Source organism: Panthera uncia, assembly GCF_023721935.1.
Source record: "Panthera uncia isolate 11264 chromosome B3 unlocalized genomic scaffold, Puncia_PCG_1.0 HiC_scaffold_1, whole genome shotgun sequence".
Taxonomy (NCBI): domain Eukaryota; kingdom Metazoa; phylum Chordata; class Mammalia; order Carnivora; family Felidae; genus Panthera; species Panthera uncia.
Genome location: NW_026057582.1, coordinates 121,330,094 through 121,402,182, shown reverse-complemented (window position 1 = coordinate 121,402,182; position 72,089 = coordinate 121,330,094). Strand labels below are relative to the sequence as shown.

The 72,089-nt window shown below is 38.4% G+C and overlaps 2 pseudogenes; both read left to right on the top strand.

Annotated features, from left to right (window-relative positions):
- Positions 1–21,919, top strand: part of LOC125910410 (S-formylglutathione hydrolase-like) — a 25,879-nt pseudogene extending 3,960 nt beyond the window's left edge.
- A 28,961-nt stretch (positions 21,920–50,880) lies between these two features.
- LOC125910409 (scm-like with four MBT domains protein 1) lies at positions 50,881–68,270 on the top strand (annotated as a pseudogene).
- The last annotated feature ends 3,819 nt before the right edge of the window (positions 68,271–72,089 follow it).

Here is a 72,089-nt window from a genome sequence, read left to right as displayed (position 1 = left end):
TAAATGGTCAATTAATCTTTGGCAAAGGAGGAAAGAACATACAATGGGCAAAAGAGAGTTTTTTCAAAAAATGGTTTTGGGAGAACTGGACAGCAACATGCAGAAAAATGAAACTGGACCACTTACTTACACCATACACAAAAATAAATTCAGAATGGATTAAAGATCTAAATGTGAGACTTGAAGCCATGGAAGTCCTGGAAGAAAGCACAGGCAATTATCTCTCTTATATCAGTTGCAGCAAAATTTTCAAGATGGTGTCCTGAGGGAAGGCAAATAAATACAAAAATATGGGCCTCTGGTTGGCTCAGTTGGTTAAGCATCCAACTTTGGCTCAGTCATGATCTCATGGTTCATGGGTTCAAGTCCTTTGTCAGGCTGTATGCTAATAGCTCAGAGCCTGGAGTCTGCTTCAGATTCTGTGTCTTCCTCTCTCTCTGCTCCTCTCTGGCTCTCACTCTGTCTCTCTCTCAAAAATAAATAAACAATAAAAAACATTTTTAAAAAGCAAAAATACAATATTAGGAGTACATAAAAGAAAAAAAAAACTTCTGCACAAAAAAGGAAACAATCAACAAAACTAAAAGGCAAGCTACAGAATGGGAGATTTTGCAAATGACACATCTGATAAAGTGTTAGTATCAAAAACATATAAAGAAACTACACAACTCAACATCAAAATATAATCCAATTGTATGGAATTGTTGAATCACTATATTGAACACCTGAAACTAATATAACACTGTATGTTACCTACACTGGAATTAAAATGAAAACATTTAAAATTTAAAACAACAATAACAAAAAAGAAAATGAGTCAGAGGAATTAAGATAGTGATGTAGTAAGGGGACGCTGGGCTTGTCTAGTCCCTCTAACATACCTAGATCAACCTCAAATTATTTTGAACACCTAGGAAATCGATATGAGTATTAAGAGAACAATCTGCATAATTTGTGGGAGAAAACATGGGAGGTACATGGTGCAGAGGGGAAATTGGGGGAGAGAAAAGCTGCAAAGGGTGCTGCAGAGAGGTGGCAGCCCTTTTTGCAGAGAGGTAAAACAGAGGGAGAGAGAGAGCAGTGTGTTGGGTTTGCAGAAGAAAAACATTCCCTCCAAACCATTGACAGGGAGTCCTTAGGAACTGAATATTGCAAGTTTTTGCAAACAGTGGACCTGAAGTTCTGAGTTTTTGGAAATCTACACCATTTTCTGGAGTGGACAAATGGTGCTCCTGGGTAGAAGGAGGGGAAGCCTTGGAGTGGACAGTGGAAAGCGTGGTGTGGGGAATCCTCTGGGTTGCACATGGCAGGGAAGTTTCCCTTCCCTGAGTGCATTTGGAAGAGGGTATATTGCCTCTGCAAGGACAAAAGACTCAGCTGGTGCATTTGAGTGGCAGTTCAACTTCAGGGGAAAGAGTGTTTGCAGAAGACAGATAAAGTGGCCACAGCTTTTCACTGTTCTTCACCATAAACTCTAGACACTTGCTCAGTTGTGAGACTGCTTTTCTGGGACAGAATACTGCCAGGCGCAACACTGTGAGGCTCTCCTCCAGAGTCGGTGTAGTGGGTCTGTGTCCTGACCAGCCTTTTAAGATTTGAAGCATTGAATCCCAGTCATGTGCCAGAGATAAAACACCAGGGAGCTATGGCACCAGGCACGTCTATGACCAAGGCACAGAAGGGTTAAGGTCAGGGATCTAATGGAAGCCTGTGACACAGGAGGGTAGATTGTTCCCTTGTCTTTCAGGGCAAGGGTGGGAAACAGCTTGCCTCCCTGGGGACAAGAGAGTAGGGTGACGCCATCTGCCTTGCCCACCAACATTGTCAGACTTCAGCGAGTAACAGTGTCCCCAGTGGAGGTTGGAACTGTTTACACCAAATCCTACCCACCCATTCTCCCCCGCGCCCACTCTGCGCACTACAGGGTCATCTTTATGAGGGAAGTCTCGCAGTGGACCTCTCCCTAGAGGACCAAAACAGGAACCCCTGCATGCACCAAGTCTACTGATCACAGAGTGCTCCAAAGTATCACCTTCAGTAATAAGATCAGTCTTTTGTTTTTTGGTTTTTGGTTTTGTTTTTGTTTTTTAAATCAGGCTTATAGTTGTTGTTGTAGTTGTTCATTTATTTGTTCTTTTGTTTCTTTTTTTCTTGTTTTTGGGAACAGGATTCTTCTTTCTTTTTCTTCTTTTTGCCTTATTTTTCTTTAAAATCAGGCTTATAACTTTATGATTGTGTGTCTGTTGTTTTTTTTTTTGTTGTTGTTGTTCCCTAATTTTTATCTTTTTTTTTTTTTTGGATAAGGCTTTAAAAAAAAAAACATGCAAAAAAAAAAATTAAAAAAAAAAAAAAGGGGCGCCTGGGTGGCGCAGTCGGTTAAGCGTCCGACTTCAGCCAGGTCACGATCTCGATCTCGCGGTCCGTGAGTTCGAGCCCCGCGTCAGGCTCTGGGCTGATGGCTCGGAGCCTGGAGCCTGTTTCCGATTCTGTGTCTCCCTCTCTCTCTGCCCCTCCCCCGTTCATGCTCTGTCTCTTTCTGTCCCAAAAATAAAAAATAAAAAACGTTGAAAAAAAAATTTAAAAAAAAAAACATGCTTGTTTGAACAAATATATCAAAACACACTTAGATAAAAGTCCAAACACTCCCTACTGAAAACAAAAAGGAGCTCTGCAGGCGACTAACCAGTGGGAAAGAGAATCCAAAATACAACAACAGAGTGTACACAGCTTACACCAGAAACACTTCCTGAAGCACTGGACCCTGAACAATGTATAATCCCTTATTAATATAGCATTACTTTCAGGAGCAGGAAACATAACAAGCTTTCATAACACACAAAACACAGAAACCTAGACAAAATGATGAGATGGAGGAATTTTCCCCCAAAGAAAGATCAGGAAGAAACCATAACCAGGGATTTGCTCAAAACAGATAGAAATAATATATCTGAACAAGAATTTACCACAGCAGTGATAAGAATACTAGATGGATTTTTAAAAAGCATAGAAGACTCCAGAGAAACCCTTGCTTCAGAGATAAGAGACCTAAAAACTACTTGGGGCAAAATAAAAAGTGTTAAAGCTGACTGGATGTAATTACAATTGAAGAAGCAGAGGATCAAATAGGTGATATAGAATATAAAATTATGGAAAATTATGAAGCGGTAAAGAAGAAAGAAAGAAAAATATTAGATCAAAAATTTAGAATTAGGGAAATCAGAGATATTTTAAAACACAATAATATCTGTATCATAGAGTCCCCAAAGAATAAGAGTGGGGAAAAATGAAAAGATTTATATGAACAAATTATAGCTGAGAACTTCCCTAATCTTGGGAAGCAAACAGGCATTCAAGTCCAAGAGGCCCAGAGAACTCCCTTCAAAATCAACAAAACAAGTCAACACCAAGACAAATCATAGTGAAACTTGAAAAATACAAAGATAAAGAGAATTATGAAAGTAGCTAGGCACAAAATGTTCACAACCTACATGGGTAGTTAAAGTTAGCAGCAGACCTGTCCACAGAAACTTGGTAAGCAAGAAGGGAGTGGCATGGTATATTTAATATGCTGAATGGGACACATATGCAGCCAAGAATAATTTATAAAGCAAGGCAGTCATTCAGAATAGAAGAGAGATAAAGAGTTTCTAAGAGAAGCAAAACCTAGAGTTCATGAAAACTAAGCCAGCTGTGCAAGAATTATAAAACGAGACACTTTGATCAGGGAAGAGAGGCCAAAACCAAAAAAGACTAGAAAGGAACAGAGACAATCTACAGGAAGAGCGACTTTACATGTAATACTGTAGATATCTATCAGTAATTACTATGAATGTAAATGGACTAAGTGTTCCAATCAAAAGACACAGGGTGTCAAAATGGATGAAAAAAAAAAAAAGCCTCGTCAATATGAAGGTTACAAGAGACTCTTTTTGCCCCAAAGTCACCTTCAGATTGAAAGTGATGGAGTGGAGAGACATTTATCATGCTAATGGAGGTCAAAAGAAAGTTTGTGTAGCCATAATTATGTCAGACAAACTAGATTTTAAATCAAAGACTGTAACAAGAGATGAAGAAAGGCACTATATCATAATAAAGAGGTCTACCCAAAAAGAAGTGTTAAGAATTGTAAATATTTATGGACCCAACTTAGAAGAATCCAAATATATAAATCAATTAATAACAGAGGTTCTTGGGTGGTTCAGTTGGCTAAGTGTCTGACTCTTGATTTCAACTAAGGTCATGATCTTGTGACTTGTGAGTCTGAGCCCCACATTGGGCCTTGGGTTTTCTCTCGCCCTCTCTCTCTGCCCTTCCACCACTCCCATGCATGCACAAAGCATGCATGCATGGGTGTGTTCTCTCTCTCAAAATAAATAAACATTAAAAAAATAATAAACATAGAGACACTCATTGATAATTATGTGATAATAGTAGAGCACTTTAACACCCCAACTTACAGCAATGGACAGATCATATAAGCAGCAGATCAACTAGGAAACAATGGCTTTGAATGACACACTGGACCAGATGGACTTAATAGATATATTCAGAACATTTCAACCTAACAGCAGAATAAACATTCTTTTTAGGTTCACATGGAACATTCTCCAGAATAGATCACATACTGAGTGACAAATCAGCCCTCAACAAGTACAAAAAGATTGAAATCATACCATACATATTTTCAGACCACAATGCTATGAAACTTGAAGTCAACCACAAGAAAAAAATTGGGAAAGACCACCAATACATGAAGATTAAAGAATATCCTACTAAAGATTGAATGGCTTAACCAGGAAATTAAAGAAGAAACTAAAAATTACATGGAAGCAAATGAAAATGAAAACACTGCAGTCCACAATTTTTGGAATACAACAAAGGTGGTCAAAAGAGGAATATATATATATATATATATATATATATATATTATAATTATATAATTATAAATATAAATTATAAATATATAATTATAAATTATAAATAAATAATTATATATATATATTATATATATGTAATATATATATAATTCAGGCCTAAGTCAAGAAAAAAGAAAAGTACCAAGCACACAACCTAACTTTATACCTAAAGAAGCTGGAAAAAGAACAGGGAATAAAGCCCAAAACCAACAGAAGAAGGTAAATAACAAAGATTTGAGTAGAAATAAATGATATCAAATTAAAAAAAAAACAATTCAACAAAACTAAGAGCTGGTTCTTTGAAATAATTAACAAAATTGACAAACTCCTAGCCAGACTTCTCAAAAAAAAAAGGAAAGAACTCCCCCAAAATACAATCATTAATAAAAGAGGAGATATCACAACCAACACCACATAAATATATAAGAGAATATTATGAGCAATTATATGCCAAAAATGGACAATCTGGAATAAATGGATAAATACCTAGAGATATAAACTACCAAAACTGAAACAAGAAGAAATAGAAAATTTGAACAGACTCATAACCAGTAAAGAAATTGAATCACAAATCAAAAATCTCCCATCAAACCAAAGTCCAGGCCCAGATGGCTTCCCAGGGGAATTCTACCAAACATTTGAAGAAAAGAAAATACATTTTCTTTTGAAGCTGTTCCAAAAAATAGAAATCGAAAGAAAACTTCCAACCTCATCTGTGAGGCAAGAATTTCATTGATTCTACAACCAGACAAAGACTCGACTGAAAAGGAGAATTAGAGGCCAATATCGTTGATGAACCTTGATTCAAAAATTCCCAACTAGATACTAGTAAATTGAATTCAACAGTACTTTAAGATAATTATTAACCACAATCAAGTGGGCTTTATTCCTGGGCCTCTGGAATGGTGCAGAATTGGCAAATCAATCAATGTGATACACCACATTAATAAAGAAAGGATAAGAATCATATGATCCCATCAATAGATGTGGAAAAAACATTTGAAAAATACAGCATTTTTCATGATAGAAACACTCAAGAAAATAGGAATAAAAGAAACGTACCTCAATATCATAAAAATCATATGTGAAAGGCCCACAGCTAATATCATCTTCAATGGGAGAAAACCTAAGAGCTTTCCTCCTAAGGTGAGGAACACGACAGCGATATCCACTGTCACCACTCTTGTTCAACATAGTACTAGAAGTACTAGCCTCAGCAATCACACAACAGAAGAAAATAAATGGCATACAAATTGGCAAGGAAGAAGTTAAACTTTAACTCTTCACAGATGACATAATACTGTATGTGGAAAACCCAAATACTACACCAAAAATTGCTAGAACTGATACAGGAATTAAGCAAATTCACAGGAAATAAAATCAAAGTAAATATATCTGTTGCATTTCTATACACCAATAATGAAGCAGCAGAAAGATAAATCAAGGAATCAATCCCATTTATAATTGCACCAAAAGCCACCAGATAACTAGGAATAAACCTAAGCAAAGAGGTAAACTATCTGTGTGCTGAAAATTCTAGAACACTTATGAAAAAACTTGAAGAAGACACAAAGAAATGGAAAAAGAGTCCATGTCCATGCTCATGGATTGGCAGAGAAAACATGGTTAAAGTGTCTATAATTCCCAAAGCAATCTACACATTCAATGTAATCCCTACTAACATAACATCAACATTTTTCCTAGAGCTAGAACTAGCAATTCGAAAAATTTTATGGAAACAAAAGACCCCAAATGGCCAAAGTAATACTGGGGGCGGGGGGGAAGCAAAACAGAGGCATCACAATTTTGGGCTTTTAGCTATATTATAAAGTTGTAGTCATCAAGACAGTATGGTACTGATACAAAAACAGACACATAGAGAATAGAATAGAATAGAATAGAATAGAATAGAATAATAGAGAACCCAGAAATGGACCCACAAGTGTATGACCAACCAACTTTTGATAAAGCAGGAAAAGAGTATCCAATGAAAAAAAGACAGTCTTTTCAGGAAATGGTGCTGGGAGAACTGGACAGTGACATGCAGAATAATAAAACTGGACCACTTTCTTATACCATACACAAAAATAAACTAAATATGGATGAAAAGCCAAAATGTGAGACAGGGAAACATCAAAATACTAAAGAATACAGGCAGCGACCTCTCTGACCTCAGCCACAGCAACTTCTTACTACACAAATCACTGGAGGCTAAGGAAACAAAAGCAAAAATGAACTATTGTAATGTCATTAATCTAAAAAGGTTCTGCACACTGAAGGAAATAGTAAACAAAACTAAAAAGGCAACCAATGGAATGGTAGAGGATATTTGCAAGTGACATATCAGATAAAGGGTTAGTATCCAAAATCTATAAATGCTTATCAAATGCAACACCAAAAAATAAATCATCCAGTAAAGAAATGGGCAGAAAACATGAATAGACACTTTTCCAAAGAAGAAGTCCAGATGGCTAACAGACACATGAAAAGATGCTCAGCATTACTCATCATCAGAGAAATACAAATCAAAACCACAATAAGATATCACCTCACACCAGCCAGAATGGCTAACATGAACAACTCAGGAAACAACAGATGTTGGCAAGGATGTGGAGAAAGGGGAATGTTTTTGCACTATTTGTGGGAATGCAAACTAATGCAGCCACTCTGAAAAGCAGTATGGAGGTTCTTCAAAAAAAAAAAAAAAAAAAGAACTACCTTACAACACAACAATTGCACTGCTAGGTATTTATCCCCAGGACACAAAACTGCTAACTTGAAGGGGGACATGTTCTCCAATGTTTATAGCAGTGCTATCTACAATAGCCATATTATGAAAAGAACTCAAATGTCCATAGACTGATGAGTGGATAAAGATGTGGTTTACAATGGAATATTACTCAGTGATCAAGAAGAATGAAATCTTGTCATTTGCAATCATGTGGATAGAACTAGAGTGTATTATGTTAAGAAAAATAAGTCAGTCAGAGAAAGACAAATGGTTTTAGTCATATATGGAATTTAAGAAAAAAAATGATGAACTTAGGGGAAGGGAAGAAAAAATAAGATAAAAACAGAGATGCAGACAAAAAATAAGAGACTTTTAAATACAGAAAACTGAGGGTTGTTGGAGGGGTGGTGGGTGGGGAATGAGCTAAATGGGTGATAGGCATTAAGCAGAGCACTTAATGTGATGAACACCAGGTGTTATATGTAAATGATGAATCACTGGGTTCTACTTCTGAAAACAATACCACACTGTATATTAGCTAACTTGAATTTAAAGAAATAAATTTAAAAAAAGAAAATGCAAGAATAATTAAATGCACACATTGAAAAGAATGAAGAAAATTTAAGACAGTTTGGAGAAGGAAAAAAGACACAGAAGATTAAAATTGGGACAGTGTACAAGAAAGTAAGTGTTACAAAGCAGTGCAGAATGCTTCTGGAAGAAGACAGTGTTGAACCCTGTACTTCATCATTCATCCCAAAATAAAAATTTGGCAAAAGCTTTTGTGGGAGGTAGTTATAACATCTCATCTGGTGAAGGAGGTGGAGCCTGCTCCTGAAGACCTGGATTCAGAGACTCATCACCTGGTGGATGAGGTAAAAATGTTGTTAGTGTTGTTTTTAACATCAGCAAGATAAATCCTTAACACTCAAGTCAAATGTCATATGCACACTGTTCACAGTGAGTAGCCAAGAGGAGCAGGGTTTTATTCTGTTCTTAACTACACCTGCATCTTAAGGCTTAAAGTCAGCATCGGATATAGACATCACCACAAGCTATAGTGACAGTTGGTCACACTTCACTAAAGCCAGTAACTGTGTTCATTGATTTAATGTGTAATTACTAGTTGGTAGATGAAGCTCTTCAGTTGATTAACAATCTGATAAAAGAAACCTAGTAATGATCCTTCACTTTACAAGTCCTTGCTGGTAGGACAATCTCTGTAACAGGTTGCATCGAATTATGTCTTCCTTGTAAATGGTGAGCCCACCAGCAAGGATTACTGATGGACAGTTGGTGAAGTTGGTTGTTTTTATATATTTTTATGTTCAAGACTTTGTTTTTTTAAAAAAGAAACTGTAAGGGCTCCTGGGTGGCTCAACTGGTTAAGTGTCCAACTTCAGCTTAGGTCATGATCTCATAGTTCATGGGTTTGAGCCCTGCATCAGGCTCCGTGCTGATGGCTCAGAACCTGGAGCCTGCTTTGGATTCTGTGTCTTCCTCTCTCTCTGCCCCTCACCTGCTCGTGCTCTCTCTCTCTCTCTCTCTTGCAAAAATAAACATTGAAAAAAAATTTTTAAAAGAAACTGTAATCGTTTTTAATCACAAAGAAAGAAAATGTATTTTTATTAAGTATATCAAAAGTCAAATTTAAGGGTTTTAAGGATAAGCATATATGAACAAGTGGAGATCTAATGAAATTGAAAGTGTGCACTTACTTCCCACAATACATGTGATGCTTCTCAGGCATTCACAAACCCAGGACAAAGATACAGTACATCTGTGCCAAGTATTTCTGCAATGCTTCTAACCTAATACAATTCCATGTCTTTTTTGTCTACAGTCTACAAGGCCTATCATATTGTTTGTGTGTTTCCAGTATGTTTTTCCAAGCAATGAGCTAAAAAGTAGAATAAGACCATGAGGAAATCGTCAAGATTCTGATTCCTTATAAGTGTTGTTACATAATATATCTACTGGATCTTATAGCAAAGGCAAAGCAACAAATTCAGAATCATGTAGTGTAGTGTTGCTCTGCTCACCTTGTTTCTCTATGGTCTTATGTAACATCATCTCTTGAAGCAAACGTCTTATCTGTCAGTCTATTTGAACCTGGATCACCAATTTCAGCAAAGTTAACTGCTTTTCCTTTTGTCCCCCTTTTCCTTGAGTTCTACTGCAAGTGTAAAATGTCTGAATTAAGAAATTCTGACTATAGCTGCCTACCAGTTTTTCATCTCTTCCCCTCAAAATGGTTGAGAGACTAAGAAGAGACACAGGAAATGTATATAAGAAAGCAAGACATTCTTTGAAATATAACTGTTAAAATATTAATGCACTTTTGAAATTGAATTTATCACTACATTTAGGCAAATTTTGTATTGTACAGAATGAGTATTTTATTTTTATATTAGCTGTTACTGTTGCTTTATCTTGTGGAAAGTTTAGTTAAGATAGTCCATGGTACAGTAGTCCTCCCCACCTGTGGGGGGATATGTTCCAACAACCCCAGCAGATGAAACCTCGAATAGTACAGAACCCTATTGATGGTATGTTTCCTACACTTAACTACCTATGATAAAGTTTAGTTTATAAATTAGACACAGTAAGAGGTTAACAACAATAATTAATAATAAAATAGATAAATTATAACAATAGACTAAATAAAAGTTACATAAATATGGTCTCAAAATATCTTACTGTAGTCTACTCACACTACTTCTGATGATGATATGAGATGACAAAATGCCCATGTGATGAAATGAAGTGAGGAAAATGACCTAGGCATTGTGATGTAGCATTAGGCTATTATGAACATTCTGACCATATATCAGAAGGAGGATCATCTGCTTCTGAACAGCAGGTGACTGGAGGTAACTGAAACCATGGAAAGTAATAACACAGATAAAGTGGATCTACTGTAAGGTACTGGCTGCCTCAGATTTCATTTTATTTGGCCAAGAGGGGTGTAGGGACTTGAAATGACACTATCACCCTAATGCACGTTCTAGATAACAGCTCTTAGAATCACAAGTAAATGTAAGTTCCTGGTATGACATTATCAAAAGCTCTTCTTTTAAGATTTTGTTTTGGAAATTTATTTATTTTGAGAGAGAGAAAGAGAGAGAGAGAGAGAGCACAAGCAGGGAAGGGGCAAAAAGGGAGAGTCAAGCAGGCTCCACACTGTCAGCACAGAGCCTCATACGGGGCTTGATCCCATGAAAAATGGGATCATGACCTAAACTGAAATCAAGAGTCAGATACTCAACCAACTGAGCTACCTAGGTACTCCAAAAGCCCATATGATCACTAGTGTACCCTGCCTTCCAGAGCTTTCCCCTTGTATGACCCATAGATAAGACCCCATCAAGATTGCCAAAACCCCACTCTTTTGATTTGGATTTACCAATTTGGCCCTTGTCTGGAAACTCCAATGCACTCTACCCACAGACTCTAGTGAAGGTATGTTCCCCAGGTTCTAGGCCTCAGCCTACCTTGACCTTCCAATGTCGTTCCTCCAGGTATGTTCTGTACCTCCTCCAAGTCCTCTGAGCAATAAAGTTTCTATTTTAATTTCTCTTGTAATCCATTATTTAACAGATAACAGAATCACACTCCATGAAGCACCCTGTGCTCCACTTAACAAATGTTCATTTGATAAAATCATAGCAATTGGCATCACCACATAGGATGGTAGAGTAGACCTTCAGACACAAATCGCTGACTAACTGACTCTTCCACGTGGGAAATCCTATTTGGGGGAGGTCCACTGTTTGCTGGCCTTTGTGTCACTTCACACTGCAACTTACTACCTATGCAGAGCGCTGTTGCATCTTCCCATCCTTAGATGCAAGTTCTGAAGCAACCAGAGTCCTCCTGAGCCAGGCATGGAGCATTGCTCATCAGTCCTAGTTTTAGGTACTATAGATATGTCTTCTGCCTGTTAATGCCCCACATAAGGTAATTCCCCCACTCGGTGTTAGGTTTCAGGTATATTTCCTAACTCTAAGCACAGATCCAGCTGCTGACTGTCAGGTGAACTGGCTAAGATTTTTACAAGTTCTGCAGTGTTAGTTAAGGTTCAGGACATGAGAGTAGCAACCTCAAACTCAAGGGTATGCTACCAGATGAGTGTTCTAGGGAGTGCCCTTGGAAGCAGGAGAGACAGACTCTCCTTCTCTAACCATGGTGTTTTCAGGTGGCACCAGGACCCTGAGTCTTAGCCAGTATGATTGGAACACCCTGGCTCAGGAAGTCATGGTTCCTCACAAAGGCAAGTGCAGCGTGGGTCTTTAATCCTTCTGTATACTTTGCTGCTGTACTGCTGTATACCTTTCTGCTGTCTGCAAGTCATCCCTGGAACATATGGGGTATTGTCAGTCTTAAACCTGGTGCATGGTGACATAAGATCTAATGGCCCATGTAAAAAGCCTGTGTACCTAGTGTTGAAACTACCTAAAGTTCTGGAAGAATTTTGCAACTTTCTCATTAAATATAAAATAATTGTAGAAGAAGACTGTATACAGCTCAGTGCTGTGGTATACCAACATTGCAAAGCACTGGTTTTATGCTTTGGGGGTCTCGGGTCCAGCCCCAATGATCCTGATACCACTGTATTACTGGTAGCTGACCATATCCCTAGTGAAATTGATTAGGACATCCCAAAGAAAGAAGTGAGCACCTAAATCTGGCCAAGTATGTCCACCACAGATCTTGTCAGTAATAATTCTTAAGTTTAAATCCTAGAATTGAAAACTGAAACTTGAAACTTTTGACATCTTGAGATTCAAAACATTTTAAAATAATTTGTAAAGCAGGAAGAAAGAAAAGGGACAGACTGGTAATTCAGAGTATTTAATACTTCTCTAAACTGCTAGTCACCACAGAAATGAGGCAACTAAGCAGAATTTCCACAGACCCCAAAATGCATAACATTTGTAAAGAGCTTTAGTGTCTAGTGTCTGCTATCAGCAGACATAGGCCTGGCCCCTAATTCATTTTAGATAAAGAAGTAAATGACCATTTGCTCTAAACTATATTCAACTATATTCAGCCTTTGGGCAGTATTGATATTGCTTGCCCTGAAGGAAGCCATCCCCACACACTAATCAAATGCAAATGCTCTTCTTTATTATAACTATTGTTCTTATTGTGTACAGTCTGGGTAATAGGGTTACTAGAAAAACCCCTTAGGTCTAACACTGTCTCGGGAGATGTGCTAGGAGAAAATTACCCAGGTGCATTAGTACATTGCAGGATGGCTGAACACCAGGTGCTGGCAGACCCTGTTAGAGGAGTTTGAACTATCATGACATTAGGCATGGATTCTGATCCAGAACTTGTGTCTCTCTATATTAAATGATACCAATGAAAATAATGCCTAAGTAACTCACTCCCTCTTCATACCATGCCTGAAATGATATCCCAAGCAGAATGACCCTTCCAATGTAACCAAATGAGACCCATATAGCTGGCAGGTTTATGCTCTAATGTTCTTTCTGTAATTCTAATGGGAAAATCTCTGTTGTAAAGCTGCCGTTTACAAATTTACCTATAATTAGCTTACCAAAGAGCCCAGAATCTATATGCATTATGGATGAGTATCCACAAAGCTCCATCACAGACATTAGTTTATTGCAAGATGCACCCCTGATGATCTGACAGAGCTCACTGAGATTGGCTCAACTAGCAGTAGAGTCCATACTTCTTGTTCCATCCAAAGCCATGCTTTTATCAGAATTTAATACCTGCCAGCCACTCCTATTCTTCATGGGTCTGCACCTGGGAAAGCTACTTTTTCCTGAGCTGTCCCATCCTCAAGCATACCAGCTACTCAGACATCATTGTTCCAGCACATGAAATCACCATTGGAGATGACCTCACCCCAGATGGAAATGACACAACCCAAGAGGAGAAAAAGGGAAACAATGCACCCCAACCTTGATGGACATCAGGAATTTCTTCTATGGTGACTGTTGACCTCAAGACCAAGTTGCCAAAACGCCTCTGTTGAACGACCCTGAGAATTCTATAGGATCTATTATTCCAAAACAGCTAAGTACTTTCCTCACAAATGTTTTCTCTGTCAAATGCTTGCAAAACTCTAAGTCCTCTGCTGATTGCCTGGCAGCACTAAACATCATTTTACCTTATGGCAAGCCAAATAATGCATAGTTGACCTTTGAACAACACATGTTTGAACTACATGGGTCCGCTTATACATGGATTTTTAAATAAGTATAATACTATAAATGTATTTTCTCTTATAATTTTTAATAACTTTCTTTTCTCTAGCTTATTTTATTTTAAAAATATAGTATGGGAGGAGCCAAGATGGCGGAACAGCATGGAAGGTTTTTTTTGTTTTTTTTGTTTTCTTGTTTTCTTGTTTTTGCATCTTGAGTCCATGAAATACAACCAGATCAACACTAAACCATCCCGCATACCTAGAAAACTGATTTGAGGATTAACACAACAATCTGCACAACCTGAACCACAGAACTCAGCAGATATATGGCACAGAGACGTGAACTGAGGGAGAGAGAAGCCATGGAGGGCAGGGAGGTGTTTTTGCTTGTGGAGAGAGGACAGAGATGAGGAGGCTACAGGAAACCTCCCCCCCCAAAAAAAATCAGCACAAAAGAAAGTGGAAAAGTGGAAATAGCTGCAGGGACTGAACTAAAAAGGGACAAAGGAGAGGGTTTAAATTCCATTAAGACTCTATAAACAGAGGTGTGGAAAGTCTGAAACTTCACAGCTTAATACCTGGTCGTGCTCTGGTAGGAAGGACAAATCCCCAGGAGCAGAGTGTGGTCCAGGCAGTCCTCAGGCCACACAGGGAGAGGCGGTTTCACTGCTGGGAAGACATTTGGTAAAGGCTGTGCAGCCACCCCACAGGCAAAGGTCCCAGCAGACCCCAGAGAATAACCATATTTGCTGGTGCTGGAACAAGGTCCTTAAGGGTGAAGCCTGGTGCCAGATGTGTGTTGTGATTTTCCATAATCCCTGAAATGCTGTTACATGACTGCATGAACTTTTTCTGAGAAGGCTGGTACCCAGCCACAGGGCATTGGTAGCAGCACAGTCCTGCGAACATCCCTGGGTGCAGTCAGCACCTGGCCACTGCTCAGTGAGAACCTGCCTCAGAAGATCTGAACGGATCAAAGCGGCCATCCCTAAGAAATGAGGGGTTTGGAAACACAGCCGCATCTGGGATGAAATTCAGGAGGAGGTGCAGTCTGGTAACCTGATGGTTTGGTCATGGACTGTGAAAGCAGGGAGTAAATGGAAGGCAGAGAGAAAGATGGATGCGTGATTGCTGATAGGAAAGAAAAGAGTTCTGATACTAGAGGCTGGGTAGCTGGGGATGCCATTTTCACCCCTCCCGCACATGCACATACACACCTAAAAGCGCCATAAAAATCCACTGCAATAAACTAAGCAGTGCCATCTAGTGGACGATGGAGCCATTATACTAAGCTCCTCCCAACTGGGCCAGCCTTTGTCTTGAGGAACACCTCATGACTCTCCACCTACTTAGATTACGGACTATAAGTGCTTCATTCTTTGACTTCTAGGGGAAAACGATCTAATTTCAATTGTATTTCAGCCTGTTTGCTTGTCCATCTATTCAATTTTTTTTTCTTTTTTCTTTTTAGTTTCTTTACTTTTTCTTGAATACAGAAAGAGAAAAAAATTTTTATTTTCTATTTTCATTAAAAATATTTTTCATTAGGATAGTGCTGGAAGATGGCAGCGTAGGAGGACGCTGGGCTCGCCGCGCGTCCTGCTGATCACTTAGATTCCACCTACACCTGCCTAAATAACCCAGAAAACCACCAGAGGATTAGCAGAACAGAGTCTCCGGAGCCAAGCGCAGACGAGAGGCCCACGGAAGAGGGGCCCCTCCTGAAGTGGATCACCTAAGGAGAAGCGAGCTAAGCCTGCCCCTCCTGCCCCTGTGCACCTTGCCTACCCACCCCAGCTAATATGCCAGATCCCCAGCACCACAAGCCTGGCAGTGTGCAAGTAGCCCAGATGGGCCACGCCACCCCACAGTGAATCCCGCCCCTAGGAGAGGGGAAGAGAAGGCACACACAAGTCTGACTGTGGCCCCAGCAGTGGGCAGGGGGCAGACATCAGGTCTGACTGCGGCCCCGCCCACCAACTCCAGTTATACACCACAGCACAGGGGAAGTGCCCTGCAGGTCCTCACCACTCCAGGGACTATCCAAAATGACCAAACGGAAGAATTCCCCTCAGAAGAATCTCCAGGAAATAACAACAGCTAATGAACTGATCAAAAAGGATTTAAATAATATAACAGAAAGTGAATTTAGGATAATAGTCAAAATTAATCGCTGGGCTTGAAAACAGTATAGAGGACAGCAGAGAATCTCTTGCTACAGAGATCAAGGGACTAAGGAACAGTCATGAGGAGCTGAAAAGCGCTTTAAAGGAAATGCAAAACAAAATGAAAACGATGACGGCTCGGATTGAAGAGGCAGAGGAGAGAATAGGTGAACTAGAAGATAAAGTTATGGAAAAAGAGGAAGCTGAGAGAAAGAGAGATAAAAAAATCCAGGAGTATGAGGGGAAAATTAGAGAACTAAGTGATACACTAAAAAGAAATAATATACACATAATTGGTATCCCAGAGGAGGAAGAGAGAGGGAAAGGTGCTGAAGGGGTACTTGAAGAAATAATAGCTGAGAACTTCCCTGAACTGGGGAAGGAAAAAAGGCATTGAAATCCAAGAGGCACAGAGAACTCCCTTCAGACGTAACTTGAATCGATCTGCACAACATATCATAGTGAAACTGGCAAAATACAAGGAAAAAGAGAAAATTCTGAAAGCAGCAAGGGATAAACGTGCCCTCACATATAAAAGGAGACCTATAAGTCTCTCTTTTGAAACTTGGCAGGCCAGAAAGGATTGGCACGATATCTTCAGTGTGCTAAACAGAAAAAATATGCAGCTGAGAATCCTTTATCCAGCAAGTCTGTCATTTAGAATAGAAGGAGAGATAAAGGTCTTCCCAAACAAACAAAAACTGAAGGAATTAGTCACCACTAAACCAGCCCTACAAGAAATCCTAAGGGGGATCCTGTGAGACAAAGTACCAGAGACATCACTACAAGCATAAAACATACAGATATCACAATGACTCTAAACCCGTATCTTTCTATAATAACACTGAATGTAAATGGATTAAATGCGCCAACCAAAAGACATAGGATATCAGAATGGATAAAAAAAACAAGACCCATCTATTTGCTATCTACAAGAGACTCATTTTAGATCTGAGGACACCTTTAGATTGAGAGTGAGGGGATGGAGAACTATTTATCATGCTACTGGAAGCCAAAAGAAAGCTGGAGTAGCCATACTTATATCAGACAAACTAGACTTTAAATTAAAGGCTGTAACAAGAGATGAAGAAGGGCATTATATAATAACTACAGGGTCTATCCATCAGGAAGAACTAACAATTATAAATGTCTATGCGCCAAATACCAGAGCCCCCAAATATGTAAAACAATTACTCATAAACATAAGCAACCTTATTGATAAGAATCTGGTCATTGCAGGGGACTTTAACACCCCACTTACAGAAATGGATAGATCATCTAGAAACACAGTCAATAAATAAACAAGGGCCCTGAATGATACATTGGATCAGATGGACTTGACAGATATATTTAGAACTCTGCATCCCAAAGCAACAGAATATACTTTCTTCTCGAGTGCACATGGAACATTCTCCAAGATAGATCATATACTGGGTCACAAAACAGCCCTTCATAAGTTTACAAGAATTGAAATTATACCATGCATACTTTCAGACCACAATGCTACGATGCTTGAAATCAACCACAGGAAAAAGTCTGGAAAACCTCCAAAAGCATGTAGGTTAAAGAACGCCCTACTAAAGAATGAGTGGGTCAACCAGGCAATTAGAGAAGAAATTTAAAAATATATGGAAACAAACGAAAATGAAAATACAACAATCCAAACGCTTTGGGACGCAGCGAAGGCAGTCCTGAGAGGAAAATACATTGCAATCCAGGCCTATCTCAAGAAACAAGAAAAATCCCAAATACAAAATCTAACAGCACACCTAAAGGAAATAGAAGCAGAACAGCAAAGGCAGCCTAAACCCAGCAGAAGAAGAGAAATAATAAAGATCAGAGCAGAAATAAACAATATAGAATCTAAAAAAACTGTAGAGCAGATCAACGAAACCAAGAGTTGTTTTTTTGAAAAAATAAACAAAATTGACAAACCTCTAGCCAGGCTTCTCAAAAAGAAAAGGGAGATGACCCAAATAGATAAAATCATGAATGAAAATGGAATGATTACAACCAATCCCTCAGAGATACAAACAATTATCAGGGAATACTATGAAAAATTATATGCCAACAAATTGGACAACCTGGAAGAAATGGACAAATTCCTAAACACCCACACTCTTCCAAAACTCAATCAGGAGGAAATAGAAAGCTTGAACAGACCCATAACCAGCGAAGAAATTGAATCGGTTATCAAAAATCTCCCAACAAATAAGAGTCCAGGACCAGATGGCTTCCCAGGGGAGTTCTACTAGACGTTTAAAGCAGAGATAATACCTATCCTTCTCAAGCTATTCCAAGAAATAGAAAGGGAAGGAAAACTTCCAGACTCATTCTATGAAGCCAGTATTACTTTGATTCCTAAACCAGACAGAGACCCAGTAAAAAAAGAGAACTACAGGCCAATATCCCTGATGAATATGGATGCAAAAATTCTCAATAAGATACTAGCAAATTGAATTCAACAGCATATAAAAAGAATTATTCACCATGATCAAGTGGGATTCATTCCTGGGATGCAGGGCTGGTTCAACATTCACAAACCAATCAACGTGATACATCACATTAATTAAAAAAAAAGATAAGAACCATATGATCCTGTCAATCGATGCAGAAAAGGCCTTTGACAAAATCCAGCACCCTTTCTGGATAAAAACCCTTGAGAAAGTTGGGATAGAAGGAACATACTTAAAGATCATAAAAGCCATTTATGAAAAGCCCACAGCTAACATCATCCTCAATGGGGAAAAACTGAGAGCTTTTTCCCTGAGATCAGGAACACGACAGGGATGCCCACTGTCACCGCTGTTGTTCAATATAGTGTTGGAAGTTCTAGCATCAGCAATCAGACAACAAAAGGAAATCAAAGGCATCCAAATTGGCAAAGATGAAGTCAAGCTTTCGCTTTTTGCAGATGACATGATATTATACATGGAAAATCCGATAGACTCCACCAAAAGTCTGCTAGAACTGATACATGAATTCAGCAAAGTTGCAGGATACAAAATCAATGTACAGAAATCAGTTGCATTCTTATACACTAACAATGAAGCAACAGAAAGACAAATGAAGAAACTGATCCCATTCACAATTGCACCAAGAAGCATAAAATACCTAGGAATAAATCTAACCAAAGATGTAAAAGATCTGTATGCTGAAAACTATAGAAAGCTTATGCAGGTAACTGAAGAAGATATAAAGAAATGGAAAGACATTCCCTGCTCATGGATTGGAAGAATAAATATTGTCAAAATGTCAATACTACCCAAAGCTATCTACACATTCAATGCAATCCCAATCAAAATTGCCCTAGCATTCTTCTCGAAACTAGAACAAGCAATCCTAAAATTCATATGGAATCACAAAAGGCCCTGAATAGCCAAAGTAATTTTGAAGAAGAAGACCAAAGCAGGAGGCATCACAATCCCAGACTTTAGCCTCTACTACAAAGCTGTAATCATCAACACAGCATGGTATTGGCACAAAAACAGACACATAGACCAATGGAATAGAATAGAAACCCCAGAACTAGACCCACAAACGTATGGCCAACTCATCTTTGGCAAAGCAGGAAAGAACATCCAATGGAAAAAAGACAGTCTCTTTAACAAATGGTGCTGGGAGAACTGGACAGCAACATGCACAAGGTTGAAACTAGACCACTTTCTCACACCATTCACAAAAATAAACTCAAAATGGATAAAGGACCTGAATGTGAGACAGGAAACCACAAAAACTATAGAGGAGAAAACAAGCAACAACATCTTTGACCTCACCAAGAAGTTAAAGAGCATACAGCAATTTCTTGCTTGGCAGATTTCCAAAGGCAAAGGAATTAAAAGCAAAAATGAACTATTTGGACCTCATCAAGATAAAAAGCTTCTGCACTGTGGATTTCTAGAGGTAAGAGTGACTGGTGCCACTCCCACTGCTACACCTTGCTTCTTGGACCCATGAACTTAGCTGTGGGAAAAACAGCAACATATTGAATGTTGATTCAGAGTATATATGCCGTTTATTTATAACATTGCCTTAGTCTCACAAAGTACTGTCATCTACCTGGCACTGTAACTAAGTCTTAAAGAGGCCATTCCACTGTTCTGTCATGGCCGCTGATTCAGGATGGTGGAAAACATGGTATGATTATGAATTTCATGAACATGGAATCATTGATACATTTCATTTCCTGTGACATGATGAGTTCCTTGGTCAGAAGCAATGTTGTTGGAATAGCATAATGGTGAGAAGGCATTCATTAAGTTTTCAGAAGGTAATTTTGGCAAAAGCATCACATACAGGGAATGAAAATATGTATCTAGAGTATGTGTATATTTCAATAAGAATGAAACGCTACCTTGGGGCACCTGGGTGGCTGAGGTGGTTAAGCATCTGACTCTTGATCTTGGATCAGGTCATAATCTTAGTTCATGAGATGCAACCCTGCATCAGGTTCTGTGCTGACAGCACAAAACCTGCTTGGGATTCTCTCTCTCCCTCATCTCTACCCCTCCCCCACTCACACACAATCTTTCTCTCAAAATAAATTAAAAAAACATTAAAGAATTAAAAAAGAAAAGAATGAAACACTACCTCTGCTGTGATGGAGTCTAATGGAATCAAGTTGCCACCAGCTTGCTGGCTGAACACCCTGGGAAATGATGCCATATAAGAGAATCAGTGTTGGCCTCTATGGCTGGTAAATGGTCACTCAGCAGTAGCCATAAGCATATTGGCCTTTTTGAGCATAAATCCATGTTGTTGGGCCCATGATATCTTCCATCCCTGCCAACATGGCCACTGCATCCATGAGCCCATTGAGTGATGATGGGTGGCAGGGGAAAACATTGACTACTATCCATAGAATGGGTCATCGTATCCACTATATTGTTAGAATCATCCTCCTCTGATAAGGGAACCCTTTGTTGAGCATTTACATGGGACTCAAATATTTTCACATTTTGCCCATTCAAAAAGATCTAACTGGTTCCAGTTGCTTCTTCTCCCCCCACTGCCATCAATCACCAAGGATCATCTATCCCTTGGTTCAGACAAAAAAGCAAGTAGCAATTGGTCAGGAGAATAGCATCAAAAGAATTGCAGACATTTTTTGAATATGACAGTGTTGAGCTGAATGCAAAATGAACTTTGTTATCTACCACCAAAGGCAAAAAGTGGAAAATGCCCTGCACTATATTGGCTGTCTGGTTTAACTTGCACCAAACAAAATTTTATGTCAAAGTCTGGTTATCATCAAGATACCTCAGAACATGGTTGTTGTCATTGTTCAAGATACCAGCCCTTGTGGTTGCAATATTAAAGGAGAAAATTAGAGCTGGGACTTTGACACCAGTGCTGGGTTTTTTTTGTGGGTGCCACTGAAGATCCTTGGAAAACTAACTGCAGAATGTACTTTTATGTAACTGAGGAGCTTCTCCAAATCATAAATGCCATTTTCCAGTGGATATCCAAAGGATGTCTATTTTTGGACACTCCATGGGGAACTTTGTGCTTTGAAGAATCCTGGAAAGTACAAATCTCTGCCAACATTTGCTCCAATTTGCAACCCAGTGATCTTTTTGCCCTTGGGGTAAAAAAGCCTTTAGTGGATATTTGGGAACAGATCAAAGTAAATGGAAGACTTATGATGCTACCCATCTTGTGAAGTGCTACCCAGGTTCTCAGCTGGACATACTAATTGATCAAAGAAAAGGTGATCAGTTCCTTTCTGATTGACTGTTACTACTTGATAAATTCATACCTGCCTGTACATAAAATAAATTCCTGTTGTTTTTAGATTATGAGAATTATGAACATAGCTAAATATTTCATTGCAACTGTTATTACTGATCACATCAGACATCATGAAAAGTATCTGAATGCATTAAAAACTTCAGATAAGAGAATTTCTCTAGGATTATAACATTGTGATAAACAGAATTATATGGAAAAGGGATTTCAGAACATCAGATTTCATAGTGCTAAAAATGCATAATTCCATAGTTTAAAGACTTTCTGAATAAATATATAAAACATGAAAAATAAAAAAAGGTCAACCCACATACTTCTTTCTGAGACCTCCTTATCACCAATTTTCCAATAATGTTCCTTCCAGTCTCTGACAAACCAGCCAAACCAATGTCCACATCCTAGGAATCAGTATATAATCTCAAGTCTGGTAATTTTTTCTTCCACGCAGAGTGAACCATCATATATACTTATCAAAATTCTGCTCACTGGGAGGTTTTCTCTTCATCTTAGTCTTTTTAATTGCTGCAGCTGTTTATTTTCACATGGCGTCTGCATAACATGCAAATTATCTGTGAACAGAGCCTGAATTGTCTCTCTCTGTCAGCTGATTGTAGAGAACTGTCTGTGAGACCACAGGTACCGGCCAGAAGAGAGAAGGTAGTGTAACAGGAATGAGAATTGTGGGCATTTGGGTCACTTCGACATGCAAATTACTTGTGCTCCTGGGCCTGCTTAAGCCTGATCTTAGTCAGACTCTCAATCAGTAGTGTCTATACCACTTCTGTTTGATGATGGAATGCATCTGTGTATACCCAACTTTATAGGTTGGTGAATAAAACAATATCCGGTTCATGATGAACACATAACATGGTAATTTAGTATCCAACAGTTAGGTTTTCATTCTCTACTAAGGCCCACTAGCAACTTAAAGTTGTTTCCCAGAAGGAGGGTAGTTATCAACAGAGGATGGCAGAACTTTTCTTGAAAACCCTGGGTGCTGTGATTCATCTGCAGGGACCTGCCAAAGTCATGTTTATCTGTCACTGACACATCAAATATCATTGGATCTATGGTGTCATATAGTCCAAGTTTCCAGAGAAGCTTGTATGGCTGCTTGGATCTGTTGAGGAGCCTTCTCTTATTATGAGCTCCATTCAAACCTAGAAGTTTTGGGGGTAAGTTTTTAGATGGGCTAGCGTGACACATACAAATGACAAATATGTTGTCTCTAAAATTCAAGGATGCCCACTGGATGTTGTGTCTCAGCTTTGGTTGTAGCAGGGGCCAACACAACAATTCACCCTTCATCCTGGAAGGGATAGCTTGACATGCCCCATACCACTGGACTTATAGGTAGAAGGCCACTGAATTTCAGTTGGATTTATTTCCCACACTGTGACTTGCACATGTTTTACCAATAACTCTGGAGTACTTGCTACTTCTTACTCACTAGTTCAATCAGCATGATGTCATCAAGGTACGACCAGTGTGATATCTTATAGAAGACAAAGGTGAGCAAGATCCCTATGAACTAAATTATGACACAAGTTAAATTGATACACCCCTGAAGTAGGATAGTGAATGTGTATTGCTACTTTGACAGCTGAAAGCAACTGCTTCTGATAGTCTTTAATATCAGATAGAAGAAAAGAGCATTTACAAGATCAATAGCTACATACCAGGTACTGAAGTATATGTTTATCAGTTTAAGCAATGAAATTATATCTGATACAGCAGTTACAATAGAAGTTGCCATCTAGATAAGCTTATGATAATCTGCCATTATTCTCTAAGATATATCTGTTTCCTGAACAGGCCAAGTAAGTAAGATGTGTGAAAATTAATAAAAGAAAATATCATTTAGAATGAAGTTAGGAGGCCAGCAGGGGGGCTCTCATACCCAGCCACTAGTCCTCAATTGGAGACCCCACAGGAAGAGATTTACCTCGCTAGTGGATACTACTTTGCAATCCCAGCAGGAATAAGAAAGGTTTCCTCCTTCCCCAGCAGCAGCCCAGCCAATGAGAGACTGTCACAACTCAGCCAATAAAAGGCCACTCCAGGGGTGCCTAGCTAGTTCAGTTGGTTAATCCTCTGACTTTGGTTCAGGTCCTTATCTTGTGGTTCATGAGTTCGAGCCCCAAGTGGGGTTCCGTGCTGACAGCTTAGAGCCTGGAGCCTGCTTCAGATTCTGGTGTCTCCCTTTCCCTCTGTTCCTCCCCTACTTGTTCTCTGTGTCTCTCTCAGAAATAAATAAACATTTAAAAAATTTAAAAAGCCACTACACTTGGAACTCCCAGTTTACTCCAGTGGACTTTTTGTTTATAGAATCCCTCCCAGCTTCCCCCTTTACTCTGTAAAAGAGCATTCTTCTCTTTGGTTCTCCAGACCTGACTATAGTTTTGCTGTACCTTGTCCCAAGAATTGAAATTCTCTGCTATTACCAAATAAACCCATTTTTTCTCATAAAATAATTGGCAGTTTTAAGGTTTACAGTTTAATGGAACTATGGTGGCAGTCAACAATCCTGCGTCCTTCAACTCCTTGTTCATGGCATGTTTATCCACAATCCCTACAGGAATACCTATTGCTTTTGGTTTAGTAAAGACAGTCTGGTTTTAAAATGTAGGTTTTATTATTATTCAGGTGTGGTGAGATAATTGCCATTGAAATGGTAGTTCATTACTCACAGTTCCTACTAGACAGGCACATGCTATGAAACACAGGGCCACATGGGGAAGCACTGAAATCTCTCATGAGGTAGAATTAATTGAGAAAAAAGATGGACAAAAGAGTTTATTATAGCTTCCCCAGAAAGGAAGGAATGAAGTAGAGTAAGGAGGCTTAGGATTGGCTAGTTTGAACAATGTCAGTGAGCTCTGAGGTATAGAAGCTGTCCCCAGTTGCTGAGTACCTGGCCATAGGTTGATAAAGACAGATAAATAGGGGCCTGTGAGTGGGAGCCCTATGAGAGCATAATAAAAGAACTGGTTGAATATGATTGACTGGTTTTCTCCCAGGGAGTTATTTGCTATTCCTATGAATTAAATAATTCTATGAGGGGCAGTCCTTTTCAGTGTCAGCAAAGCCCCAAGATTTTGAAGCATCATTAAAAAAAAGAAAAGAAAAGAAAGAAAAAGAAAAAGAAAAACATGCTTACTTCCAGTGGCTTCCACTAGGACTTTCCTTTTCCCTAATACCCCTCACTCCACAGCACAAGAACCAATGAGGAGAATATGCCAGTTGCTGAGTATGTCTAATACAATTACGCATTCCAGACTGGTTTAATAACCATAGGATGAACTTACAGACCCGTACACCCACTGTGAGATGGACTTAAGCTCTAACTCCATCAATCAACCTCCATTAGCTCCTACATTGGTGGGCCACTGTGACATTATGGGTCTTTTGGAATTAGTTTCAATTCAGAGACAGTGTCCAGTAATCCTCCAAAGGTCTTATTATTTCCTATTTTTTGGTGAACAATCACCCCAATGAAAGGTCATAGTTCCATAGTTGAAAGGCTGCGAGAAAGATTAACAGCATCATTTTGGGTAGCACAGCGAGGTTTTTCAAGATCTGGCCTCCTCTTCATTCAAGGGGTTCTGGATCTGTAAACTGGATCAAGTATGGGAAATGATTGAGAAACCAAGATTCTATGTTTTTTATGATTTAAGTTAGACTTTTGCTCACATGATCTAGAACTGTTCCACTTCTACAGACCATGTAAGAATTTAGTAGACAGCCCATCTCTTTTACTTTTAAGAACTTCCCAATTAACTAGCCAAAAGCATAAGTGTCTACAAATCAGACTTCTTAAGTGCTGCTTGGACTGTGCTGTCCATTATGGTAACAATGCCAACTTGCTCTTGGATACTAAGTGCCTCCACTTGGCCTCTGCCACCAAAAAAATCTGATTGTCCCAATTGCATTTAGGTTTCCCAGTTTGGTGGTAGCAGTTCTCATTCTAATTTCTGACCTACAGAGAAGAGTTAGAAAGCTCTCCAAAGAGCTTCTCAAAGATGACTACTCTTCCTGCACAAATTTATTTCCAATAATTGTGGTGAAGTGTGCTGTCTGAATCTCCCAGGGTAGTTGAGCGGATCTGGCATGATAAATCCTCTCTAACGTTCCAATCACCCTTAGCCTTTGGATTCCTTCCCATACAGTGTATTGAAACAGTTATGGCATCTAAATTTATTGTGCCCCACTCTTAGTTTATGTTTCACCCAACCAATCAAACAAACTTCCATAGTCCTTTATAACGCCTAGAGTTACAATATTAAATCTATGATATCTTCTTAGTGAACCCATGCCAATAAACTCAGCCTCATCCAGCTTTGTGTTCCTTCCACTGTTCCATTACCTCACATGCTTACTATCCATTCCTATGTATGTCCCTCATATTTCTGTGAATATAAATTGGGAAAAAGTCATGTACTTTTTTTAGAATGACTTTTCATGAGTTATACTTTATATCTACCTTTTGGAGCCTGTTGGGACTAATTCAGAAAATGCATCCTTATGATTCTGTTCTTCTAGAATTATACTTGGTACCAAAATATGTGTACTTCCGGGTTCTTAAAAAAAAATGAACTAATAGAGTGTGTGTGTGTGTGTGTGTGTGTGTGTGTGTAGAGACAGAAAGAGAGAGAGAGAGATTTACTTTTTACTTTTAGGAATTGGTTCATGCAAGTATGAACGTTAGTAAGTCAGAAATTTGTAGGGCAGATTGGTAGGCTAGAGACCCCAGGAAGAGTTAATGCTGTAGCTCAAGTCTGAGGGCAATTTGGAGACAAAATTCCTTTTCTCTGGTGGATCTTAGTCTTTTTGTTTTAAGGCTTCAACTGACTATATAAAGCCTACCCATGTTATAAAGGATAACCTAATTTGTTCAAAGTCTACTGACTTAATAATAATCACATCTAAAAAATGCCTTCACAATAATATCTACACTGGTGTTTGACCAGCAACTAGGTACCATGGTCCATTCAAGTTGATGGATAAAATTAACCATCAAATGCTACCACTCTACAAGTGAGCACTCAGTGGAGGAAAGGAGGCTACATCTGAGATCTTCTTGGTTGGCTTCTCCTGGCTGAAACCACAACCCTATGATAAGAGCTATATAAAACCACCAGCAGACATAGATTTCAATCTCAACTTTGCTATGTCCCATGAGAACTACAAGCATAAGTTTTCTCACATAAAATGGAAAAGATATGATACATCAGGGACTAATTGTGAGTATTAAATGAGATAATATATGTAATATAACTGACATAAATTTTGATACATCATAGGAAATTAATAATAAATATGAAAGCAATTATGATGGTGATGGTAAAAATGATGATTACAGTGTTGATGGTCATGATACATTTATTTTTAACAGAGGTATAAAACTGGATGTCAAGGTCAAATTCAATATAAAGTCATGTATTATTTTTTCTGTACAAAAATTAAAGACAAATTACATCAGCTTCCAACTTTTTAAAATGTGAGATTTTACATAAAATTGTATCTTTTAGCTTCTTGTGAAAATTCCAAAATGGCCCTCCTGACCCTAAATTCTCATAGAGCAACAACTGGCAAGGACTGAGTAGATCTGCCCCTTTCCAACTAGGACGTATTCTCTCTAGTCTTCACTAGCCAATTCATTCACTTACTTTCCTGGACTTTGTTGGGATTTACTTTTTCCCACTCTAGCATTTTTCAGTTTATAAAGAGTAATGCAACATATTGCTATTAAGCATGTATTTCATTCTGGTGTTTTGACATTTGGGGTTTTACTGACCCTGAGGAGACCATTCCTCCCCTGACTAGCCAACTTCTAGAGAAAATATACAACTCATTTTCTATGTAAAGTTACCAATATAGAGCCTTTTTCTTTCTTAGAGTCCTATCCTTTCGTTCATCCCATTCCTTCTACCTCCTAATTACGTAGGTGTTCCCCAGGTGGCCGTGTGTGGTGTGTACACCATCCTCATGGAAACTGTGAGTAACAAACTATCTTTTCAATGGCAGTTTTCTCTTGATCTTCTTGCCTCAACATACTGGAATAACACCAAGACTTACATCAATCTGGGAAGGTGCTACCTTGCTTGCACTTGATACCACTGCTATCTGCCTTTGCCAGCTGGTCTTCAAGTCCCAACATTAATTTGGAACTTGAAAGCTGAATCCTCCCTTATTTATGGTCTGAGATGTGTTATTTGCCTATTGTCTCTAACAATACTCTTAGGAACACCTGTTTTCTTAATAAACTAGGTAGGTTTCCAAAGGATCCTTTAGAGGAAGCCAAGTATGAATTCCCTTCCAGTGCCATAGAATGATTCTGATTCACTGAGCAGACAGCACTGATAGGAAGTGAGCAAACCAAGTTTTTGCTCTTTTCCCACACATTTAAGCCTACCCCACTGAGTAGGTGGAGAGTGATTTTGAGAGATGCTCTTGAGTTGTGAGTCATATATTCGGTCACTATGAGAGTATCTGCCTCATGGACCATGGCCCTCCACAAAAAGTATTATTCTGAACATAAACTTTGTGCAGTTTTTTTGCCTTGCTGTTATTGCAAATTGTCCCCTGACCAACTGTGATACAAGATATAACTTTAACTGAAGTTAAAGTTCCCATAGTAATAGCACCCATTGTCCTAGAATATGCCATAGTGGGCACTCATGCTATAATACAATGAATAATGCATTAAAATTAAGCTATATCTTTGGCATTTACAAACTTATTATTAAAATGTACTAGACCATGAATGTAAATTAAATAGGACATTCAAGAATTAAGACCTCTATAAAACATAATTAACAAAGAGGTATTATATGCATTGCTTCTTGACTTTAATCCAATGTTGCATGTTTTAAAAATGGAGAATAAAGGGCACTTCATAATCAATTATTACAACTGTAATGCTGTGATCCAGTCCAGTAACGTCCTCACATCCAATATTCGGTATTATTAAATTACTGATTCTAGACAACGAGTAAATATTTTTCTATTATATTTTTGGCTGATATGTTCCATGCAGTGCTCTTTTGTGTTATTATCAGCCAATAAATAATGATGCCATCTGCTAGGAATGCCTGAGAACACTCTCTTAGGCCCATATTACCTATTATGAGCTCCCAGTAACATTTCCCCAAATGGAACCAACATTGTAGCTGGACCAGAACTAGTGGTTCTTTTTTTTGTCTTTTTTTCTTGTATTTAAATCCAAGTTAGTTAACATATAATGTAATAGTGATTTAAGAAATAGAATTTAGTGATTCATCACTTACATATAACACTCAGTGCTCGTCCCAACAATAGTCCTCCTTAATGTCCCTCACCCCTTTAGCCTTTCCCCCCAACCCAAAACCTCACCAGAAACCTTCAGTTCATTCTCTGTATTTAAAAGTCCCTTATGGTTTGTCTCCATCCTGCTTTTAGCTTATTTTTGCTTCCCTCACTCTATGTTCATCTGTTTTGTTCCATAAAAATTAGCATTTTTTTTTGTATATTTTGGATAAATACTAGTAAAATTTCTGGGTCATAGGGTAGCACTATTTTTAATTTTTTGAGGACCCTACATATTGTTTTCCAGAATGGCTGCACCAGTTTGCATTACCACCAGCAGTGAAAAAGAGATCCTCTTTCTCTGCATCGTCACCAACATCTGTTGTTGCCTGAGTGTTAATTTTAGCCTTTCTGACAAGTGTGAGGTGGTATCTCATTGTGGTTCTGATTTTGTTTTCCTGATGATGAGTGATGTTGAACATCTTTTCATGTGTCTGTTATCCATCTGGATGTCTTCTTTGGAAAGGTGTCTATTCATTCTTTCTACCCATTTCCTCAATGGATTATTCTTTTGGGTGTTGATTTATCTGTTCTTTAGGTGACTCGGGTGTTATTTATAGATTTTGGATACTAACCTTTTATCTGATATGTCATTTGCAAATATCTTCTCCCATTTCATCGGTTACATTTTGGTTTTGCTTATTGTCTCCTCTATGCAGAAGATTTTTATCATGTTGAAGTCCCAACAGTTCATTTTTCCTTTTGTTTCCCTTGCCTCTGGAGACATGTCAAGTAAGAAGTTGCTGTGGCCGAGATGAAACATATTGTTGCCCGTTTTCTCCTCTAGGATTTTGATGGCTTCCTATAGTACATTCAGATCTTTCATCCATTTCGAGTTTATTTTTGTGTATGGTGTAAGAAAGTGGTCCATGTTAATTATTCTGCATGTCGCTGTCCAGTTGTCCCAACACCCTTTGCTGAAGAGACTGTGTCCAACCCCCCTCCTTTGGATATTGTTTTGGATAAATATCTTTGGAAATTCTTTCCTGGTTTGTCAAAGATTGATATTCCATATATTTGTGGGTCAATTTATGGATTCTATATTCTGTTCCACTGATCTAAGTGTCCACTTTTATGCCAGTACCATACTGTCTTGATGATTACAGCTTTGTTATACAGCTTGAAGTCCAGAATTGTGATGCCACCAGCCATAGCTTTCTTTTTCAACATTAATTTGGCTATTCTCACTGTTTTGTGGTTCCATACAAATTTCAGAATTGTTTGCTATAACTCTGCGAAAAATGTTGGTGCTATTTTGATTGGGATTACATTGAATGTGTAGATTGCTTTGGGTAGTATTGACATTTTAACAATATCTGTTCTTCCAATCGATGAACATGGAATGTTTTTCCATTTCTTTGTGCCATCTTCCAGTTCTTTCATAGCCTTCTATAGTTTTCAATGTATAGATATTTCACTCTTTGGTTGGCTTTATTCCTAGGTATTTTATGATTTTTGGTGCAATTGTAAATGGGATAGATTCTTTGATTTCTCTTTCTGCTGTTTCATTATTGGTATATAGAAATGCAACAGATGTTTGTACATTGATTTTATATCCTCCAACTTTGCAGAATTCATATATCAGTTCTAGCAGTTTTTTGGTGGAGGCTTTTGGGTTTTCCAGGTAGACTTTCATGTCAACTGTGAAAAGTGAATATTTGACCTCTCCCTTGCAAATTTGGATGCCTTTTATTTATTTTTGTTGTCTAATTGTTGAGGCTAAGACTTCCAACACTATGTTGAATAACAGTGGTGAGAGTGGTAAGAGTGTTGTGTTCCTGATCATAGCAGGAAGCTCTCAGTTTTCCCCATTGAGAATGATATTAGCTGTGGGTATTCTGTATATGGACTTTGTGATTGAAATATGTTCCTTGAATCCCTACTTTCTCAAGGATTGTTATCAAGAAATAATGCTGTATTTTGTCAAATGCTTTTTCTGCATCTATTGAGAGGATCATGTGGTTCTTATCCTTTCTTCTATTAATGTGATGTATTGCATTGATTGATTTGCAAATATAGAACCAGCCCTGCATCCCAGGAATAAATTCCACTTGTCTAGGTGAATAATTCTTTTAAAGTATTGTCCAATCTGGTTTGCTAGTATCTTGTTGAGGATTTTTGCATCCATGTTCATCAGGGAAATTTTTCTGTCGTTCTTTTTTTTTTAGTGTTGTCTTTGGTTTTGGGAATTAAAATAATGCTGGACTTGTAGAGTGAGTTTGTAAGTTTTCCTTGCATTTATGTTTTTTGGAACAGCTTCAAAAGAAGCAGTGCTAACTCTAAATTTTTGATAAAATTTCCTTGGTAAGCCTTCTGGCCCTGGACTTTTGGTTTTTTTGGGAGAGTTTTGATTACTGATTCATTTTTTTTTTTTTACTGGGTTTGGGTCTGTTAAAATTTTCTAATTTCTTCCTGTTATAGTTTTTATAGTTTATATGTTCCTAGGAATTTACCCATTTCCTCCAGATTGCCCAATTTGTTGGGTTATATTTGCACATAATATTCTCTTATAATTGTATTTCTGTGGTGTTGGTTGTGATCTCTCCTCTTTCACGAGTGATTTTATTTATTTGAATCCTTTCCTAGATTTCCTAGATTTCCTAGAACCAATCTAGCTAGGGGCGTATCAATTTTGTTAATTGTATCAAAGGAAGAGCTTCTGGTTTCATCGGTCTGTACTAGTAGGCTTTTGTTTTTGTTTTTTGATTTTTTTTATAACACTGACTTCTGCTCTAATTTTTATTATTCTCCTTCTTCTAGTGTTTTTGGGCTTTATTTCCTGTTCTTTTTCCAGATCTTTTAAGTGTAAGGTTAGGTTGCGTATTTGAAGCTTTTTTTTTTCCTTCCTTAGGAAGACCTGCTTTCCTATATACTTCCCTCTTATGACCATCTTTACAGCATCCCAAAGATTTAGTGCTTTTGTGTTTTAATTTTCATGGCTTCCATGTACTTTTAAACTTCCTCCTTAATTTCTTGATTAATCTATTCTACAGTAGGATGTTCTTTAATCTCCAACTATTCACAGTCTTTCCAATTTTTTCTTGTGGTTCATTTTGAGTTTCATACCATTGTGGTCTGAAAAAAATGCAAGATATGATCTTGATCTTTTTGTACTTGTTGAGGACTGATTTGTGAACCAGTGTTTTTTTCTGGAGAATGTACCATGTGTACTCAAAAAGAACGTTTATTCTGCTATTTTAGGATGATAGTTTCTGAATATATCTGTTAAGTACATCTGGTCCAGTGTGGTCCAGTGTTAAGTACATCTGGTCCAAAGCTATTGTTTCCTTGTTGATTTTCTGTTTAGATGATCTGTCCGTTGCTGTAAGTGGGGTGTTGAAGTCTCCTACTATTATGGTATTATTATCAATGAGTTTCTTTATGTTTGTGACTAATTGATTTATATATTTGGGTGCTTCCACGTTGGGCAGATAAGTATTTAGAGTAGTTAGTTCTTCTTGGTAGGTAGGACCCTTAATCATGATATAATGCCCTTCTTCATTTCTTATTACAGTCTTTATTTTAAAATCTAGTTTGTCTGATATAAGTATGGCTACTCCAGCTTTCCTTTGATGATCATTAGCATGATAGATGGTTCTCCATCCACTTACTTTCAATCTGCAGGTGTCTTTAGGTCTAAAATGTGTCTCTTGTAAGCAGCATATGGATGGGTCTTGTTTTCTAATCCATTCTGATACCCTGTGTCTTTCGATTGGAACATTTAGTCCATTTACATTTACAGTGAGAACTGAAAGGAATTTAGTGCCATTGTGTTGCCTGTAGAGTTGGTATTTCTGTTGATGCTCTCCGGTCCTTTCTAGTCTTTTTTGCTTTTGGTATTTTTCGTTTTATTTTGTCTTTTCTCCACTCAAAGACCCATCCTTAAAATTTCTTGCAGGGCTGGTTTAGTGATCATGACCTCCTTTAGCTTTGTTTGTCTGGGAAATTCTTTTTGTATCCTTCTATTTGGAATGACATTCTTGCTGGATAAAGAATTATTGACTGCATATTTTTCTGATTCAGCATGTTGAATATATCCTGCCAAGTTTCTGTGGATAATCTTTTTGCTTATAGAATACAGACTTTTTCCCTTGCTGCTTTCATAATTTTTTCCTTGTCTGTGTATTCTGTGATTTGACTATGATATGACTTCGTGATTGTTAGATTTGTTGAATCTAATGGGAGTTCTCTTTGCTTCTTGGATTTTGATGTTTGTGCCCTCCCTCAGAATAGGAAAGTTTTCCATTCCACTTCACTCACATAAACCTTCTGCCCCTTTTTCTTTCTTTTCAACTTCTGCGACTCCTATGATTTGGATGGTATTGCTTTTTAATAAGTCACTGAGTTCTCCAAGTCTTGTACACTGATTTTGACTGGTTTTGACTGGTTTTGACTTTATTTCCCTCTTTTTTTTTCCTGGTACATTTTTCTCCATAATTTTATCTTCTATATTGCTTATTCGCTGCTCTGCTTCATTCATCCTTGCCATCGTGACATCCATTCCAGATTGCATCTTGGTTGTAAGCATTTTTTTTTTTAATTTTTTTTTTCCAACGTTTTTTATTTATTTTTGGGACAGAGAGAGACAGAGCATGAACGGGGGAGGGGCAGAGAGAGAGGGAGACACAGAGTCGGAAACAGGCTCCAGGCTCCGAGCCATCAGCCCAGAGCCTGACGCGGGGCTCGAACTCACGGACCGCGAGATCGTGACCTGGCTGAAGTCGGACACCCAACCGACTGCGCCACCCAGGCGCCCCGGTTGTAAGCATTTTTAATTTTGATCCGATTAGAATTTATTTCTTTTTTTTCTCCACAGAAAGGGATTCTCCTGTCTTCTATGCTTTTTTTAAACCCCAGCTAGTATTCTTTTTATCAAGGTTCTAAATTCTATTTGACATCATACTTACATTTGTGTTAATTAAGTCCCTGGCTGTCATTTCTTCCTGTTCTTTCTTTTGGTGTGAATTCCTTCATTTTGTCATTTTGGAGGAAGAAAAAAAATTAACAAAATAAAAAACAAAAATTAAAGAATTAAAAACAAAACACAAAATCAAATAAAGAAAGCTATATCCTAGGTGTGTTTCAGTCTGCTTGTTCAAAGAATCCTGATAGGACAGAGAAAAAGGGAAAGAAAAATTTTTAAAAAAGGTAAGAAAATTAAAAAAAAAACCCTATAGAATAAAATAACAAAAATGAAGCAGAATAAAACATTAAAAAATTTTAAAAACTAAAGTAATAAAATTTTCTCTTTCTGTATCCAAGAAAGGGAAAAAAAGAAAGAAATAAGAAAAAAACAACTTAATCAAAAACAAGCAAAGAAAATGAACAAATAAATGAACTCACAAGCAGAATGTAACCCAGAGGAAGTTACATTATTTCTCCTATTACTGAAAGTATGAAGCACTCTATAGTCTGTATGATAAGCAGGTGAAGTGAGTTGTGCTGGTCTTCTGGGGGAATGTTTAGAAGGCGCAGTTGGGCAGGACTTGAGGTAGTGGCTCCATTCTCCACCAGGCGGTGCTGCTTAGCTTACTGGGGTGGATCGATGTGGGGGGCCGGGCCCCGGTGCCAGACTGAGACCAGGTCAAGCAATGTTCCCTGTTGACTCAGCCAACCCGGTGTTTCCCCCTCCCACTCATGTGGGGGGCCAGGCCCCGGCGCCAGGCTGAGACCGGGTCGAGCAACGTTCCCTGTTGACTTAGCCAACCCGGTGGTTCACCTTCCCATTCCCCACTTTCAAAGGCATACGAAAGCCTTGTCAAGGCTGAGAAAGTTAATTCCTGAAGCCTGTGGTCTGCAGGTGTTGTCAGTAATGCTACCTCCCTTTTCCTACCCCGAGTCAGATAAAAACAAACATGGGAATTGTGTTTTGCTAACAATCTTATCAACAAGGTCTTGTTGTGACCGGTCTAGAAAATTCACAAGAAACACAGAACTAAATGTTTTGGTTGGCAGCGATTATGTGAAACCTGATTATTCTTTGACCTGATCCATAAGAGTCTTATATTATAAAAGATTGTGTACAGCAACAATAAAGCCGTCACTTGGGCCATCAGCCCAGGGGACCCTCCTGTTCCCAAACTTTCTTCTCTCTCTTTTTTCTTGCATTCCCCTACCCTCAGGACCCTGACCTCGGTGTTTGTCGTGCCGGTCATGACAAGTGGCGCCCGAACAGGGACCTGAGACAACAAGGAGGAAAGCGAAAGCAGACCACGTGGCATCTAATTCAGGTAGGGGAACTGTGCCAGCAGCACAGACAATGGGAGTAAAACTATGGGACAAAAATAGTCTATGGAACAGGGAACAATGCTCGACCTGGTCTCAGCCTGGCACCGGGGCCGGCCCCCCCACAGATCGATATGCATGCATGTGCAGGGCAGAGGTGAAAATGGCTTCACCCAGCTCCCCAGTCTATTGTGCAGGAACTTCAGGTTCTCACTGACTGGTGACCAAGCACTCCTCCTTTGTCTAAGGCCTCTATCCACTCCCCGCCTCTATCTTGTCTGTGTCAAAGCTGTCTGCCTGCCAGTCAGCACCTTTCTCCAGAGTTTTACCTCAGATGGGGTTGTGTTTCAAAGCCCCACACTTCAGAGATCCTTGCGGTTTAGACCCATGCCAACACTCTATGGAGGTTCTTGGTGAGCAATGGCTAAGTGCACCAGAAAATGTCATGTGATCATTCAGTGGCAGAGATTCAGAGATTATGGCAAATCACAACACACAGCTAGTGCGAGGTTTTGTTGCACTCTGAAGTCTTTTTCCCAATATCAGCAAACATGGCTACTCTCTGTGGTCTGCTGGGAATTTTGCCTATGGGAGGCCCTATGGCCTGCACCAAATGCACTTCAAACAGGGGAACTGATTCTTCCCATGTTGTACACAGATCCCTCAGACTGTGTGGCCTGCTCCTGGGGATTAGCTCAACTTCCTCACCAGAGCACCACCAGGCACTTCACTCCAAAACTACAGACTCTGTTCTCCACTGTTTATATAATCCTGGTGGTATTGAAACCCTCTCCTTTCTCCAAGTCAATGGTTTTAGGGAACATATTTCTTGTTCAGTGCCCTGTGTTTTCATTCTTTCTCTTTCTCTCCAGCAACTTTTGGGAGAGTGATTTTCTTGCAGAATCACAATGCACTGTACTGTCCCCCCTTTCACTTTCTCTCTCTTTCTTCTCTCCATGAAAACTGCTCTGTACCATCTATAGACTTTTTTCTCCCCCATGTACCAGCAAAGTTCTGTGGCTCCAGTTACACAGATTGTGTTAATCCTTAGATCAATTTCCTAGGTGTTCAAAATGGTATGGTTCTGATTTAGCTGCATTTCAGGGACCAGACAAGCTCAGGGTCTCCATGCTGCTCCACCACCTTAACTCTTCCCTTGTGTTTGTTATAATTACAAGATGCATCTCAGCAACAACCATCAGAGAACTTACAAAAAAATAAGGTTTATTACTTGCAAGTCCTAGGAATTACATGGCTCTCCTGGGGCCACACAGTATGGTTACATGTAGAGAGAGAAAAAAAAAAAACATGAGAGAGAGAGAGAGAGAGAGAGATCACTGGAACCTAGAACTCTACTTTTATTGTGGCAAAAGGTTGGGCACCTGGGATTTCACAGCTTTACTCTTTATTCTCAAATTTAGGAGTTAAGATGGCAGAGGATTAGAAGAACCCTAAGCTTATTTTGTCCCTTGAACACAGCTAGATAGTTATCAAATCTTTCTTAACACTCAACAAATCAATAGGATGTCTGAGAGAACAAAAGCTGCAAGTATATGAGTAGAAGAGCAATCCTTTTGTAAGGTAGGTGGTGCGGGGAGTTGACTTGGGGAGATATAAATGTGGGTAAGGTGGTGGGGAGGGATACCTTGCTTATGGATGGTATTGCAAAGTATTATAAGCAGCATAGTTCAAAATCTGAACATTTGGAAGTCCACTACTATGTGGAAACAAAATAAAAAAATAAATTATTGGGATTTCATCAAAATAAAAGGCTTCTGCACAGTTACGGCAACCTATTGAATGGGAGAAGATAGTTGCAAATTACATTTCTGATAAAGGGTTAGCATCCAACATTTATAGAGAATTTATCAAACTGAACACCAAGAAAATGAATAATCCAATTTAAAAATGTACAGAAGACATGAATAAACATTTTTCTAATGAAGACAAATAGATGGCCAACAAACACATAAAAGGATTCTCAACATCACTCATCATTAGGAACATACAAATCTAAACTACAATGAGATATCAGCTCACACCTTTCATAATGACTAAAATCAACAGCACAAGAAACAACAGGTGTTGGTGATGATGTAGAGAAGAGGATCCCTCTTGCATTGTTGATGGGAATGCAAACTGGTGCAGCTACTCTGGAAAACAGTACAATATAGCAATTGCACTACTATATATTTACCCAAAGAATACAAAAATACTAATTCAAAGGGATATGGCACTACAAGGTTTATAGCAGCATTATCTTCAATAGCCAAATTATAGAAATAGCCCAATTGTCCATCAACTAATGAATGGATAGCGAAGTTGTGGTACACACACACACACACACACACACAAGAATATTACTCATTTATTAAAAGAAATCTTGTTATTTGTAATAACATAGATGGAGCTAGAGAGTATAATGCTAAGTGAAATAAGTCAGCCAGAGAAAGACAAATACCATATGATTTCACTCATATGTGGAATTTAAGAAAGAAAACAAATGCACAACAGGGAAAAAGAGAGAGACAAATCAAGAAATAGACTCTTAACTACAGAGAACAAACTGATGGTTAACACAGGAAAAAGTAGAGAGGAGGTGGGTATATACATGATGGGTATATAGGTGCACTTGTGATGCTGTTTTATGGAACTGTTTAATCACTATATTGTATACATATTACTCTGTATGCTAATTAACTGGAATTATTTTAAAAACTAAAAAAAATATGTATCACTTAACCCCATTAAGTGGGATTTAGTCCTGGGATGGAAGGGTAGTAATATTTGCAAATCAATCAAACACAAAGATAAGAAAAAGGATAAAAAACATATGATCATTTGGATAGATGCAGAGAAAAAAAAAGTATGATAAAGTAAAACATCGATTCATGATAAAAGCCCTGAACAAAGGAGGTTTAGAGGGAGTATATCTCAACATACTGAAGACCATCTATGAAAAATGCACAGGAAGGTGTGCCTGAGTGGCTCAGTCAGTTGAGAACTTGACTCTTGATTTTGGTTCAGGTCATGATCTCACCATTCATGAGATGCAGCCCTGGGTTGGACTCTGAGCTGATAGTGTGGAGCCTGGTTGAGAGTCTCTCTCTCTTTCTCTCTCTCTCTCTCTCTCTCTCTCCTTCTGTCTCTGCCCCTGACTTCAAAATAAATAAACAATAAAAAAGAAAGAAAAAATGCACAGTGAACCTCATACTCAGTGGGGAAAGTTGATAGCTTTCTCTCTAATTCCTGGAAGAAGACAAGTATGTCCACTGTCACCACTTTTTTATTCAACATAGTACTGGAAGTCCTAACATAGTAATTAGATAAGAAAGAGGAATAAAGGCATCCAAATTGGTAAGAAAGAAGTAAAATTTTCACTATTTGCAAATGACATGGTACACTATATAGAAAACCTAAAAGACTCCAGCAAGAAAAACAAAAACAAAAACAAAAAAACAACTCCTAGAATGGATAAATGATCAGTGAAATTACAGGATACAAAATTAATGTTCAGTAATCTATTGCATTTATATATGCTCATAATAAAACCACAGGAAAAAAAAACCTCTGAAGATTCTGTGTCTTTGTTGGTATGTTTCCAGAATGCTTGTTACCCACCTCAGGAAAACTGCTTGGTTTTCATCCTTCCCATGAGTGATTTCTTCTATCTTATAATTTACAGGTTTCATCATACATTATTTTATTCCTTCTGATTAGCAGGTTATGTAATGTCTCATGTAGTCTGGTCAATATTATCCTAATTCCAGTGGGGATCCTGTTCTGGCACCTCATCACCACCCACTTGTTAAATCTCTTGATGAGAGTTGACAGTCACTAGACTATCTGTATAATTTCTACTTTTTCTTACAATATGATTCTTCTCATTAAAGGTACAGCAATGAGATAAAATGACAATAGCATCCTGTCAGGTCAGCAAAAATGTCAGCCTCATGCTGATGAATCATCCCTAAATTTATAGGTTTTATGATAATCTACCAAATTTGTCCTTAAAAATTCTTAGGTTCCCCATGGAGAAGAGGACATGTATCCTAGAAACTCCTCCATTATTATCAACTACTTCTCCAAGGGGAGAGTGACTCTGAGTAGTGGGTGTAGTAAAGGTGGAGGCTAACTTACAGTCTGATTGCAACTTCATCTGAGATAGCTTTGAGACTCTTGGTTCCATCCCTGTTGGTCCTCTAAAGGCTTGACTAGGATAAGAGGAAGGTTCTTGGGGGGATAAAGGGGGATATAGGAGTCTGAAAAGAATTTGAACATGTAGGTTGTGGTGTATGCTGAAAGAGGGGATCTGAAAGTAAGTTTTATTCAGAATCTTTGGAATCAAAGACAGAGATAGAGTCCACACAGGCATGGAAGTAATTAAACAAATTAAAATCCTGGTATAGTTTCATGAAACCCTGCATGTAAGGAATCCCTAATGACTTTTAAGACTGCTTGTAAAATAAGTCCACCTGTAGAATGATATTAAAGTTAAGGGATCCACTTAGTGTCCATTTCTCCTGGTCAAATTTTATTGGGGCCAAGTGATGTCACAAAAGAAAACTAACTTCTTTTGCTCATCTAGTTTAATATGGTCCCGATTATTCAATGTGCAACCAAAGGAAGAGTCTTCAGGGAAGCATTGGGTGCTCCCCATTTTCTGTATTGTTTATGAGCCACTATTATGGATCTTATTTCCAGGATGGAGTGCCTAGGTTCAGACATTGGCTAGATTACACTCTTGGATTTGGTCCCAGGCATTCTTAGCATGCAGATCATGGAGAAGAAAGAGAAATGACAAGGGGCTCCCATGATCTGAGACTATAAGCTTGAAAGTGGTTCCAGATGTCCCCAACTTTACTCAGCCAAAGTCCCATTTACTTCTTAATCTAACTGCGTTGGATCAAGAAACAATTAATAAGGTGTTTAACGAAGAAGTGCAAGAGGAGATACAAGTGTCAGGGCTTCTTAAGGCTCATTTCTGGGAGTTATCCATATATTCTTCACAGAGACAAGAGACTCGAACTGGATACTTGACATGGTTGGCAAGATTACATAAGAGATTACCAGTTTCCCTTCCTCATAAGTGGGGACAAAGGGTGAAGAATCAAGGAGTGTCTAAGAAGGAAACAAAATTGGAGTTTTCAGGCTAGAATCAGACATAACATGGCATGGGAAGCTGACAAAACAGAATGGGGGGTTTTGGAGAGAAGATGGCAGCGTAAGAGGCTGCTGGGCTCACCATGTCCTGCTGATCACTTAGATTTCACTCACATCTGCCTAAATAACACAGAAAACCACCAGAAGACTAGCAGAACAGACTCTCCAAAGCCAAGCATAGACAAGAGCCCACAGAAGAGGGTGGAAAGGGCGGAGAGGCAGTGCATACTACACAGACTGGTGGAAGGGCACTGGGGCGGTGCAGGGGCAGCCTGCGCAGCAAGGTAGAGCCCCCGAGTCTGGCTTGTAAAAGCAGAGGGGCTGGACTGCATGAGTTGTGACAGCCAGTGGGACTTAACATCTAGAATGTTAAAAGGCAACAGCTCTGCTCTCTGAGAACGGGGAGGGCGAGAGGACAACGGAAGGGAGAATTGTTGAGCCTGGGGATACAGAGCTCAGCTCAGCAGAACAAAGGTGCTGGCAAGCGCCATCTCCCTCTCCCATCCCCCAACCAAAATTCCAAAGGGAACCAGTTCCCGTCACCAAACTTCCCTTGCACCACGCAAACACCCAATGCTGTGCTTCTGTGGATCCATCCTTCCTACGGTCTGCCTCCCTCCCAGTGCTGCAGGGCCTCTCCCACAGGGGATCACCAGCAGCAAAGCAAGCTAAGCCTGCCCTTCCCATACCTGTGCACCTTGTGGATCCACCCTGGCTAATACGCCAGATGCCACTGAAGCAACACCACAAGCCTGGCAGTGTGCAAATAGCCCAGACAGGGGCCACACCACTCCACAGTGAGTCCTGACCCTGGGAGAGGGGAAGATAAGGTACACACCAGTCTGACTGTGGCCCCAGAAGTGGGCTGGGGGCAGACATCGGGTCTGACTGTGGCCCCGCCCACCAACACCAGTTACTCTGCACAGTACAGGGGAAGTGTCCTGCACTTTGGAGCCACCCCAGGGACTACCCAAAATGATGAAATGGAAGAATTCTCTTCAAAAGAAACTCCAGAAAGTAGCAACAGATAACAAATTGATCAAAAAAGATTTACATAATATAATGGAACAAGAATTTAGAATAATAGTCATAAAATTAATCACTGGGATTGAAAAAAAGTATAGAGGACAGCAGAGAATCTATTGCTACAGAGATCAAGGGACTAAGAAATAGTCATGAGGAGCTAAAAATGTTATAAATGAGGTGCAAAATAAATGGAGGCAACCACAGCATGGATTGAAGAGGCAGAGGAGAGAATAGGTGAATTAGAAGATAAAATTATGGAAAAAGAGGAAGCTGAGAAAAAGAGAGATAAAAAAAAAAACCCAGGAGTATGAGGGGAGAATTAGAGAACTAAGTGATGTAATCAAGTGGAACAATGTCGGTATCATAGGAATTCCAGAGAGGAAGAGAGAGAGAAAGGGGCTGAAGATGTACTTGAACAAATCATAGCTGAGAACTTCCCTGATCTGGGGAAGGAAAAAGGCATTGAAATCCAAGAGGCACAGAGAACTCCCTTCAGACGTAACTTGAATCGATCTTTTGCATGACATATCATAGTGAAACTGGCAAAATACAAGGATAAAGAGAAAATTCTGAAAGCAGCTAGGGATAAACATGCTCTAACTTATAAAGGCAGATCAATAAGACTAGTGGCAGACCTATCTACTGAAACTTGGCAGGCCAGAAAGGAATGGCAGGAAATCTTCAATGTAATGAACAGAAAATATATATGCAGCGAAGATTCCTTTATCCAGCAACTTTGTCATTCAGAATAGAAGGAGAGATAAAGGTCTTCCCAAACAAGCAAAAAATGAAGGAATTAATCACCACTAAACCAGCCCTACAAGAGATCCTAAAGTGGATCCTGTGAGTGAAATGTTGGAAGGACCACAAAGTACCAGAGACATCACTATATGCATGAAACCTACAGACATCACAATGACTCTAAACCCATATCTTTCAATAATAACACTGAATGTAAATAGACTAAATGCTCCAACCAAAAGACATAGGGTATCAGAATGGATAAAAAACAAGACCAATCTATTTGCTGTCTACAAGAGACACATTTTAGACCTGAGGACAACTTCAGATTGAAAGTGAGGGGATGGAGAATTATCTATCATGCTACTGGAAATCAAAAGAAAGCTGGAGTAACCATACTTAGACAAACTAGATTTTCATTTAAAGGCTTTAACAATAAATGAAGAAGGGCATTATATAATAATTACAGGGTCTATCCATCAGGAAGAGCTAACAATTATAAATGTCTATGCACTGAATATGGGACCCCCCAAATATGTAAAACAATTACTCACAAACATAAGCAACCTTATTGATAAGAATGTGGTAATTGCAGGAGACTTCAATACTCCACTTACAACAATGGATAGAACATCTAGACAGAGAATAAATAAAGAAACAAGGGCCCTGAATGATATATTGGATCAGATAGACTTGAGAGATTTATTTACAACTCTGCATCCCAAACCAACAGAATATACTTGCTTTTCGAGTGCACATGGAACATTCTCCAAGATCACAAAACAGCCCTTAGTAAATATAAAAGAATTGAGATCATACCATGCACACTTTCAGACCACAATGCAATGAAACTTGAAATCAACCACAGGAAAAATCTGGAAAACCTCCAAAAGCGTGGAGGTTAAAGAACACCCTACTAAAAAATGAATGGGTCAACCAGGCAATCAGAGAAGAAATTTTAAAAATATATGGAAACAAATGAAAATGAAAATACAACAATCCAAATGTTTTGGGATGTAGCGAAGGCAGTCCTGAGAGGAAAATACATTGCAATCCAGGCCTATCTCCAGAAACAAGAAAAATCCCAAAGACAAAACCTCACAGCACACCTAAAGGAAATAGAAGCAGAACAGCAAAGACACCTCAAACCCAACAGAAGAAGAGAAATAATAAAGATCAGAGCAGAAATAAACAATATAGAATCTTAAAAAAACTGTAGAGCAGATCAATGAAACCAAGAGTTGTTTTTTTGAAAAAAATAAACAAAATTGATAAACCTCTACCCAGGCTTCTCAAAAAGAAAAAGGAGTGGTACCAAATAGATAAAATCATGAATGAAAATGGAATTATTACAACCAATCCCTCAGAAATACAAGCAATTATCAGGGAATACTATAAAAAATTATATGCCAACAAACTGGACAACCTGGAAGAAATAGACAAATTTCTAAGCACTCACACATTTCCAAAAGTCAAACAAGAAGAAATGGAAAATTTTAACAGACCCATAACCAGCGATGAAATTGAATCAGTTATCAAAAATCTCCCAACAAATAAGAGTCGATGACCAGATGGCTTCCCTGGGGAATTCTACCAGACATTTAAAGCAGAGATAATACTTATTCTTCTCAAGCTGTCCCAATATAGAAAGGGAATGAAAACGTCCTGACTCATTCTATGAAGCCAGAATTACTTTGATTCCTGCACCAGACAGAGACCCAGCAAAAAAAGAAAACTACAGTCCAATATCCCTGATGAATATGGATTCAAAAATTCTCAATACAATACTAGCAAATCGAATTTAACAGCATATAAAAAGAATTATTCACCATGATCAAGTAGGATTCATTCCTGGGCTGCAGGGCTGGTTCAACATTTGCAAATCAATTAACGTGATACATCACATTAATAAAAGAAAAGAAAAGGACCATATGATCCTGTCAATCGATGCAGAAAAAGCATTTGACAAAATTCGGCATCATTTCTTAACAAAAACACTCAAGAAAGTTGGGATAGAAGGAACATACTCAAAGATCATAAAAGCCATTTATGAAAAACCCACAGCTATCATCATCCTCAATGGGGAAAAACTGAGAGCTTTTTTCCCTGAGATCAGGAACACGACAGGGATGTCCACTCTCACCGCTGTTATTTAACATAGTGTTGGAAGTTCTAGCATCAGCAATCAGACAACAAAAGGAAATCAAGGCATCAAAAAATTGGCAAAGATGAAGTTAAGATTTCACTTTTTGCAGATGACATGATATTATACATGGAAAATCCGATAGACTCCATCAAAAGTCTGCTAGAACTGATAGATGAATTCAGCAAAGTCGCAGGATACAAATCAATGTACAGAAATCAGTTGCATTCTTATACACTAATAGTGAAGGAACAGAAAGACAAATAAAGAAACTGATCCCATTCACAATTGCACCAAGAAGCATAAAATACCTAGGAATAAACCTAACCAAAAGATCTGTATGCTGAAAACTATAGAAAGCTTATGAAGGAAATTTAAGAAGATATAAAGAAATGGAAAAACATTCCATGCTCATGGATTGGAAGAATAAATATTGTTAAAATGTCAATACTACTCAAAGCTATCTACACATTCAATGCAATCCCAATCAAAATTGCACCAGCATTCTTCTTGAAGCTAGAACAAGCAATGCTAAAATTTGTTTGGAACCACAAAAGACCCCAAATAGCCAAAGCAATTTTAAAGAAGAAGACCAAAGCGGGAGGCATCACAATCCCAGACTTTAGCCTCTACTACAAAGCTGTAATCATCAAGATAGCATGGTATTGGCACGAAAATAGACACATAGACCAATGGAATAGAATAGAAACCCAAGAATTAGACCCACAAAAATATGGCCAACTAATCTCTGACAAATCAGGAAAGAATATCCAATGGAAAAAAAGACAGCAGTCTCTTTAACAAATGGGGCTGGGAGAACTGGACAGCAACATGCAGAAGGGTGAAACTAGACCACTTTCTTACACCATTCACAAAAATAAACTCAAAATGGATAAAGGACCTGAATGTGAGACAGGAAACCATCAAAACCCTAGAGGAGAAAGCAGGAAAAGACCTCTCAGACCTCAGTCATAGCAATTTCTTACTTGACACATCCCCAAAGGCAAGGGAGTTAAAAGCAAAAATGAATTATTGGGGCCTCATGAAGATAAAAAGCTTCTGCATAGCAAAGGAAACAACAAACAAAACTAAAAGGCAACTGACAGAATGAGATAAGATATTTGCAAATGACATATCGAACAAAGGGCTAGTATCTAAAACCTATAAAGAACTCGACAAACTCCACAAACAAACAAAAAAATAATCCAGTGAAGAAATGGGCAGAAAACATGAATAGACACTTCTCTAAAGAAGACATCCAGATGGCCAACAGGCACATGAAAAGATGTTCAACATCACTCCTTATCAGGGAAATACAAATCAAAACCACATTCAGATACCACCTCATGCCAGTCAGAGCAGCTAAAATGAACAAATCAAGAGACTATAGATGCTGGAGAGGATGTGGAGAAAAGGGAACCCTCTTGCACTGTTGGTGGGAATGCAAACTGGTGCAGCTGCTCTGAAAAACAGTGTGGAGGTTCCTCAAAAAACTCAAAAATAGATCTACTTATGATCCAGCAATAGCACTGCTAGGAATTTACCCAAGGGATTCAGGAGTGCTGATGCATAGGGGCATTTGTACCCCAATGTTTATAGCAATGCTTTCACCAATAGCCAAATTATGGAAAGAGCTTAAATGTCCATCAACTGATGAATGGATAAAGAAATTGTGGCTTATATACACAATGGAATACTATATGGTAATGAGAAAGAATGAAATCTGGCCTTTTGTAGCAACGTGGATGGAACTGGAAAGTGTTATGCTAAGTGAAATAAATCATACATAGAAAGACAGATACCATATGTTTTCACTCTTATGTGAATCCTGAGAAACTTAACAGAAGACTATGTGGGAGGTGAAGGAAAAAAAAATATCTAGAGAAGGAGAGAGCCAAACCATAAAAGACTCTTAATAACTGAGAACAATCTGAGGGTTGATAGGGGGTGGGAGGGAGAGGAGGGTTGGTTGGGAAGAACAGAAATACATTGTGGACAGTAATGCCCCAGGGTATCGCCGAGATTCTTTATTTTTCAGAAATATTAAAAGCTAATTTGAATACTATAAAGCTTTCGGTGGGCTCCACTTTGTTCAATACATGGATTGTTTGCTTTTCTGCTTCTCTTCTCAAACCTCTTCACAGGAAGATAATATCCACCTGTTACAACCTTTGTTCCTTTAAGGCCCTACAGGAACTTAAAATCTCCAAAGAAAAAATTGCAGTTTGCTTCAACTCAGGTTCAGTACTTAGGGTATTTGATCTCAGAATAAAATTAAAAAAAAATTAAAAAAAAAAACATATTTAGATCCAGAACAAGATCCCTCACAAAGGCTTACTGTTGACAGATCACCTTTTGACTTTCTAAGAAATCTACATGAAATTCCTATAATCTATGGTGATTTTTCATGGAATGATGATGATTCTTATTTAAAGGATGAAAATGGTAAGTATTACATTGGGCAAGCAACTGCAATTGCTTATTAAGTCATCAAAGCATCATTTTATATATGTGGCTGATTTGGCAGGGCAAGCTGAGTCATAAACCCTTAATTGAAACTTAGGTACTTGTATCTTAGCCATGAATAACACCACAAAAATTTATACCAATAGTCTGTATGCATTTGGGATAGCTCATAAATTCATAATGTTGTGAAAACAATGCAGTTTCCTTACTCCGATGAAAATAAAATTAAAAATGTCTTTGGTGTCCAAAATGCATTAGATGGCATGCATTTTCTGACAGGTCTCATTATTATTAAGTTTCCTGGGCATTCCAGAATCAACTCTCTGGAGGCTGAAGGGAACCATCTCACTGATATTTCTGCCAAAACCGCTGCTATCAAGAAAACCAGTAGCCAAACTATAACTTAACTAATGTGAGTTCACTCTTTGGTGAATTACAGATAGAGATTACATCAAGTGGAGTTGTCACACAAAGGAAACTTTATTTGCAGCAAATAAGGAAATCACAGAAAGCAACTTCCAAAGCTGTGACTCCTCAAGCAGGGTTGAGTGAGTTTCTTTTATTTAGGGTTAGGATAAATATTCAGAAAGGGGAGTTTTATCATCATATGCTGTGGTGGGCACAAAGTTGTACATATATATTAAAGAAACATGTCTATACATACATTACATGTTATATTATTGAGGTTTGTGCTCTTCTCTGGACAGAGGTTTTGACATTTTAATGAGGTAGAGGTTAACTGTTGGTCACTTCATGGTCCATCTGTGCAGGCATGAATTGGTCAAGCTCAAATTGGCCTAGGCTGCTTGGAGTTCTTCCTGTTGTTTACTGCTAAAAGATAAGGCCAAACACTCCTGTGAAGAAGAAGAGGGTTCATTGGAGGTCTTTCTGGTAACAAAATCCCTCCCCCAGTTTTATTTTGCTCCTCATTCGTGAGGGGCATCAGGTGAAAGTCGTTGTCTGTAGCTACTTCCTGCTGAACATGGATATAGTCATAGGATTGATAGAAGAGCAGAATTTTTTTCTCAGCTAGTTTTAGATATGTTTGTGGGTCACCAAGTTTAACCCCAAGGTGTTCATACCCTTTTTCTACTACCATCTGTAATTTTATGTCCTCTATGCAGTATGCACAAATTGTACCATACACTTAAGTATGCAAGGTCCAAATAGTAATAAAAGTAGTAGGATTAGTAGTGACCCCAGAAAGGAAAGAAACCATGTAATACTGGATAGTGCTGTTTTATAGCCTGCAGAACCTCACCAGGGAATTATCTCTTTTGGTTAAAAGTATGTAGCCAAGTTTCCTTGTGCAGAATATTTTTTATATATTTATCTATAGTTTACTTGAAGTATTAATATAGGTATAGCATGAGGTGTGTGTATATATATATATATGTATATATATATATATATAAAATATATAATATAGTTATAATGTAATGTAGTTTATAATATATATTATATAATATTATATAACATATATTATATATAAATATATAATTATAAATTATATATAATTATACATAGTATATAAATTATATAAATATATATATAATTATAATATAATATAGTTTCCCTCTTCCATCTGCTAATAAGTAGTCTAGGGTCAATCTATTGTCTAACACTGGATTCTAAGGAATCCAGAGAAATGTTTAAGTATTTGAGGGTGTTGCCTATATTTTTATCTAATGTCCCTAGTGTATTAGATTCCTTAGAGTAACTTTATGATATATGAAACCTCCCCAAGTCGTGGCTAATCCAAAAGCCAATCCAATGCCAGCCTGGATCAGTCCTAGGGCTTTTTTTCCCTTTGAAAAGATTAGTATGATTGCATATGGTAATTCTCCTGGGACTCATTAGACCCAAAGTACATTGTCCAAGAAACTGGACATTATCAATGCACACATGAACAAAAATTGTGAACATAAAATTTCCAGCTGGAGAACAGCCCATTTGAAGCTAATGATTGGGTGATCCACAAATGAATAATATACCCTTGATTGTGTGCAGAATCTGCAGGACTGGGTTGAGTCAAGCCAGTTAAACAACTTGAGGCCCCATATTGGACTGCCCCTGCATATAGAAGACAAAGGTCCATTCCATGTGACTGCATGATTTATTTAATCCCAGGTCATCACTGTTAAATGCCTTGGGTGGTAAATAGAGAAGTTCCCCAAATCCTGTAGGTTTGGCCAATCCTGTCCATGCCCTACACTGATCTTTCTGCAGTTGTACTATCATATTCCTTTTCTGAATACCAGCAGGTCTCATTTGAAAATTAATTATCATAAACATTAAAAGGAACTATAGAAAATAGGCCTTCTTGACTACCATTACCTGTATCAGAAGTGCATTTATAACATGGTTTTTGCATTGAGATGCAATTTAAGAATGATATTCTCTTCCACTCCATTTGGTATCATTGATAATAGAAGCAAGATTTACATGTTGAATTTCTCTGTGGCTATGCAAGGGGGAGTTTCAAATGATTTAGGGGAATGCATAACACATTTTATGTCAAAGTCATTTATACAGGATGAAATACAGACCTTCCAATTTTGGTTTGTAAATCCAACAGTTGTTTAGGTAGTTTCCCTTTGCTGTGATCTTACTTATATTTACTAGGGAACTTACCTCCCAAGGATGCTCCAGTGTATTTATAGTTTTTGACATCTTTAGGATAATAGTGACAAGAACCAACATCAGGAAGATATTTGTTTTACTTTTTATTTATTTTTTTTATTTTTTTTTTTTAATTTAAATTCAAGTTAGTTGAAACCAATACTGTAATATTGGTTTCAGGAGTAGATTGGTAATACTGAAATATTGGTTTCAGTAAGTGATTCATTACTTAGATATAACATCTAGTGCTCACCCTAACAATTGCCCTCCTTAATTTCCATCACCCATTTAGCTGATACCCCCACCCATCTCTCTTCCAGAAACACGAAGTTTGTTCTGTTTATTTAAGAGTCTCTTATGGATTACCTCCCTCTCTGTTTTTATCTTATTTTCCCTTCCTTTCCCCTATGTTCATCCTTTTTTTTTGTTTCTTAAATTCCACATATGAGTGAAATTATATATTTGTATTCTCTGACTGACTTATTTAGCTTAGCATAATATACTCTAGTTCCATCCACATTGTTGCAGATAGTAAGATTTTATTATTTTTGATAACCTAGTAATATTCCATTATGTATATATACACACACATACATACACATGTATATCTGTATCTTTATCATCTATCTATATCTATCTATGTCTGTATCATCTATTTATATATATTTCCTTAATTCGGTTACTATTGATAGCACTGCTATAAACATTGGGGTGTATGTGCCCCTTTGAATCAGCATATTTGTATTCTTTGGATAAATACCTAGTACTGTAATTGTTGGGTCATTATTTTTAATTTTTTGAGGTACCTCCATACTGATTTCCAGAGTGGCTGCACCAGTTTGCATTCCCACCAACAGTGCAAAAGTGTTCTCCTTTCTCTGCATCTTCACCAACACCTGTTGTTTCCTGACTTGTTAATTTTAGACATTCTGACAGGTTTGAGGTTGTATCTCATTGTGGTTTTGATTTTGTATTTCCCTGATAGTAGGTGTTTGTTTTAAAATCAGAGCAGAGAGAGCAGGAAGAGCTGCCAGCCAGCCACCAGCCCCATAGAGCTCAGCAGGAAGGAGGGCGGGAGCTAGGGAAAGAGGGCAGCAGGAGTAGGAGAAATGCCAGGTCAGGGAAAGGAAGAAAGAAAAGGAGCACTGGAGGAGGAAAAGCCAGTGATTGAGTGAGGGTGCACATGAAAATTCCTGGTAAGTGCTTTAATGACGTTGTGATAATTTAGGAGAATGCCCTTCTTCCTGGGGGACAACAACTGAAGAGTTTAGAGCATTTTCATTTGGACCCATGAATGCCCATTGAACAGATACTTGACACCTACATGTAAACTTCAGATCTTAGCACAACCATAAGGCTTGTCCTTTGTGTGGGGAGGAGATAGCTCATGTTCTGTGGAAATGAGCCAGTAGCAACAACTTGATGCAGATGCTGGATCTGGTTTGGAAGAAGTGGAATTGAGCTGGGAATATTATCTAGAAGAGACAGGGTCCACTGTAATTCCCCATGGATCTTTTAAACATGTGGACACACATTTGCAAAATAGGTTTGATCCTGAGATAAGACTGGAGGTGGCTGTGAAAACAGACCTTGAAACCAACTGGGCTGGTCACCACCATCATTACCACCTGTGAGCAGTTGCTCCTCCTCCCCTGCAATAGCTATGGGGATGGGCCAGAGGGCAGAATTCTGGTGTGACATCAAGAAGGCTGACTTCTACCTGGTTGAAAGGTGTGAGCAGAATAAGAAGACCATTGAGGGGAGCATAGGTGGCTCAATTGGTTAAGCGTCTGACTCTTGGTTTCAGCTCAGGTCATGATCTCATGGTTTGTGAGTTGGAGCCCTGCATAGGGCACTGTGTTGTCATGCAGAGTCTGCCTGAGATTCTCTCTCTCCTTCTTTCTCTGCCCCTCCTCCGCTCTCTCTCTGTCTCAAAATAAATAAACTTAAAAAAAGACCGTTGAAACTCCAGAAGACATCAGAGATAGTGTCTGATTGGGATGAGTTTCTGCGGCAGTCCCTGAGGAGAGGTTTCAATCCCCCTGGTGTACTGATAGAGGGCATCTATAATGGAAGGAATCCTTTAGATCTCATTGATCCTGGCTCTAGGTTAGAATGTTAACTTTTCCAAGACTCACTGATTACTTGATTTTTACTGAAGCTGCATTAGAAAGAACTTGAAAATTCTGACAATTTTGAGAATTTTGTTGTATTACTTGGATCCATTTCTTCATCAGTTAGGTTGGGCTGCTCGGTAAGGATATGAGCTTTAGCCCCCACTAGCCATCTGACATCTGAAGCCAAATGACAAGAGATTTTGCCAAACTGAAAGATGAGGAGGAAGAGCAATTGCCATCATACTTATTTAGGGACAAGTGATTAGTACTCATTTATTCTCTGTAAATATGAAATGGGAAGCTGTGGAACCCTGGTCACCTTGTGGGATCTCTCCTACTACAGTAGTAAAGCTTTCTTATGAGAAGTATTTCTTGGTGGAAATGGATGATTTGAAATCAGAAAATCATTCAAGGTGATCTTTTGTATGCCATGCCCACAGTCCTGGTATTTTCCCTATACAATGGAGTCTGAAAAATGCTTTACACCTCAGCCACCCTCCTGGATACCCTGGCCAAGAATTTGATTGGACCAAATACCTCAAACAGTGTGGTGCTGAAACTACTCCCCAGAGGTGCCTTTTTCCGCCAATTTCTGAGCATAAATTTAAAGAGAATATGAAGCTTGAGACAGTGAATACTCTTATCCCTGAAGAAGTGTGTGTTGCCACCATTACTGCAGTGAGAGGCTCCTACCTGTGGCTCCAGGTGGGTTCTAAGGAGCTCATACATGAATGTACTATAGTTGTAGAATCCATGGATGTATTTCCTTTGGGCTGGTGTGAAACCAATGCCCATGCCCTCAGTGCCCCTAACAGAACACAAGTACACAAATGGAGGAAATTTTTCTGGTTCAGTCAGAAAAACAAATGCCATCCTCCAGCACTGTCGATGAGAGCCTGATGAATTAAGAGCAGAACTCCCCAGATGATTAATGGAAAATGACACTTTCCAAGGATATACTTCAACCACCGTTGCTTCTCAGGGCTATATCTTAACTAAGAATCCATGAGCTGCCTCAATTTGTAGGACATGGTAACTATATTCTGGTCCTCAGAGAGGTCCTCACTTTACTTATCAATGAACGTATAAACCCAGTCTTGCCTTCAAGAGTTGCAGCTGAATAAATATTCTGTGTGGCATGGATGTAGGGAGGTTCTAAAAGTCAAATACAAAGGAAAGAGTTACTGGGCTACTGCTGAGGTAGTGAAGATAGTGGGTTTGGTGCCTGAGTTCTGCTGTCAAACCTACATCAGACTGGAGTTCTGTCCTAATCTCCGCATCCCTTGGGTGGTTCTTATTAAGTATTCTGAGAACTGCTCTGTGCTTACAAAGACCAGTATACACACTGTATGGGAAGAAGAAAATAAAATAATTGGGAGGCCATGAGCATGGTAAGTTAGCATGTGCCCTGAAAAAAAAAAAAAAAACAGTAAGAGGAGGAAGAGGCAGAAAAATATTTTGACCCATAGAAGAAATTCTCCTCTGCATCTGTTGATAACAGAAATTTTAAGGATGGGTCTTTGAGTGGAGAAAAGACAAAACAAAACAAAAAAGACCAAAAACAAAAAAGACTAGAAAGGACCAGAGAGCATCACCAGAAATACCAGCTCTACAGGCAACACAATGGAACTAAATTCATATCCTTCAGCACTCACTCTAAATGGACTAAATGCTCCAATAAAAAGACATAAGGTATCATAATGACTTAGAAAACAAGATGCATATACATGCTGCTTACAAGAGACTCATTTTAGACCTAAAGACAACTGAAGATTGAAAGTAAGTGGATGGAGAACCATCTACCATGCTAATGATCATCAAAGGAAAGCTGGATTAGCCGTACTTATGTCAGACAAACTAGATTTTAAAATGAAGACTGTAACAAGAGATGAAGAATGGCATTATATCATAATTAAGGGTTCTACCTACCAAGAAGAAATAACAACTGTAAATACTTATCTGCCCAACGTGGAAGCACCCAAATATATAAATCAATTAACCACAAACATAAAGAGATTCATTGATAATAATACCATAATAGTAGGGGACTTCAACATATCACTTACAACAATGAATAGATCATGGAAGCAGAAAAATCAACAAGGAAACAATGGCTTTGGATGACACACTGGACTGGATGTATTTAACAGATAGAGTCAAACATTTCATCCTAAAGCAGCGGAATATATATTCTTCTCCAACGCACATGGAACATTCTCCAGAAAAGATCACATACTGGGTCACAAATCAGTCCTTAACAAGTACAAAAAGATAGAGATCATACGTTCCATATTTTCAGACCACAACATTATGAAACTCAAAATCAACCACAAGAAAAAATTGGAAAGACCATAAATTCTTGGAGATTAAAGAACATTCTATTGAAGAATGAAGGTATTAACCAAGAAATTAAAGAGGAAATGTAAAAGTACATGGAAACAAATGAAAATGAAAGCGCAAGAGCCCAAAACCTCTGGGATGCAGCAAAGGCAGTCCTAAGAGGGAAGCATATATCAATACAGCCTTCCTAAAGAAGGAAGAAAGGGCTCAGATTTATCTAACCTTAAACCTGAAAGATATGGAAAAAGAACAGCAAATAAAACCCAAAACGAGCAGAAGAAGGGAACTAATAAAAATTAAACCAAAAATCAATGTTAACAAGCAACAACAACAACAAGAACCACACTAGAACACATCAAGGAAACCAGGAGCTCATTATTTGAAAAAATTAAGAAAATTGATACACCCCTAACCAGATTGGTCAAAAAGAAAAAGGAAAGGACCCAAATAAAATCACTAATAAAGAGGAGAGATCACAACCAACACCACAGAAATACAAACAATTATAAGAGAATTTTATGTGCAAACATAACCCAACAAATTGGGCAATCTGGAAGAAATGGGTAAATTCCTAGAAAGATATAAACTAACAAAACTGAAACAAGAAGAAATTAGAAAATTTTAACAGACTCATAACCAGTAAAAAAGTTTAATCAGTAATCAAAACTCTCCCAAAAAACAAGAGTCCAGGGCAAGAAGACTTTCCAGGAGAATTCTACCAAACACTGAAAGAAGAGTTAACACCACTTCTTTTGAAGCTGTTCCAAAAAATAGAAATGGAAGGAAAAGTTACAAACTCATTCTGTGAGGCCAGCATTACTTTGATTCCAAAAATCAAAGACTTCACTAAAAAGAACTACAGACAAATTTCCCTGATGAACATGGATGCAAAAATTCTCAACAAGATACCAGCAGACAGGATTGAACAATACTTTAAAAGAATTATTCACTTAGATCAAGTGGAATTTATTCCTGGGATGCAGGAATGGTTCAATATCAACAAATTAATCAATGTGATACATCACATTAATAAAAGAAAGGATAAGAACCACATGATTTTCTCAATAGATGCAGAAAAAGCATTTGACAAAATACAGCATCCTTGCTTGATAAAAACTAGAAGGAAAATACCTCAAGATGATAAATATGATACAAAAGACCCACAGCTATCATCATCCTCAATGGGTAAAAACTGAGAGCTTTCTCCCTACGGTCAGGAACACAACAGGGATGTCCATTCTCACTTCTCACCACTACTTTTCAACATAGTGTTGGAAATGCTAGACTCAGCAATCAGACAATAAAAGAAAAAAAAATAAAAGGCATCCAAATAAGCAAGGAGGAAGTCAAACTTTCACTTTTTGCAGAGGAAAAGTAAAATCTATCTATCTATTTTGAGAGAGGGAGAAAACATAAGTGGTGTAGAGGCAGAGACAGAGGTAGACAGAAAAATCCCAAGCAGGCTCTGCACTGTCAGCACCGAGCCCGATGCGTGTCTCAAAACCTATGAACCATGAGATCATGACCTGAGCTGAAATCAAGATTTGGCCACCCAGGTGCCCCTAAGGACTTGGATTTTTAATTTGTTCTGTTTCCAACTCATTGTGCCCTCATACTGAACAAAAATGTCTCACACTAAAAGAAAAACAACACACTCTGGCACATACAAGAAATATATTTTTTAACAACTTTGATCCTATTTCACAGTTCAAAGTCTCCAGAAACATCTTGTCTTTCCCTTTCCTGAGACTCCTTTTGTCTTACAGTTTTCATTAGAAAGGACACCCTTTTGGGTATTAAACACAGAAAAAGGGGTTCTGGTATGAGTAAAAAATTTACTGACTGTCTTTCCACCATTAAGGTTATATAGAGGTGAGGGTCTGATTCTCCAAGACCAACTGGAGAGCCCATGACCCGATTATATCTCATCTTCAGTGAGGAACAATTAAAATAATTCAGTTTTTCTCTTCCCCCTTCCCTTTCAGGTTTGGACAATCCCATTTCCAATGCCTCTCCTGTTTACAATCTGCATATTGATTGGACCTCAACTTTGTTGGTACCCTCTTGTTCCCATGGAGGGAGCACACAGCGCTTACCTATAGTGTCTTTTCCTCTCATTGGTTACTTTGTGCAGCTGTAGAGCTACTCCCAAGAGATCAGCTTGTTTTTCCATTTTCTTTTCTTCTTTCTCTCCCTCCATCACATCCTGATTATTGTACATCCTGAAAGCTGACTCTATGAAATGAGTGGGATTAGTGTGGAATCTAGAGCCAATTTTTGAAGTTTCCTATGGATTTCTAGAGCACTTTTAGATGTGAACTAGGTACTGAAAACCACTTGACTACCTTAAGCCTTCCAAGTTTGTAATCCATGTCAAGCAATCCTGAAGCCTTTCCAAAAAGACTGATAGATTCTCAACTGTCCCTTGTTGACTCTCCCTTAATTTTGACAAGTTTATAGGAGATATACTAATCTCTTGCACAGCTTTAAAAAGAAGGTTATGAAAGCACCCTAAACTCTCTCTCCCATCAAAGGAGTTAGGATTCCATTCAGAGTCAGCATCCAGCACTGTCTCTTCACTTGGTCTCTAAGAGCCTGACCTGGCTGATATTCTGTATCAGCTTATTCCCTGGCTTTTGCTAGCAAATATTTTTCTTCTGCCATTAGAAAAGTGGTTCGAAAAGCTTAAAAGTCTTCCCAGGTCAGATTGTGCGTAGAAAAGATACCTTGCATTGAATTTATAAACTCAATGTGGTTAGCCCATACCCCTTTGGTGTGTGACTTCCAATTGTATATGTCTGAAGTATAAAATGGGAACTGCACACTGATAAGATACCTGTTTCCAACAGGTACTTGCCTCAGTGAAAGTATTCAAGTCTCAGACTTAAAACTGGTCTCTAAACTGGAAGTGATATCTGGTAAGGGAGGATAAAACGATACAGGAGAAGTCAGAAATGCATTTGGGGGCACTAATAAAGATTAAGGGCAGGCACTGACATAGCTGAAGGAGCTGGGGTCTGAGTGTCAGGGGAATAAGGGAGGAACTCATTAGGACCCAGTGGCCAATTTAGAGGTAGAGACAGGGATTTGGGAAAAAGACCTCTAACTTTATGTGGACCTGAAGGAGTGGGTCTTCTTCATCATTTACGTATTTTTTAAAATTTTTTAGTTTATTTATTTTTGAGAAAGACAGGCAGAACGCATGGGAGGGAGGGGTAGAGAGAGAGGGAGACACATAATCTGAATCAGGCTTCAGGCTCTGAGCTGTCAGCACAGATCCTGATGCAAGGCTCAAACTCACAAACCGTGAGATCACAACCTGAGCTGAAGTTGGACACTTAACTGACTGAGCCATCCAGGCACACCATCAAACTGGTATTTTAGTATAGAGAGCATTTTTAGGATTTTAGCTTTGGTTTTTAGTTTAAAAAATTTACATTTCCCTTGTATGTATATTTATATTTCCCTCATTTTGATATAATGCCATAAAGCACTGAATATATGCAATCCCATCCCATTTTTTCCTCTAAAAAAATAAGCCCATTTGCAATATCATACTAAAATTTAAGTTTCCATTTTCTGGCCACTTCTCTTCATGCTCCAAAACGTATTGTGGCTAGGCTGTTTCATAGAAGAAAATCATCTGATTTTGGGATGGGGTGGGGGTACCTGAATGTTTTCCAATTCTGGATAACGCAGCTCAATGGGTTTACTTTTGTATAAAGCTTGTGCTTTGGATATTCTTCAATTCTTTCTTAGGATCTCCTTGCACCCTCCCAAAGGTTAGTGATGACACAAATATCACGTGATCTTGCCCACAATATGTTTGAGACTTGGCAGACTTGAAACCAGGCCCACAAGGAGAGAGGGGAAACATCAGTGTGTTCAAGTGGCTCTGCATAGTCTTGTATTAAAGAGTAGGGAGCTGGTACATAGGCTGCTTCCTCAACTCCCTCAACACCTGGGTAGTCCCAAAGAGTGTACTCAGGAAGTGGCTCAGGAAAGCCTGACTTAGATTCAGTAATTCAAAGTGCACTTTCTTCCTTAGGAGGAAAAAGAAAAGCTCATGACAAGTTCCATCTGATGTCTTGACAGGGGTCCCAGAGGGAGGGCTCCCTGGACAACAGTTCTTCTTCTTCTTCTTTTTTTTAATTTTATTATTTCTTTTTAATTTACATCCATATTAGTTAGCATATAGTGAAACAATGGTTTCAGGTGTAGATTCCTTAGTGCCCCTACTAATTTAGCCCATCCCCACTCCCACAACCCTTCCAGTAACCCTCTGTTTGTTCTCCATATTTATGAGGCTCTTATGTTTTGTCCCCCTCCCTGTTTTTATATTATTTTTGCTTCCCTTCCCTTATGTTCATCTGTTTTGTCTCTTAAAGTCCTCGTATGACTGAAGTCATTTGATATTTGTCTTTAAAACTCTGACTAATTTCACTTAACATAATACCCTCCAGGTCCATCCACATAGTTGCAAATGGCAAGATTCCATCCTTTTTGATTGCCGAGTAATACTCCATTGTATATATATACCACATCTTCCTTATCCATTCATCCATCTATGGACATTTGGGCTCTTTCCATACTTTGCTTCTTGTTGATAGTGCTGCTATAATCATTGGGGTGTATGTGTCCCTTCAAAACAGCACAACCGTATCCCTTGGATAAATACCTAGTAGTGAAATTGCTGGGTCGTAGGGTAGTTCTATTTTTAGTTTTTTGAGTCACCTCCATACTGTTTTCCAGAGTGGCTGCACCAGCCTGTATTCCCACCAACAATGCAAAAGAAACCTTTTTCTCTGCATCCTTGGCAACACCTATTGTTGCCTGAGTTGTTACTGTAGCCATTCTGACAGGTGTGAGGTGGTATCTCATTGTGGGTTTGATTTGTATTTCTCTGATGATGAGTGATGTTGAGCATTTTTTTCATGTGTCGGTTGGCCATCAGGATGTCTTCTTTGGAGAAGTGTCTATTCATGTCTTTTGCCCATTTCTTCACTGGATTATGTGATTCTTGGGTGTTAGAGTTTGATAAGTTTTTTTATAGATTTTGGATACTAACCCTTTATCTGATATGTCGCTTGCAAATATCTTCTCAAATTCTGTCAGTTGCCATTTAGTTTTGCTGATGGTTTCCTTCACTGTGCAGAAGTTTATATATTGATGGGGTCCCAGTAGTTCATTTTTGCTTTTCTTTCCCTTGCCTCTGGAGATGTGTTGAACAAGAAGTTGCTGCAGGCAAGATCATAAAGGTTTATGCCTGCTTTCTCCTCGAGGATTTTGGTGGCTTCCTGTCTTACATTGAGGTCTTTCATGCGTTTTGAGGTTATTTTTGTGTATGTTGTAAGAAAGTGGTCCATGTTCATTCTTCTACATGTAGCTGTCCAGTTTTCCCAGCCCCACTTGCTGAAGAGACTGTATTTATTCCATTGGATATCCTTTGCTGCTTTGTCAAAGATTAGTTGGCCATACGTTTGTGGGTCAATTTCTGGGTTCTCTGTTATATTCCATTGATCTGAGTGTCTGTTCTTGTGCCAGTACCATACTGTCTTGATGATTACAACTTTGTAGTATAGCTTGAAGTCTGAGATTGTGAAGCCTCCTGCTTTGGTTTTCTTTTATAAGATTGCTTTTGCTATTCAGGGTCTTTTCTGCTTCCATACAAATTTTAAGATTATTTGTTCTAGCTCTGTGAAGAATGCTTGTGTTATTTTGATAGGTATTGCATTGAATGTGTGATTGCTTTGGGTAGAATCAACTTTTTAACAAAATTTGTTCTTCCTAACCAGGAGCATGGAATCTTTTTCCATTTTTTGTGTCTTCTTCAATTTCTTTCATCAGCTTTCTATAGTTTTTAGCGTATAAAATTTTCACCTCTTTGGTTAGACTTATTCCTAGGTATTTTATGGTTTTTGGTGCAATTGTAAATGGAATCGATTCCTTGATTTCTCTTTCTGTCACTTCATTGTTGGTGTATAGGAATGCAACTGATTTCTGTGCATTGATTTTATATCCTGCAACTTTGCTGAATTCATGAATCAGTTCTAGCAGTTTTTTCATGGAATCTTTTGGGTTTTCCATATAGAGTATCATGTCATCTGCAAAGAGTGAAAGTTTGACCTCCTCCTGGCCGATTTGGATGCCTTTTATTTCTTTGTGTTGTCTGATTGCAGAGGCTAAGACTTCCAATATTATGTTGAATAACAGTGGTGACAGTGGGCATCCCTATCTTGTTTCTGACCTTAGGAGGAAAGCTTTCAGTTTTTCTCCACTGAGGATGATATTAGCATTGGGTCCTTCATATATGGCTTTTATGATCTCATGGTATGCTCCTTCTATCCCTACTTTTTTGAGGGTTTTTATCAAGAAAGGATGCTGTATTTTGTCAAATGCGTTCTCTGTATCTATTGAGAGGATCATGTGGTTCTTGTCCTTTCTTTTATTGATGTGATGAATCATGTTAATTGTTTTGCAGATATTGAACCAGTCCTGCATCCCAGGTATAAATCCCACTTGGTCGTGGTGAATAATTTTTTTAATGTATTGTTGGTTCTGGTTGGCTAATATCTTGTTGAGGATTTTTGCATCCATTTTCATCAGGGAAATTGGTCTATAATTCTCCTTTTTAGTGGGGTCTCTGTCTGGTTTTGGAATCAGGGTAATGCTTGCTTCATAGAAAGAGTTTGGAAGTTTTCCTTCCATTTCTATTTTTTTAACAGTTTCAGGAGAATAGGTGTTAACCCTTCCTTAAATGTTTGGTAGAATTCCTCTGGAACGCCATCTGGCCCTGGACTCTTGTTTTTTTTGGCATATTTTTGATTGCTAATTTGATTTCCTGTTTATGGGTGTGTTCAAATTTTCTATTTCTTCCTGTTTCACTTTTGCTAGTGTGTATGTTTCTAGGAATTTGTCCATTTCTTCAAGATTACCCATTTTATTGGCATATACTTGCTCATGATATTCTCTTTTCATTGTTTTCATTTCTGTTGTGTTGGTTGTGATCTCTCCTCTTTCATTCTTGATTTTACTTATTTGGGTCCTTTGCTTTTTATTCTTGATCAAACTGGCTAGTGGTTTATCAATTTTGTTAATTCTTTCCAAGAACCAGCTTCTGGTTTCATTGATCTGTTCTACTGTGTTTTTGGTTTTGATAGCATTAATTTCTGCTCTAATCTTTATTATTTCCTGTGTTCTGCTGGTTTTGGGTTTTATTTGCTGTTCTTTCTCCAGCTACTTAAGGCGTAAGGTTAGGTTGTGTATCTGAGATCTTTCTTCCTTCTTTACGAAAGCCTGGATTGCTATATACTTTCCTCTTATGACCGTGTTTGCTGTGTCCCAGAGGTTTTGGGTTGTGGTGTCATCATTTTCATTGACTTCCATATACTTTTTAATTTCCTCTTTAGCCCATTCATTCTTTGGTCGGATGTTCCTCAGTCTCCAAGTATTTCTTACCTTTCCAAATCTTTTTTTGTGGTTGATTTCGAGTTTCATAACATTGTGGTCTGAAAATATGCATGGTATGTTCTCGATCTTTTTGTACTTACTTAGGGCTGATTTGTGTCCCAGTATATGGTCTATTCTGGAGAATGTTCCATGTGCACTGGAGAAGAATGTATATTCTACTGCTTTAGGATGAAATGTTCTAAATATATCCGTTAATCCATCTGGTCCAGTGTGTCACTTAAAGCCATTGTTTCCGTGTTGATATTTTGATTAGATGATATATCAATTGCTGTGAGTTCGGTGTTGAAGTCTCTTACTATTATGGTATTTCTGTCAATGAGTTTCTTTAAGTTTTTGATTAATGGATTTATATATTTGGGTGCTCTCACATTTGGCACATAAATGTTTACAATTGTCAGGTCTTCTTGGTCTATACACCCCTTGATTATGATATAATGCCCTTCTACATCTCTTGATACAGTCTTTATTTTAAAGTCTAGATCGTCTGATATAATTATGGCTACTGTGGCTTTCTTTTGCTGATTATTAGCATGATAGATGGTTCTCCATCCCCTTACTTTCAATCTGAAGGTGTCTTTAGGTGTAAAGTGGGTCTTTTATAAACAGCATATAGATAAGTCTTGTTGTCTTATCCATTCTGTTACCCTATGTCTTTTTATTGGAGCATTGAGTCCATTGAGGTGTATAATGAGTAATGAAAGATATGAATTTATTGCCAGTCTGTTGCTTGTAGAGTTAGAGTTTCTGGTGGTGTTCTCTGGTTCTTTCTAATCTTTGTTGCTTTTGGTATTTATTTATTTATTTATTTATCTGTTCTCCCCTCAATGAGTACCCTTTAAAATTTCTTGCAAGGCTGGTTTAGTGGTCACAAACTCCTTTAAATTTTCTTTGTCTGGGAAACTTTTTATCTCTCCTTCTATTTTGCATGACAGCCTTGATGGGTAAAGAATTCTTGGCTGCATATTTTTCTGATTCATCACATTGAATATATCCTGCCACTCCTTTCTGGCCTGCCAAATTTCTGTGGATAGGTCTGCTGCAAACCTGATCTGTCTTCTCTTGTAGGTTAAGGACTTTTTTTTACCTTGCTGCTCTCATGATTCTCTCCTTACCTATTTTGTGACTTTGACGGTGATATGCTTTGTTGATGGTCCGTTTTTTTGTTGTTTTTTTTTTTTTTTTTAATCTAATGGGAGTCCTCTGTCCTTCCTGGATTTTGATGTCTATGTCTTTCCCCAGGTTAGGATAGTTTTCTGCTATGATTTGTTCACATAACCCTTTTACCCCCATTTCTCTCTCTTCATCTTCTGGGACCCCTATGATTCTGATGCTGTTCCTTTTTTTAGATTTGTTTTTAACATTTATTCATTTTTGGAGAGACAGAGAGAGAGAACAAGCAGAGGAGGGACAGAGAGAGGGGGAGACACAGAATTCGAAGCAGGTCAGCACAGAGCCTGATGCAGGGCCTGAACTCATGAAACGCGAGATGACCTGAGCCGAAGTCAGACACTCAACCAACTGAGCCACCCAGGCTCCCCATGATTTTGTTCCTTTTTAATGAGCCACTGATTTCTCTACTTCTTAAAACATGCTCTTTTGCTTTAATCTCCCTATTTTTTTTCTGCTTCATTATTCTCTATAAGTTTGTCCTCTATATTGCGGATTCTCTCTTCTGCCTCATCCATCCTTGCTGCCGTGGCATCCTTCAGTGATTGCAGCTCAGTTATAACATTATTTATTTCATCCTAACTAGTTTTTACTTCTCTTATCTCTGTAGAAAGGGATTCTAATCTATTTTCGACTCCAGCTAATATTCTAATTATCATGATTCTAAATTCTGGTTCAGATATCTTGCTTCTATCTGTGTTGGTTAAGTCCCTGGCTGTCATTTCTCATGCTCTTTCTTTTGGGGTGAATTCCTTAATTTAGTCATTTTGAAGGGATAAAAGGAATTAATGATGTAGAAAAAATTAAAATTAAAAATATTAAAACTAAAAATTAAACACACACACACAAAATCGAATAAATGGTGCTAGATCCTTGTGTTTTGGTCTGGGTGTTGAAAGTGTCTTGATAGATTAGACACAAAAGGGGGCAGGAAGAAAAAAAAGGAAATCATTTGAAAATTTGAAAAAAATGAATACACCAAAGTAGACTAAAATGATATGATGGAAGTAAAGTATAATTTGAAAAATTTACACAAAACTAAAGCATGTAGTAGAAAAAAAATTAAAGAAAACTATTTTCAATAAAAATTTTTAAAAAATGATTTTTTTCTCTTTCTGTATTCAAGAAAAAGAAAATAAATGAAAAAGAGAAAAAAGAAAAAAAGAAGTTATTTAAAAATTTGGAAAAGTGAATACAGTGTAGTAGACTAAAATAAAATGATGAAAGTATAATAGAATATGAAAAATTTTCACAAAAGTAAAAAATATAGTAAAAAAATAAAGAAAAATATTTTTAATAAAAATTGAGAATAAAAATGAATTTTTCTTTCTGTATTCAAGAAAAAGAAAATAAATGAAAAAGAAAAAGAAAAAAAGAAATTGTTTGAAAATTTGAAAAAGTGAATACAGTGAAGTAGACTACAATAAAATGATGGAAGTATAATAGAATTTGAAAAAATTTACACAAAAGTAAAAAATATAGTAAAAAAATTAAAGAAAATATTTTTAATAAAATTTGAAAATAAAAAATGAATTTTTTCTATTTCTCTATTCAAGCAAAAGAAATGAAAAAGTGAAAAAAATAAAGAAAATGGAATAGATGGACTTGCTAACACACTGAAATATCACTGAAATTACTTCACTTTCCCCTAGAAGTCAGACCATGAAGCACTTTATACTCCATAAACTAAGCAGGTGGTGAGACTTGTGTTCTTGAAGAGTGAGGTTGGACCAGTTGGGCGGAGCTTAGAGTAACATCTCTGTTCTCCACTAAATGGCGGTGCTAGCCAACTGGGGTGGATTGTTGTGGTGCTGGTAGTTGTGTATGTGCATGCCCAAGAGCAGTGAAAATGGCGTCACCCAGCTACCCAGTCTCTAAGTATCGGAACTCTGTTCTCCCCGATCAGCAATCGTGCACCTGCCCTTTGTCTTCACCTCTTGTCCACTCCCTGCTTTTACACTGTCCATGACCAAGCCCCAAGTAGTACCTCTCTCCCAAGTTTTGTCTCAGGTGTGGCTGTTTTCCCTGGTCCCTTACTTCTGAGGGACTGTGGCTTTGACCCGTTCTGCCCCTCTGTGGAGGGTCTCACCAAGCAATGGCCAAATGCCAGCTGCACCCAGGAATTCTTGTGGAACTGTGCTGCTGCTGATGCACAGAGACTTGGCCAGGTGGCAGCCAACCCCAGAAAAAGTTTGCGAGATAGTGTAGCAGCAGAGTTTCAGGGATTATGGAAAATCACAACACACATCTGGCACCAGGCTTCACCCTTCATGACCTTGTTCCAGCACGAATGAATGTGGCCATTCTCTGGGGTCTGCTGGGATGAGGTGGCCTCAACAGTCTCTACCAAATGTCCTTCCAGCAGTGGAACCGTTTTTCCCCATGTGGCCCAGGAACCTCCCAGACCCCTCTGCTCCTGGGGATTCACCCTTCCCACCAGTGCACCACCAAGTATGGAGCTGTGGAGTTGCAGACTCTGTGCTCCTCTTGTTTGTAGTCTTAATGGAATTTGAACCCTCTCTTTTCTCCTTTCTCCATTTTTAGTTCAGTCCCTGTGGCTCTTTCCAATTTTCCACTTTCTCTCCAAGCTGCTTTTGGGGAGGGGTGCTTTCCCCATTTTCTGCCCCCGCCTCGTCTCCATCCTCTCTCCACATGCAAAAGTGCCTCCCTGCCCTCCACGGCTTCTCTCTTCCCAAGTTTGCCTCTCTGTGCTGCGTACCTGCTGAATTCTGTATTTCAGGTTGTGAAGATTGTTGTGTTAATCCTCAGATCAGTTTTCTAGGTGTGCAGGATGTTTTAGTGTTGGTCTGGCTATATTTCATGGATGCGAGACACACAAAAAACTTCCATCCAGTTTCCCCATCTTGGCTCCCCTCCATTTGGCTATTTTTAATGAATGCCTTGGACAACAGTTCTTAAATGAAGAAACAGAGATAGTAAAACAGTCCCGTGTATTCTTAGAATGTATTTGGGGCCCCAGAATACTGCCAAAAGTCCCTGATCACACTGTCTCTACAGTCTGAAGTCTTAAAGGTCAGCAGGCTTGGATGGGATAGAGCCTGGAGGACACTGTGCTGCTCCTAGAAACAAAGTTGGCAAAACAAACAAAGAAACCTGGAGGCTGGAGGCTGGAGGCAGGCTGCATGGAAACAGTGATCTGAAAAATGCCTGGGGGCACACAGGGAGATTATTTGGTTTCTTGGAGTGCTTCCCCGAGAGGCAGTGTTCACAGAGATACCTCTCAGGGGACAAAGGAGCTGGCTGGTGCCATTCCCCACCTGCTCCATAGCATAAACACAGAGCCACCTGTGGGAAGCAGCACAGAGTTGACACTGTCTACCTAATTTACTCACACCAAACCCCCACCCTTGTGCTCTGGTGGAACTGGTCTTCTCAGTCAAGCTTCCCTCAGCCCCAGTACACAGAAGGTCCCTGTTTCAGAATACCAACACAAAATCCTTCCTACACTGTGTCTCCCAATCAGAGAGTTTTGCAAGGCCTCAGTTCTAGTGGAAGTATTATCGGGTCTCATTTCACAAGCAGACTATAGCACACTCAGTTAAAGCTTGCAAAAATCTGGGCAGGGACCAAACACTGCCTACAGCAAATAAGGAGAGTTTCTGAAGAAAATTTGCCTGAAGGATAGAGCAGCCCAAGCACAACATCAGAACACCCAAAAAGCACACAAGATACACTCCCTGAAGCAACAGACCTTAGACATTAAATGATCTCACTTTCATAAAGCCATTATTTTCAAGATAAGGAAACATAACAGGCTTTTCTAACACAGAGAAGAAGGCAGAGCCTAGGAAAAAAATGCCAATACAGAGGGATTCATCCCAAATGAAAGAAAAAGATAAAGCCATGGCCAGATATATAAATAAAACAGATATAAGTAACATGCCTGATTAAACATTTTTTAAAGTTTATTTATTGTGAGACAGAGTGAAAGAGAGGGCATGCAACCAGGGGAGGGACAGAGAAGAGAAGGAGAGAATGAGAATCCCAAGCAGGCACCACACTGTTAGCACAGAGCCCAACTCAAGGTTCAAATACGTGAACCATAATAAGATCATGACCTGAGTCAGAATCAAGAGTCATATGCTTAACCAACTGAGCTACCCAGGTGCCCCGTCTGATGGAGAATTTAAAGCAACAACCATAAGGATACTTGCTGAGCTTGAGAAGAGAATGAAAGACTTCAGGGAGACCCTTACTGCAGAGATAAAGAGTTAAAAAGAGTCAGAAATGAAAAATGTATTGAATTAAATTGTAAACAGTCTTGATGCAATAACAGGCTGTAAGACATGGAGGAACAAATTAGTGATATGGAAGACAAAAATAATAAAGAATAATGACACTGAACAAAAGAGAGAAAGGAAAATTATGGAAAACAAGAAGAAACAAAGGGATTTCAGTGATTCCATCAAACATTATACCTTTCATATTATAGGAGTTCTGGGAAAAGAGAGAAAAAAGGGGGCAGAAAATTTATTTTATCAGACTTCAGAGGAATTAAGATGGCACAGTAGTAGGAGGGCCTTCAGCTAGTCTCATCCCTTGAACACAGCTAGATCAACATTATACCATTCTGAATGCCTAGGATATTGATGTGAGGATTAAGAGAACAATCTGCATAATCTGAAGGAGAGAACATGGCAGGTATGAGGTGTAGAGAGGAGAATTGGGGGATAGAGAAGCCACAGTGCTGCAGAGGGATGGGAGTCCTTTTCACAGAGGATAAAGAGAGAGAGCAGCAGGTCAGTTTCATGCAAGAAAAGCACTCCTCCAAAACCACTGATGGGGGAATCGTGAGGAACTATCACATAGTTTTGCAAATAGTGGAGCTGAACTTCTGAGTCTTTGGAAGTCTGCACCATTTGCTGGAGTAGATCTTGGAAGGCAGCAGTGTCCCAGGAGAGAAGCAGGGGAGGTCTGGGAGTGGATAGAAAACAGCGCGATATGGGAATATCCTGGGTTTCTCTGGAAGAGAGCATTTTTCTTAATGGAATGCACTTGGAAGAGGGTATATTGCTTCTCCAAGGATAAAAGACCTGACTGTCACCTTTGAGCAGCCATTCAACAGCAGGGGACAGAGGAACATACAGAGGGCAAATAAAGTGGTCACAGTTTTTGCTGTGCTTTGTTATAAGCTCTAGGCACCTGCATGGCCTTGGGTTACTGCTTTCCTGGGACAAAACAGCTCTAGAGAAACAGTACTTTGAGACTCTCCTCTGAAGGAGGAGAGTTGGTCTGCCCTTTGCTGGTTTCTTTAAGATTTGGAAATTAGAGTCAGTGGGGGACCAGAGATAAAACACAGGAGAGCTATGGCACTGGGTGTGTCAACAGCCTGGGCATAGAAGGGCTGAGGGAAGAGATCTTATGGAAGCTTGGACACAGAAAGGAAAATTATTCATTTGTTTGTGAAGGCTACTTGAACAGTAGTGGATGCCAGCTCCCCTACCCAGGATGAAAGAGCAGTGTGACACCATTTTCCCCTACTCCCCAGCACGGTGGAACTTCAGCGAGCAACACAGAGACCCCAGTCAAGGCTGGGGCCACTTACCCCTAACCTCACCCTCCCTGGGCCCTACATGGACATCTTTACAAGGGCAGGTCTGATTTTGAACCAGCACAGAGGGCCTCTCCTACAGAGGACGGACACAGCCTTCCACCACATGCATCAAGTCTACTGATCATAGAGCACTCTAAAGCATCAGTTTCAATTCTTGTGGAAATAGGACTAGACTTTTTCTTTTTTCTTTCTTTCTTTCTTTCTTTCCCTCTTTTCTTTCTTTTCTTTTTTTTTTCTTTTCTTTCTTTTTTTCATCAGGCTTATAATTCTTTGTTCATTTGGGTTTTCTTTGGTTAACTTTCTCCTTTGTTGGATAAGGCTTTTTCTTTTCTTTTCTTTTCTTTTCTTTTCTTCTCTTTTCTTGGCTTGGCTTTTTCTTTCCTTAGCTTTTATTTTTTTCTTCTTTTTTTTTTCTTTCTTTTCCTTTGGAATCAGGCTTATAGTTTGTTGTTTGTTTTTTTTGTTGTTCCTTTCCTCTCTCTCTCTCTCTCTCTCTCTCTCTCTCTTCCTCCTCTCTCTTTCTCTCTCTCTTTTTTTGAACCAGGTTTTTTTTCTTTTGTTTTAAAAACAAGCTTATTTTACCAAACAAATCAAAGCACACCTAGTTAAAGGTCCAAACACTCCTCACTGCAAGCAAGAAGGAACTCTACAGAGGACTGACTTTAGGGAAAGAGTAGCCAAAACACAACAGCAGAGTAGCAGAGTGCACATAGCTCACACAAGAAACAGTAAAGTGCCATGCCATGGACATTGTATAACCCCTTCTTAATACGGTATTACTCTCAGAAACAGAAAGCGTAACAAGCTTTCATAGCACACAAAAGACAGAAACCTAGACAAAATGACAAGACTAAAGAATTCTCCCTCAAAGAAAGATTAAAAGCCACAACCAGGGATTTGCTCAAAACAGATAGGAATAATATATATGAAGAATTTAGAACAACAGTCATAAGAAAAGTATCTGGGTTTGAAAAAAAAAAAAGCATAGAGGACGCCAGAGAAACCCTTGCTGTGGAGAAAAAAGACTTAAAAACTAGTCAGGCTGAAATAAGAAAATGCTATAACTGAGATGAAAAACTGACTGGAGGTAATCACAACAAGAATGGAAGAAGCAGATAATCAAAAAGGCAAATAGGTGACATAGAAGATAAAATTATGAAAAATAATGAAGTTGAAAAAGAGAGTGAAAGAAAACTAATAGATCATGAATATAGACTTAGGGAAACCAGAGATTCTATAAATCACAATAATATCCATATCATAGGAGTCCCAGAAGAAGAGAGGGAAAAAAGGACAGAAAATTTATGTGAACAAATTATAGTTGAACTTCCCTAATCTGGGAAAGGAAACTGGCATTCAAGTCCTACAGGAAAAGATAACTCCCTTCAAAGAAAAAAAAAAAAAAACAAAAAACAAAACAAAACAAAACAAAAAAACCCTCAATACCAAGACATATCAAAGTGAACTTGCAAAATACAAAGATAAAGAGAGAATATTGAGAGCAGCTAGGGACAAAAGGTCCTTAGCTTACAAGGGTAGACATATAAGGTTAGCAGCAGACCTGTCCACAGAAACTTGGCAAACCAGAATGGAGTGGCATATACATTTAATGTGCTGAATGGGATGAATATGCGACCAAGAATGCTTTATTGAGCAAGGCAGTATTTCAGAATAGAAGGAGAGATAAATAGTTTCCCAGACAAGCAAAAACTAAAGAAGTTTGTGAACACTACACCAGCTATGTGAGAATTATTAAAGGGGACCCTTTGAGCGGGAAAGAACAAAAGCACAAAAAGGCTAGAAAGGAAGAGAGACAATCTACAGGAAGAGCAACTTTATAGGTAATGCAGTCCAACTAAATTCATATCAATAATTACTATGAATGTAAGTGGGTTTATTGCTCCAATCAAAAGACATAGCATGTCATAATGGATTAAAAAAGGATCAATTGATATGCTGCTTACAAGATACTCATTTTAGACCCCAAAACACCACCATATTGGAAGTGAGGGGGTGTAGAACCATTTATCATGATAATGTGCATCAAAAGAAAGCTGGAGTACCCATACTTATCTCAGACAAGCTAGGTTTTAAACCAATGACTGTAATAAGAGATAAATAAGGTACTAAATCAAAATAAAAGGGGCTATCTAACAAAATCTAACAATTATAAATATTTATGCCCCCAAATTATGATAATCAAATACATAAATTAATAAAAACTTAAAGAAACTCGATCATAATACAATAATAGTAGAGGTATTTAACACTTCATGTACAACAATGGACTAATCATCTAAGCAGATCAACAAGGAAACAATGGCTTTGAATGACACACTGGACCAGATGGACTTCACAGATATATTCATAGCATTTTACCCTTAAGCATCAGAATACATGTCATTTTATTTCTTTTTTTTTTAATGTTTATTTATTTTTGAGAGACAGAGAGAAACAGAGCATGAGCAGAGGAGGAACAGAGAGAGAAGGAGACACAGAATCTGAAGAAGGCTCCAGGCTCTGAGCTGTCAGCACAGCGGGGTTGAACCCACAAACCACAAGATCATGACCTGAGTCGAAGTTGGATTCTTACCAACTGAGCCCCAGAGCCCTAGAATACATGTTCTTTTCAAGTGCACATGGAACATTCTCCAGAATTGTTCACATACTGGGTCATAAATCAGCCCTCTACAAGTACAAAAATATCAAAATCACATCATGCATATTTTTAGATCACAACACTATGAAACTTGAAATCAACCACAAGAAAAAATTTGGAAATCCCTCAAGTACATGGAGGTTACAGAACATCCAACTAAAGAACGAATGGGTTAAGCAGACAATTAAAGGATGAAAAAATATAGGTAATCCAATGAAAATGGAAAGACAACAGTAAAAAAAAAGAAATAAAGAAAAAAAAGAAAGAAAGAAAGAAAAAGAAAAAGAAAAAAATAAAAAAACCTTTGGGCTGCAGCAAAGGCGACCATAAGGGGGAAATATATAGCAATACAGGCCTTACTCAAGGAAAAGAAAAGTCTCAAATACAAAACTAACCTTACCTAAAGGAACTGGAAAAGGACAGCAAGTAAAGCCCAAAACACCAGAAGAAAGGAAATAATAAAGATTAGAGCAGAAAACAATGAAATAGAAATTAAAAAACAGAGTCGAACAGAATAATGAAACTAGAAGCTCTGGTTCTTTAAAAAAAAATAACAAAATTGATGAACTCCTAGACAGTCATATCAAAAAGAAAAGATAAAGAACCCAATAAATAAAATCACGAATATAAGAGGAGAGATCATAATCTACATCAAAGAAATACGATTGTAATATAATATTATGAGCAATTATATGCCAAAAAATTGGGTAATATGGGAGAAATAAATTCATAGAAACATATAAACTACCAAAACTGAAACAGGAAGAAATAGAAAATTTGAACAGACCCATAACCAGAAAGAAATTGAGTCAGTAATCAAAAATCTCCCAACAAACAAAAGTACAGGGCCTGATGGCTTCCCAGGGGAATTCTACCAAACATTTAAAGAATTAATACCTATTCTTTTGAAACTGTTCCAAAAAATAAAAATGGAAGGAAACCTTCCAAACTCATTCTATGAGGCCAACATTACCTTGATTTAAAAGCCAAGACCCCATTAAAAATGAGACTTACAGACCAACATCACTGATGAACATGGTTGCAAAAATTCTCAACAAGATACTAGCAAATAAAATCTAACATTACATTAGAAGAAATATTCACCATGATCAAGTGGTAATTATTCCTGGACTGCAGATCTGGTTCAATGTCTGCAAATCAATCAGTGTGATACACCACATTAATAAAATCAAGGATGGGAAATGTATGACCCTGTCAAGAGATGCAGAGAAAGCATTTGGAAAAAAAAAAAGGATCGTTTCTTGATATAAACCCTCATGA